At 37.7% G+C, this 72,089-nt stretch overlaps 4 protein-coding genes across 7 annotated transcripts; 3 read left to right on the forward strand and 1 right to left on the reverse strand.

The window, feature by feature from the left end:
• Window positions 1-2,344: 2,344 nt before the first annotated feature.
• On the forward strand, window positions 2,345-11,344 carry LOC107789905 (protein TIC 100-like). Its single transcript, XM_075221971.1, is given in 12 exon segments — window positions 2,345-3,037; window positions 5,219-5,290; window positions 5,422-5,511; window positions 5,600-5,773; window positions 6,129-6,219; window positions 7,233-7,295; window positions 7,371-7,437; window positions 9,031-9,134; window positions 9,209-9,335; window positions 9,619-10,142; window positions 10,144-10,353; window positions 10,768-11,344. Coding segments are annotated over 12 exon segments (2,454 nt in total). The 5' UTR covers window positions 2,345-2,423; the 3' UTR covers window positions 11,086-11,344.
• Window positions 11,345-31,646: 20,302 nt separating this feature from the next.
• LOC107789908 (uncharacterized) lies at window positions 31,647-32,799 on the forward strand. Its single transcript, XM_016611786.2, has 2 exons — window positions 31,647-32,318; window positions 32,432-32,799. The coding sequence occupies exons 1-2, from the start codon at window positions 31,922-31,924 to the stop codon at window positions 32,629-32,631; spliced, it is 597 nt and encodes a 198-aa protein (XP_016467272.1). The 5' UTR covers window positions 31,647-31,921; the 3' UTR covers window positions 32,632-32,799.
• A 19,145-nt stretch (window positions 32,800-51,944) lies between these two features.
• On the reverse strand, window positions 51,945-59,596 carry LOC107789909 (pentatricopeptide repeat-containing protein At2g15820, chloroplastic). 3 transcript variants are annotated; one of them, XR_012694995.1, is made up of 5 exons: window positions 59,017-59,596; window positions 56,495-58,504; window positions 53,321-53,650; window positions 52,619-52,683; window positions 51,945-52,532 (listed from the first exon to the last, which is right to left on the reverse strand). XR_012694995.1 is itself a non-coding variant. In XM_016611787.2 (2 exons), exons 1-2 carry the CDS (start codon window positions 59,524-59,526, stop codon window positions 56,606-56,608), a joined length of 2,409 nt encoding a protein of 802 aa, XP_016467273.1. In that variant the 5' UTR covers window positions 59,527-59,596; the 3' UTR covers window positions 56,365-56,605. The 3 variants fall into 3 exon arrangements, 1 of the variants encoding a protein (XP_016467273.1); XR_012694994.1 differs by having other exon boundaries at window positions 51,945-52,683; XM_016611787.2 differs by lacking the exons at window positions 51,945-52,532; window positions 52,619-52,683; window positions 53,321-53,650 and having other exon boundaries at window positions 56,365-58,504.
• A 7,765-nt stretch (window positions 59,597-67,361) lies between these two features.
• On the forward strand, window positions 67,362-70,556 carry LOC107789910 (uncharacterized). Of its 2 annotated transcripts, none has more exons than XM_075221972.1 (10): window positions 67,362-67,580; window positions 68,433-68,503; window positions 68,612-68,821; window positions 69,013-69,031; window positions 69,112-69,159; window positions 69,269-69,441; window positions 69,624-69,719; window positions 69,839-69,920; window positions 70,035-70,167; window positions 70,259-70,556. In XM_075221972.1, exons 1-10 carry the CDS (start codon window positions 67,568-67,570, stop codon window positions 70,308-70,310), a joined length of 897 nt encoding a protein of 298 aa, XP_075078073.1. In that variant the 5' UTR covers window positions 67,362-67,567; the 3' UTR covers window positions 70,311-70,556. The 2 variants fall into 2 exon arrangements, with proteins under 2 accessions (XP_075078073.1, XP_075078074.1); XM_075221973.1 differs by having other exon boundaries at window positions 69,848-69,920.
• The last annotated feature ends 1,533 nt before the right edge of the window (window positions 70,557-72,089 follow it).

A 72,089-nucleotide genomic window follows, 5' to 3' on the forward strand; every position in this document is an offset into this window, starting at 1 on the left:
TATTCTAACAATTTTTGTTCCAGCTATTGTGAAGCCAATGTGCTTTGGGGGTTGAGTCCTTGGGTGAATGCCTAAACGGCCCAATCGTCCGCGACCGGAGGCAGATCCATCCGTTTTATTTGAAACCTCAACATGAATTCCCTGAGCATCTCGTTATCTCATTGCTTTACTTTGAAAGGCCTGACTTTTTGGTCTCGCTTTCACAAAGGCATCTATAAGCATAGCAAATGAGTCAATAGAATTTGGGAGTAAGTTGTGATACCATATCATAGCTCCCTTTGACAAGGTCTCTCTGAACTTTTCAGCAGAATGGATTCGATTTCGTCATCTTAGAAGTCGTTCCCCTTGACGACGCACGTGTAGGAGGTCACATGTTCATTTGGATAAGTTATTCCATTGTACTTCAGATTTTAGGGCATAAAAAACTTCTTTGGGATCGGCTTCAGAGCTGCGCTCGGAGGGAAAGGCTTTTGGACAAATTTCTTGGAATCCAGGCCCTTCAGTTTCGGTGGTGCTCTTGGGATTTGATCGACCGTGGAGTTGTAGGTCTCCACTTTTTTGTCGTTGGCTTCGATTTTCTTTTCTCCTGATTCCACTTGTTTTGTCAGTTCCTCAAGCATTTTTATTATCCCGGGGTTGGTTCCGGGTTCTGCTTCACCCGACCTTTCTATGGTCGGTCCATTTCTGCGAGCATTTTCCCGGATGGTTCGGGATCATCTCTGTTGGAGGCGCGACTTTGGTTCTGCAACTAGGCTATCGCTGCATGTTAAGTCTGTAACATTTCGAAGATCACCCCCAAGTTAATCCCATCACCTTCGCCGTCGTGTGTACTTCGGGCTATCGACCATGCTCCATAGCGAATGTTGTTTTCGGTGTCAGTAGGCAAGTTTGCTTCGATAGCCACGAGTGAGTTAGCATCGATCGGATCTACGTCTGGGACTCCGTTGGGGGTGTCAACAGGGGGCACTTCGTTGTTGGGCACCATGTTGTTGTTCTCTCCATGGTGGCCGGACTCAACATCAACGTTCAAATGGGCAAATTGGGAGTTTGACATTTTTAATTTGACCTAAAATTAAAAGCTCAAAGAATAAGTGTAAAATAGAGTGTGTTATAAAAATTTGTATCAAATTGCCACTATTATCCTTAGCCCCACGGTGGGTGCCAAACTATTTACCCTAAAAAAAAATGGATACCAATTGAATTTATATGTGGTTTTAAGGATATGCGGATTAATTCAATACAAATGATAAAAAGCGTTAGATTAATAGATAAAGGATGTAATAAATTGTCAAACCAATTAAGGGGGTGATCAATAGCTTAATGCAATGTCTGCCTTCGATCTTGGGCTCACAACAATGAAGAACTGATGAACAAAAGTAAGAACTTTGAATAACAGAGAAAATAATAATATATTGCCTTGATATACGTGTTACAATTCCTAATGAATAATGAGACTCTCCTTTATATAGTAAGTGAATTTTACCCTAAGTACAATTCTATAAAAGGTAAAAATCTTTCGTTTTGCTAATCACAGATTTTCTGCCGATACATGCCGAGATTCACGCAGTGACATCCGGCTAGGTGCGAATATCACGGCCCTTTGCTAGTCGTGCTCGATTATCTAGTAATGCTCTCCGAAGTTTTAGGGTTGAATTAGACCTGGAGGATGTGGCCCCGATTATTCCGAGGGCAGGTGTTTTGCCCGGACTCTGACTCGAGGGGCTCCTTGCCCCGATTTCGGTTTCTTACTTTCATGTCTCGCTCCGTTTACTCCATTGAGAACCGAGATATCCAACGGGCTCGATTTCACCCATATACAATGCTAACTACAAATACATAACTTAACTTTAACACAAATGTGCTTTTTTTATTTTTCGTTTGGTAACAATTAAACTATTTTTACTTCCTAAAGCATTGGATATCAATATTATCACCCTACTACATATTATGAGTACTAACTATTACTACTCTCTCCGTTATAATTTATGTGATACTTTTTATTTCTTGAGAGTTAATTTAACTAATTTTTAAAGCTAAATAAATTAGATCAACTTAATATTTTAAATTTAAAATTTAGATATTCACAAGCTATGTAAAAAATACTATAAATGATAGTTTTCTTATGTCAATACGATTATAAAGTATATTTTAAAATATTAGTCAAAATTACAGTAAAAAGTGTAGATAAAGACTCCCGTAAATACAAAATCAAGGAGAAGCGGCCTGCAGCCATACTGAGAAAATCGCCCTCACTTCACTATGTACAGCACTTAAAACAACACGTACAACCATTCTTTGCTGCACATCGGTCACATCGTTGTTCCCCTATATAAACAAGCAAACTTTCACACACCTTATCTTCTTCATCCTCTTCTCCTACTCCCCACTCTCTTACTCTTTACTCCTACAAACAACACTCTCCAATGGCGGACCCAAACGAAACCAACTCAAACAGTTCGCCCAATCCAGAAGATGAGAACGAAGAAGAAGAAGAAGAAGAAGAGGAAGAACTCGAAGAACCCACTTCCTCAGACTCGGACTCGGAATCCGAAACGGGGCTCCAACCATACACCCGGGCAGGAGGCGAACCCGACACAGACGATGAAGAAAACAACACACCCGAAGCAAACGTGAAGCGTTTCATGCGAGTCCTTAACTCCAAACGCAGAAAGCGTGAGCTAGAAGAGGAAGCAGAAGACTACACTTATCACGAGGACTTGTTTGACTTTCCGTACGACTCTGAAAATTGGAGGGAAGAGGATTTAAAGGAGCTTTGGGGGGATGCTCCGATTGAAATGACCAAACCCGGTTGGGACCCGAATTGGGTTGATGAAGAAGAAGAGGATATTATTAGTGAAGAAATTAGAGCGGGCCGGGACCCGCCTATTGCCCCATTTTATGTTCCTTATAGGAAACCGTTCCCTGTGGTGCCGGATAATAACTATGATATTTCGAACCCGAAATCAGTGATTGAAGAGCTTGATAGGATTGAAGAGTTCTTGAAGTGGGTTAGCTACATTTTTGCTGATGGTAGCTCGTGAGTCTCTTTTTTGCTAACTTTTTTTTATTTTTCTTTTTGGAGAGATTTTGCTAAATGGGTTTTTATTTTCTTTATAATTGAGGTAAAGATTGTTTTTGTTTTTTAACTTTGAATGTGAAAGTATATGGTTTTAGCTGCTAGTGTTAGTTTTCATTTTCATAGTGTTCGTTTTCATTTTCATAGGCATTGGACCTGAATAGTGGGTATATGGGTGTGTGTTTGCTTTACAATTGAGGTAAAGAATGTTTTCCCCCAAAAAAGGTGAATGGTGTGAGGTAGCAGGTGACTGGCGTGGAGTAGTTGATGTGCCCAAGCTGCCGGTTACACCACTGTCATTTAAAAAAGAAAGAAAAGTGAACTTTGAATATAGATATGATTGGCTATATGGTTTGAGCTGCTAGAGTTACTCAGTTACTTCTAATATTCATAGGCATTGGAGTTGAATAGTGGAGTGTGTCATTGATTCTCTGTGCTAATGTGGAGGAGTTCTTTTCCCAAGCTAAAATTAGTTGCGTGCTATGATTTTTCAAGTCTCGACGCACTAAGCTTATGCTATGCTGTGGAAGTGCCGGACCACATTGAGTCTTATGTATGTAGCCTTACCTTGCATTTATGCAAGAGGCTGTTTCCGCGCCTTGCACCCATGATCTCTTCGCCACACGGCAGTCCCTTCTCAAGTGTCAAACTTTATTGACATTGCTAGCATTTCCTATATATTTAGATTTAGTGATTTCCTTACTTTAATGCAGTGCCTAGTTAATCATCTTGAAGTAAATCTTGAATAGAGAAATTGGATGTCCAAAATGAGATGGAAGAGATTTTTCATCTAGTTGTAGTAAATAGAGGTAGTTGTTGGATGAATTGGCATTTTTACTTCGTCAAATCTTTAATAGATAATTATCTTTTAAAGAAACCTGAGTACTAGTCCTAATATGTAAAAATTTCAGTTTTCTGATGATATTGTAAATGTTACTATACTTTCTATCTAATGCTGTCATGTTCAAGCTCAAATTTGCGGGTATTGAAGATGTATTGCACTTGCTGCATAATCCTCAAGGCTCACCAGAGATGGTTCAATTTAGGGGTGGCCAAAAACAGTAAAAGGTGGCATGTGTATATTCGTTGGAATATGTAATTAGATCAATGAACGCATGGATTATGGAAGGAGATCTACATGTTTCTATGTTTCCTTATATAATATTCAGAAATGCACAAGAAATCTGAGTATGTAATTGGAACAGTAGCTCTCAGAGTGCTAATAGATTGAAATTAAGGGTAGTAGACCTTTACTCAGCAATTTGGCATAAACTTTTGAGTGAACAAAGATTTAACAAGCAAGAGTTGTCCTAAGCTCTGGCAATTATACCTCTCGTTTTCTCCTACTGTAGAACACTAGAGATGCTATAGATATAACTGACTGTTAACTCCACATGAGAAACTCAGTTAAAGGTTGTGTTTTGTTTTCATGAAGTACTCTGTTAAAGGTTGTGTTTTGTTTTCATGAAGTACTCTGTTAAAGGTTGTTTACAGATGTGAAGCATTGGAATATGGCTTAAACTGGAATAGATCTTCACAATGAGGCCCATTGCTCCTTGATGAACAACTGGAATATGGGAACTTGGTTTCTAATTAACAGAAGTAAATGATACTTTTGATTGAACCGAAACATTTTCTAATGGCTACCCTGTAAGAAGTACCTTAAACTGGTAAAGCACTTCTCATATCGAAGTAGTTGATTTCCAATTATTATATAATAGTTCAATAATTGACATGAGTAACAAATCTGCAGCTTTGCATGGTTTTGCCTGTACTCTGTGTTTTCATGCCTCTTACGCGGTTGACATTTTCTAGTTTTCGTTTGGAAATGTTTGCCAAGTCGTTTGGGCATTTCATATAAACTAGATTCTATTGATGGCCATAATTGCAGCTTCACTTTTTCAGTTAGGGAATAAAATGTCCTTGTTAGGTTCCCGCCTCCCCAACTCGGGATCCCTTATCAAATGAATGTTAGACTTATGTCTAACTACTCCAGACTCCAGTGTGTAAGCTATATTAACATTAAACGACGCTGATGTGACAATTACTTGCTGTCACTTGGTCATGGTTTAGCTTTTCTACCTTTTTCTTCTTGTTCTTAGATGATGTCATCCGTAAAACTGATGGCCTTTGCATTTGAAGGTATGAAGGCACTGTTTGGGATGACTTGGCACATGGAAAAGGTGTTTATGTTGCTGAGCAAGGGCTGGTCAGGTTTGTCGGTATTATTTTTATTTTTTACTAGTTGTCGCTCTACAATTATGCCTAATTTATATCACGTTGTTTGTTAGTATTTCCTTAACTTCGCGTCAGCATCACTCATTATTTCTGTTTGCTTCTCGCAGGTATGAAGGCGAATGGCTTCAAAACAACATGGAAGGTCATGGAGTTGTTGAGGTTGAGATACCTCACATTGAACCCGTTCCAGGGTCCAAGTATGTTTACGTTCCAAAATGTTGCTCATAAGAATATTGTTTGCTTTAATGTTCTAAGAGTTTATTAAGTAGTTTAATTGTTTCGCAGGCTTGAAGCCAAGATGAGAGCCGAAGGCAAGATAATAAAGAGAGACTTCATGTCCCCAGAAGACAGAGAATGGCTGGAGAAGGATATTGAAGATACCATGGAGCTAACAAGCGGAGAATATGAAATCCCTTTCTATGAGAATGGTGAATGGGTCAGGCAATTTGGAAAGAAACCGTAAGTTTTACGTCCAAACTGAGAATTGATGGGCATGCCTTGACTTTTGAGATTTCTTTGTCGTTGAACTTATCGATGTTTTCCCCCTCAGTTCCAGTAAAGGTGATTTTTTTATTATCATGTTTTTTCGGTTGCACTCTGTTGCATGTAGATTTCTTTTAATTTGAGTGATGGAGTAGTTTATCATTGTTCGCCTTTCTCAAGAAAAAAATTGCTTTCTCAAAAAGTAGTTTATCCTTATTCACTTGCTGATCTACTGTGGTCTCTACTATGTATAAACTTGGAGTAAGTGGGGAATTGACCCAAAGGCACGAACTTACATGTTAAACTCGATCTTCTTATTATGTTCTGTTAGGGAGAAGGGGCGATATCGCTATGCTGGTCAATGGAAGCATGGGAGAATGCATGGTTGTGGTTTATATGAAGTTAATGAACGCACAATTTATGTAAGTGCCTATCAAACCTTCATCTCATGTAAAATTATTTGTCCAATAAGAAAATTTAACAAATTGCAGAGCACTCTCATTCTCACTAGATAATCTTCAACCACACAGCCAAATCATGGCATATGATTTTAAAATGAGGAGAATGTACTCAATGCTTAAAAGCATAAAGACGGTATTTCAAATAAGATATGAGTTGATGAATTTATCACTAGTTCTTACTGCAAATTTGTCCATCCTTCCACCCTACTAGTGGAAGTTAGATGTATTCAAGAATAAAGGACAACTCAGTGCACTAAGCTTATGTTATGCGCGGGTCCGCGGAAGGGTCAAACCATATTGGCTTTGATGTGCACAACCTTACCTTGCATTTTTGCAAGAGGCTATTATTGCGGCTTGAGCCCATGACCTCCTGGTCACACGGCGGAAACTTTTACCGTTGTGCCAAGGCTCCCCTTCAGACCTAGAATGGGGGATAAAAATCAAAGAAAAAACTTTCAACATATGGGTAAAAGGAACTGGCGAAGAAGACAGTTTACAAGCTTGTACCTGGCCTCTCTCTCTCTTGTTTTTTAGAAGGCTGTATATGGGCTATCTGTCTGAGCAGGTTATGAGTATAGGTTGCTGAGATATGAAAAGAAAAAAAAAAAAACTCTAGAAACCCTACTGTCAGTGCTCTTGGATAACCCCCCGATTATTTGGCTGTGCAGAAAACATCAAACAACTGACAAAAGCTTTACCACTATAATATAATAGATTTATTGTCCTCACACATTGATGTGAAGTTTCTTAATAACTCCTTCTAGATATTAAACAGAATCAATAGTTTTAAGTAAAATATGGCAAAATGAGCTCCAAAGCTATGGAAGGAAGAGTCACATTCTGACAATGTTCTCTTAGTCTCATCATTTCTTCTGTTCACTTCATGTTTTTGATGCACATACATCTTTAGAGGCTTTGAGAATCTAGGCCTGGTGATAGAGTTCAAATTTAACTCTTTTCACGTTTTGATGCAGGGTCGTTTTTATTTTGGAGAACTTGTGAGGGATACTTATGGATGCGATGCAGAAATTTCGGCGGTAAATTGAAGACTAAGCATATGCAGCTTGGCTTTTTAGCTGACACCTACAAAATATTTACAGTATTTATTTCAGATGCATGCAGGTATAGCAGAAGTTGCAGCTGCTAAAGCTCGGATGTTTGTTAACAAGCCTGATGGAAGTATGTAGTGTTTTCTTATTTGTCGGATATACGTGCTGTCCTCCATGATTAGTTACAGTGTTACACTCTCATGAGTTACACGTGAAATAATTAGATAACCTGATGATGATTTTTCGCCTGTCATTATGCTTTATCAGATTTACGTGCTTTCCCCATGACTAGTTACACTGCGAAATAATTAGATAACCTGATAACAATTTTTTGCCTTTCATTATGGAATTTAACAGGGAGTGGACTTATTTACAGTCATGTAGATCATTTACAGAGTTCGAGACTCAAGTTCCTCTTCGAAGAAAATATTTTCCTTAAGAATGTTGTTTAATATGGAAAAAAGAAAAGGAAATTCGTCTCTAAGATTTTCAATGAAAACATGTCGAATATGGCACGAAGAAAGGAACTTATATACATATTTGACAAAGATTGTGTATGACCAATTAATTGGATGAGTGATTCACTAAGCTATGGCACTCCAAGATATACCTCTTTCTATAACATCGAGACATTCTTGTTAAAGATGTAATTAATCAACTGAGAGCGTTTACTTGTGCATCTGTTTAACTGAAGGATATGATTAATAAGCACTTTGGACAGAAGAAAATCGGTTGTTTGGACAGCGCATGAAGAAGATAGCCTACCTATGAAGCAAATAGAATCGTATGTATGTGTATAGACCCTATTTTAGGTACTAGTTCACAATTGTATGGAACTGTACTCTATGCAACTACATCTATAAAAAATAATAAAAAGTCATGTTCGGCTTTCCAAATGAACTTATACAACCATGAGGGGAAGATATCGCTCTGTGTAGGACAAGCACATACAGGTTTACCAGTAATGCTATTACATGGTTATCAAATGTATTTGGAGGATAAGCAACTATATACACTATCAGAAAGTCATTTACTAGATGAACTCTGATTATGAGAACTTTGTATTATAGGTCCATATTGTGCGCTTCTAGTTTTTTGCAATATGATTATCATAAATGCAGTCCCGTTCCAGTATTCAGTTTCAATGCAATGGGTCGTAATATCGCTTTTTTCTTCAGTAGTTGTGAAAATGTTTTCCTGTTATTACATTTTTGTTTGTCCAAACTGCTACTCAAATGTGACATAGCATTTTGTTTTAGGAAACTGTTGAAACACTTCTAGAGACATTTGTGAGTGTGTAGCTTACTCTTGATGCCAATTGATGTGCAGAAGATTGGTTGAGCATGCTCGAACTTCTGACTTCAAATACTCACTATATGATAAAATGCCCAAATACTAATAAACCGTTTCAGCTATTGAAGGTTTTTGAAATTGAGAGCATAAGATAGTTTTTTAGGATCTCGTTTGAATTGTAAGGTCCTATTATATTGCTGAGTCTAGCATACGATTGTAGAAACTGCTTCTTTTTTGATTTTCAATCTCTCCCTCTCTCTCTCTCTAAATCAGCTATCAAGATTCTATATTTGTCTCTCTCTCTAAATCAGCTATCAAGATTCTAGATTTGAAATTATGATCTTCCCTTCTCTTATCATCGTTCGTGAACTTTCTGAATTGATTCGAGGACTATCGACTTTTCTAACCTACTTTGGCTGTTCCCTGGTAGTGGTGAGAGAAGAGAGAGGTCCCTATAGTGATCCTCAGCATCCATATTTATATGAAGAAGATGATGTGTGGATGGCACCAGGATTCATCAACCAGTTTTATGAAGTGAGTTGAATCTGTTTGTTATCCTTTCTGTTATAAATGTTGGAAAAGTTAGAACTGATTCATTTGTTACGCAGGTTCCTGATTATTGGAAAGCATATGTGCATGATGTGGATGAAGAGAGAGAAATGTGGCTAAACTCATTTTACAAAGCTCCTCTGCGATTACCTATGCCTGCAGAGCTTGAATATTGGTGGTCCAAAGGTAGGATTTTCTATTTGTTTTACATTCTCATCCATTAGGGATGGTCATGGAAAGAATGTTGTCGCAAATGTATGTGCATGTTGTGTGTGTAAGAGAGGGAGGGAGCGAGGGAGGAAACTCTTGACTTCTTTCTATAAACAGTTTTGATTGCGCACAAACGTGCCGTTAGTACTTCTCCTGTAAATATATTTCTGTTCATATAGTTCCCAATTGACCTGATGTCTAATCTCTCTTCTGATAAGCCTCTTTATGTAGACTTACTTTTTTGTTTCCTTTTTCTTAGATCAAAAGCCAGAATTTATTCTACTTAACAAGGAACCAGAGCCTGATCCTGAAGATCCTTCTAAACTTGTATATACCGAAGATCCGGTCATCCTGCACACTCCAACTGGAAGGATTATCAACTATGTGGAAGACGAGGAACATGGGGTACGATTGTTTTGGCAACCTCCTGTAAAAGAGGGTGAAGATGTTGATCCTGATAAGGTTGAATTCCTTCCCCTTGGATTTGACGAGTTTTATGGGCGAGGTGGGGCTGTCCAATCAGATAATGTGTGGAAACGGTTTGTTACCTCTGTGGAAAACACATGCAAACCTATGTTTGAAAAGCTGGAGAAGTGGACTGAAGAGAAAAAGAAAGCAGGTGAGGTGAAGATAGAGCTCTTGAAGAAAGAGCTTGAATTAGCAGAAGCGGAATTGTCTCTGAAGGAGGCAATGGAAGACATGGATGACGAATTAAAGAGAATGCAAGAAGAGGAGGAAAAGAAAGTTGAAATGGGAATCCAAGAAGAGGATGATATAGTGCCTTTCTGAACCAACAGATAATGTTGAGAAAACGTGGGCGGAAAAGAAGGAAGATGAGGAGGAAGAAGAGGAGGAGGAGGACGAAGAGGAGGTTACTGCATCAAGTTTCGGGTCTGTTGACAATCTAAGCTCAGCTAAGAAGGATGGCAAAACTGGAAATGCTCCATTTGGAGCATCTTCTTTGTCCTTTGCCGCCTGTAGCCTGGTTTCTGCTGTAAGTTTGAAAGCACTTGAAGTTTCGTTAGTGAAACTTATTTATAGTTTCCCGAAAAGAATCTAAAGAGGGTTACTTAAAGTGCACACCTTTGGTTAACATAATGAAATGATCATTCAGCATCACTCAAGCATATCTCAAAACTAATTAATACTCCGTAGCTTATATCAAACTACTAGAAATTTTTAGACTATGTGAACAGATTGTTATTTGAGAAATTTCAGTAAAGGATGTTAAAGAATTTGAGTAATGATGTCTGGTAAAGGGTAGCTGCTACAAGGAATAGTAGACAATATTCATCTTTACTGAATGCATTACCTTCATTGCAACAACAACAATTCGCCTCAATCCCAAGCAAGTTGGGGTCAGCATTACATTCATTACAAACTTATGGAATTTTCTTTTGGCCTGCAGGTGCCATCTAATTTACTGCATACATTCACGGCTTGGAAGGAAGGAAAGTTGAGGCCAAAGCCGTCTCCATTGTTCACTCCATCTAGTATTCATGAACTTCCGAAGGAGCAACAGGCTCCAGGCACAATTAGCTTCCCTTATGCTGTTAGCAAAAATGGAAGATTAAGCGCTGTGCGTCAAGCAAATTGGCCAGAGAAGTACATCAGCAAGCCGCGTATCAGAAGCCACTCAAAGCAGAAAGCATCTTCACAAATCCAAAGACACCAAGAAGACCAATGCTTCAACATATTATCATTGCACACACCATTACCTATCTAGTGAAGATATTTTTCCTCCTCCCCTTCTCATTCATTGTTAAATACTTTCATCAATTTTGCAGTGCTGCGGCCGATTGTTTGATTAGAGCTAGGCATATCCATGGCATACATTGTTCCACCATTGTTGGTCCTTGTACAATGGCTTGTCCCCATATGTGGTTTGTCTAAGAACTAGTTGTTCCTGTTTCCTTCATTCATAACATGTATTATTCTCATATTTGTTGTTCTTATTGAAGTAGTCCAAGTTGCTTTGCATTCATCTGACTTTTGTGGGTAGATGAAGCTGAGCTTGAATTGGTCAGAGCCTTAGCACTTATCTTTTCATAATAGGCAAGCTCAGTACCCAAAGGTTCTTATTGTCTATACTAATAATAGAGCCTTAACACTTATCTTCATGCCTAACTGGTCTCTCATGAGAAGTCTATACTGAAAGTTGCAGTGTGATCTTACAAGTAAGCTCAGCAATATGAGCCAAATTCAATCTCTCCACAACACTTCACTATGATATTTTATTTTTTTTTATATTCTTAATTTTTTATATGTCGATATTGTTTCTCGGCTTTTTCACTCCTGTATTTCTTTTTAAAGCTGCTATGACTGTGCTTTGCTTGAGCCGGGGTGTATCAGAAATAGTCTCTAAACCTTCACAACGTAGGAGTAAGGTTGGTGCAAACTATCTTTCTTAGACTTCACTTGTGGGACTACACTTCTTGTTGTTGTTGTTTATATTCTTAATTTTTTTAATCCTTTTCCATCTAACAAATATTTATTCGCTTTTAAAATTAATTTTTAAGTTCAAAACTTTAACTAAAATAAATATAAAAGACGAGTAAACTGTGACTAGAATTGTTTTCCATGGGCCTAACCAGAGGCGGACCTATGCAATAGGTAGATGGGTCACAAGCACCCGTAAAGTTAGGCAAAAATTTCATATATACATGTATATGTCTTTAGAAAATCGTGTCCTTATATACAGATTAGATTTTAGTTGAATCAAAAAGTGCACCCCGCGATCTTCAAATTCTGGGCCGCTTCCCTGACCAACTAGGTTAGATGAAAAGGAGTGAGCTATCATTTTCTTAGCTAAGAGATAAACATCATACAAGTGGTGATAGGTGGGGGCACTCATTTTTATTTTTTCCTCGTAAATTTGGCACATTATGAAATATTATGTCCCATGTTGAATTTCTTTGGGACCAATTTAAAAAGATAGCCAGAAAACAAAAATAGCTCCTATATATATAATGCAATTCAACATTATTTAAGTCCTTCTCCAACATGCCAATATGATGTTTGCATTTGGCTGAAAGAGATTCATTAACATGCTTTGTCTTCTGAATAGTCAACATTTTCAAACTTCAATTACAGTAATCACATCACTGGGAGAAATAGTAAAAACTAAATAATTGTTCTCTCTCTACTGTATGGCTTGTAATAAGAAAGTACTTAAATAACGTGTTTGACTATGAAGAGACTATATATATACATATACTGTACTCTAGAGTATAAGTTGTATGCAATAAAAAATAATTAAGGTAATTATCGAGATCTCCATGATAAGTATAAACTCATAACCTGATAAAAATAGTAACTAACCTACTATCATATGTTAAAATTATTGATAAAAAATTTACACTATCAATATATATATAAAAATTCATTCTAATATCAACATAAGGAAGGGGGAGAGACTGCAATTTTTTAATACTTTATGTCCTCTTTATGATAGTATACACCTTGTAAATTGCGAGAAGACACCCACAAGACAAAAGCCAATAATAGAGTTCAAAATGAGGATGAGGATAGGTTAAGATGATTAATGCCAACCAATAATTTTATTTGCCAATACAAATGCATGGACACTTGATTTTTTCAAAATCAGAGACAGAGAGAGCAACTCACAGCATTTTAGAGGACCCTAAATGACAAAAAGTCTAAATTTGAAGGGCCACTTCACTATTTTTTTTTCCAATAATTGCACAAACCCTAATAGTTCACATTTCATGCATACTTCTCAAAATCCTCCCCACTCCTCCAACACCAAGAAAATAAGAAATATAATGAAGAAAACAAACCAAGACAGGAAAGATCAGTTTTATGGTTAATTACAATTGTTTTTACGTTATATGACTTTAGTTTATAGGTTACCTATTAAAAAAAATAATACAAGAGATAAGAAAATAAAATGTAGGAGATCTTTGTATGCTCATTATCTTCTATTCAAATTGTAAATGGTTCGTATAAGGTCATTTTCTTAGCCAAAGTAATTATAAGATACAAGTTGCTTGAGTCTCTACCACAACATAGTGACAAATAATTGGACAAAAAAGGACTGATATATTCATAATATTTCTTAAAAAGTCCAAAGAATTCAGCCTAAGCTTTGGCACAGTGCTTGGACGCATTTCAATTCATAAATCCATCGTTTTTGCTGCCAATCGACAGTAATTGTTTGATTGTTTCTATTTAATTTACCTTTTTCTAAATAAAAGTTTAGAAGCTTTAGTTGACAAACAACTATCCATCAATTAACTATTCAGAAGTTCTCAGCATATTTTATGAAATGAATTTAAGTTTTAGGTTCCAAACAAATAAAAGCGCTTGATACCGGTAAAAGTTAATCATTTCAGAACAATTATTTGTCAATTTTGAAAAATGGGCATTCAACATTGAAAGTTCTAACTTGTTTTTTTTTTATTAATAGCTTGTTTGCTAAGCTTCTTTTTCGCTAATTTTTTTTTTTTGGTCAAAAGTATTTTTTTCAAAGTTAAGATGTTTGGCTAAAGTTTTAGAAGGAAAAAATTACTTTTGAGTAGAAGCAGAAGCAGAAAAAAGTAATTTCTTCCCAAAAACAGTTTTGAGAAAAATACACTTAGAAGTATTTCTAAAAACTTGACCACACACTAATTTATGCTCAAAATTGCTTTTCAAATTAATTAGTCAAACACAAGCTTATTCTCACTAAAAGTACTTTTTTAAAAAAAATACTTTCCAAAATAAATTAATTTTAGAAGGTCGGTCACAAATACAGTATAAGTCCATCTTATAATAGTCAATTTAAGGGCATTCAGCTTACTTGAGTTTTTGACTTGTTTTTCATAGTTTTAGAGGAACTGAACATTATGCATTATCTCATAGGACAAAACACAAATTTGGCAGAATATGAAGCAAAATGGCAAGCTGAGATTGGGAGTTTTTGAACCAACTGATGTAGTAATATATAATTTTTGAATGCCTACTAATTCCAGAATATTCAACAAAGAGAAAAGCAGCCAAAATTTAGGACTGTTACCTAACAATTTTTCTAGAACTAAGCAAAACCCCTTAATAATTTCACGTGCTCAAACCTTCCTAGAACACACCTGCACCAGCTGCGCACGACCTCTGCTATTATTGAAACCTACATTTAGGTGAAAAATATTTGACGTTTATAGAAACATGACAAGATAAGATTTAGATATGACCCAAATTAATCCACCTTATGAGGAAATCAATTCATAGAATATTAAATACTTAAATCACATCATACTACTAATACAAGTAACATACCTGATTATGTTTTGAACTTTTCGTGTTGTTTATCCAAACACATCCTACATAATTTTTGATAGGTTGGATATTAAGAGTTGTTTATAACTCCAGGATTATTGTGTTTACATTCAACCCCGATAAGTAATTTAGAAAGTTTCTTTTTGGTCATTTTTTGTAGTGTATTTTAGTTTTCGTAAATTTCTTTAAATAGTATTTGTGATTATTTTGTAGAATTTCTCTTCATTATTAACGTGAAAACTGATTAAAAAAACATCGACAAACAACCATATGCATATGATTACATCATAATTATCACCAACTATCCGATAACATGTCAATGTCAAGAATCCAATTTTAAGGAAACCAGAAAATAGGAATTATAGTATTATTTTTAAACAGCTTTCGATTAAATAATTCGTCTTATTTTTTTTTATTCAATGATTGAACAGTATTGGATAAACTGCAGAATCCAGTCAAATGGGGAACATTCAAAGATTGAATCCTCTTGGATAGAATTAAACTCAGTGTGTGAAACTCTTTAGTATTCTTTTCCTTTCCGTTCTATAAATAATTTAATAAATATTTTTTTTCGTTTTTGTTTTAAAATTTCATTCGGTATTTTATAGCGTGCAAGTAACTTGTACGTTAGAATGAAAGAGATTAGGTTCAGACAACAAATAAAGAAAACAATTGAACATTGAACTTGTCATGAGACATATAATTTTTACTAATCAATTCATTTATGATTTAGTCGAATCTGATAGAAAGATTCAAAGGATCAACCCTAATAATCGTGATGAATGATTTATAATCTTATAATATTTTATATGAAACTTGAAAAAAATTATTTTCTGCTTCTACTTCTTGGATGAAACTAGAATTTATAATTTTCCCCCAAAAGTAGAATAACTGCTTCTATTGCTACTCAAAAATACTTTTCTTGGCCAAATACCTTAAATTTCTGATAACTACTTTTTTAACAAAAAATATTTTTGACCTCTAGAAGCTTGGCCAAACAGGCTCGTAGTAGGCCTTTAGACAAAATTTGGTTGAAGGTATAAAAAAAAAATGAAAGTAGAAGTAGTCTTTTATTTGAAACAATGAAACTATATGTGTGAAATTCATTTTAATTTAAACTACTTTTCAAATATATTTTTTTAATATTCCACGGTATTTTTAAATACTCCTATTGAATTTCATTAATTTGCAAAGATTGGTGTACAAAGATTTAACAGATATTGAAATACTCTCTGTGGTCCATTTTAATTGATTTTTTGCCCTTTTTTTGTGGTTTGTAATATTTGATTATTTCAGATATCAAAAAGGAGTTAATTTCTTTTTTCTAAAGCTGTCTTTGGAGTAAAGAGTCTATGAGTAATTTTTAATAAGTAAATTAAAGTTAATATGATTAATTTTATTATTAATTAATAGTAAAAGATAAATTTTTTAATATATGTGAAAATAGTAAAAAATATTAATTAAAATAGACCGAAAAGAGTAACTAATAATGTCAAACTGGGAATGTCTGCGCAGTCTCCAACGTTACATATGTGTCGTTAATATAGTGGACCACAAAGCTGCCAAAACTGAAACCTTCATTTTACACCGTTAAACCGTTACGTACCCTTGCAAAGCACCGCCGGCGTTTACCACGTGTCACCTCCAAATAGGCTGATTTGGTGAGCGGATACAAGTGAAAGTTTTGGGGTGAAACCGAAACACTTGGTTCCTTAAGTTGGCCTTAAAGTGTTAAGTTTGACTTCGGTCAACATTTTGAGAAAACAATCTCGGAATAGAATTTTGATGATTCCAACAGCTCCGTATGGTGATTTTGCACTTAGGAGCGTGTTCGGAATTTTATTTGGAAGTCCGTAGTTAAATTAAGCTTGAAATGACTAAAAACAAGAATTTAAGTTTGGAAGTTTGACCGATGAGTTGACTTTTTGATACCGGAGTCGGAATCCAGTTCCAAAAATTTGCATAGCACCGTTATGTAATTTATGACTTGTGTGTAAAATTTGAGGTCAATCGGAGTTGATTTGATAGGTTCCGACATCGAATGTAGAAGTTGAAAACTCTTAGTTTCATTAAGCTCGAATTGGGGGTATGATTCATGGTTTTAGCGTTGTTTGATGTGATTTAGAGGTTCGACTAAGTTCGAATGATGTTTTAGGACTTGTTGGTATATTTTGTTGAGGTCCCGAGGGATTCGGGTGAGTTTCGGATGGTTAACGGATCAAAAGTTGGACTTAAAAAGCTGCTGCAAATTTTTCCTTCTGCTGTATATTCTGGGCTGTGATCGAGCCCCAGATCGAACCCAAATATCGAGCCCAGATATCGAGCCCACGATCGAAGCCTGAGTCGAAGCTAGGGACGAGGCTCAGTATCGAAGCCACGATCGAAGGCAAGGCTCGAGGGCCAGGATCAAGACCCAAGATCGAACTTGATCGAGGCCATGACCATGTCCCAGGCTCGAGGCCTGATCGAGGCCATGACCAACTCCCAAGATCGAGCTCCTTGATCGAGCTCCCAAGATCGAGCTCCCTGAGATCGAGCTCCCGAGATCGAGCTCCTTGATCGAATTGGACAGAGCTGTAAGTTATAAAAACAGAGGACATTCGTCCCATTTGCCATTTTTGACGAACTTGAGCTTGAGCAGAGGCAACTTTTGACAGATTTTCAAGGGAAAAAATATTAGGGTAAGTGATTCTAACTCGGATTTGGTCTACATATACAAGTATATCATTGTTTTCACCATAAATTAGTGTTCTGAGATTTAAATTTGGAAAATTTTTAGAAATCTCATAGAAACGAATTTTTGAGATTTCGGTATCGATTCGGAGTCAGATTTGAGTGAAACTAGTATGGTTGGACTCGTAATTGAATGGGTTGTCGGATTTCGTAACTTTTGCCGGATTTCGAGACGTGAGCCCCATGGACAAATTTTTAATTAATTTCGAAATTTTTATTAAAAAGATAGTATTTTCTTATAGAATTGATTTCTATAATTTTTAGTGATTGTATGAAATTATTTTGGCTAGATTCAAGCAAGACAGAGTTGGATAATCGTGGAAAAGGCCTTATAGTGGATTAAATTGGAGTAAGGCGAAGTAAGTCTCTTGTCTAATCTTGTGATGGGAAAATTATCCCATAGGGATTAAATTGAATAATTGTTGCTAATTGTGGGGGCTACGTACGCACGAGGTGACGAGAGTCCGTGCGTAGCTACTATTAATGCTAAAGTCCGGGTAGTTTAAGACTCAAAACATGAATTACTTGTGTGAATTGTATTCTTTATTAATTAAAATAATTGATGTATATATTGTGAATTGTTATGAAAAGTAGAAAAATATGAAATTTTCATATGCTTAATTTTTGTTTAAATCAATTAATTGTTAAAAGAAATTATTTTTCTCCCGAATTTACCTTATAATAAATATACTTTCCTTCCGAAGGCACATAAAAAAATATCTTCCTTTCTTGTGGAGCGGGCCGAACACCTCGGCATGATAGATGCATTTATGGATCGCGCCGCACGTCCCTTGGCAGTGTACACGACACTCTGGATCGGGCCGTACGTCTTCGGCAGAAATCGTGCTTAATAATAATAACTACATGATACTTTAATAATTTATTTCAGCTTGTGAAGCTAATTAATAAATTGAAAAATCCTTGGAATTTAATGAATTATTATTCTTGCTTGTTTAGGAATTAATTGCTACTCCTGTAAATGAGATTTAATTGATAAATTGGAATTTATTTGAATTGAAGAAATTTAATTAATATATTGAGAATTGTTACATTTGAAGGAATTTGATTATTTCTGCTGATTAAATAAATTATTGTAAATTCTGTAAATCATGCTGATTTAAATATCCTAGTTTTATTTCAGTTATTATTATTGATCCATAGTGAGTGTCTAAGTCGGCCATCTCGTCTCTACCACTTCGAGATTAGGCTTGATACTTACTGGGTACACGTTGTTTACGTACTCATACTACACTTGATGCACTTTTTGTGCAGGATCTGAGACAGGTACTAGTGGAGGACCTATCATCACATACCCACGTCATCCCGAGGCATAGTGGTGAGCTGCCTTTTTGAGCCGTTCTGCATCTACCAGTGTCTCTTCTTATATTTATATTCTTTCTATTTCATTTCAGATAGTATTTGGAGTTTTGTATAATCTACTAGATGCTCATTCACTTGTGACACCAGGTCTTGGCACACACATTGGTAGAGTTTGTGTTTATATTTTCTTGGTTTTATATTTTATCAATGTATGCTTAATTTATTAGTTGGCTTGCCTAGCTGTAGTGTTGGGCGTCATCACGACCTACAGATGAAATTGGGTCGTGATAATATCATCCTAAAATTACATTTTCTTAACAACTTCGATCTAGTGTAAGTTCAATTAGAACGCAAAGAAGTCTTTAGACATATAACAGAAGTAGTGATAATATAATATGAAAAAAAAAATTAAAATAGGACATACCTTCACCCAATTCTAATCAATCTAAACTTTGTGAATCTTTCTTTCCCTTATTCACAAGAAGAAAATTATTTTATCATTCATTCTATATAACCGTAAAACTAAAATAGTTTAAACGAACCACAGATGAATATTTGTAACAAAAATTATATAGGGTGAAATATGATATGACACGTGAATGTCTAAAGGTAGGACACGTGGAACCCAAGACGGGGATGGCCGAATACCGAATACAGCCATTTCGCTTGTCACCAGAAAGGATAACGTTCATAAAGGTGTGATAAATGCTCTGTGCCCGGTAGCATTTAATAGGAAATATTCTGTAGCATTAAGGGCGATGGTCTGTTACAAAGAGACTTTGGCATTTATGTTCACCATTACGTCTTCATCAATGACCCTCATAATTGACATTAAAGGAGGACACGATCCTAGGACCTCCTTCCCTAGACATAGCTATAAATAGTGAGGCTAGTTATCATTGTAAGTGGATGAATTTTCTCACAAAACTTATATTGTATTCTATACAAAACTTTATACAATCTTATTTTCTTGCTCTCCGATTTCATCATTGATGTGTCTGGAAACCTTGTTCCCGGAACTGTCACCTCTGTTGTTTCATCTACATTTCAAGGCTAAGTATTATACATTTCTTCCATTATTGCATTATTTCAGGATCAAATTAGTTCACTTGTCTAAAAACCACGTATAAATTCAACTGTACCATTTTACAGGTAAACAGTTCGGCGCCCACCGTGGGTCCTAGAGAGTCGTGTAATTAAATTGATCCTTGCCTTTTTTACTAACGCAATTTGATTATTTTGTCTTAGAAAAAATCATAATAAATGGCAGATAACATTGTTAACAACACGCACAACCCTGAAATTTGAGGGGATCAGCCTCATTTCGAGGATTCAATCAATGACACCCGCAATGAGGAGAGTGGCGCCACGCCGGTGCATGACAGGCAGTACCCTCGATAGGTTTGGGATACAACTCCCGATGATGCTGATGAGGAGCATGCTGTGGATGCGGTGAGGGTCCTGCGAAAGCAAAAAGCAATCATTCTAGGTCATCTCACGCGCCAGGATCAGGTTATGACAGAACTGAAGCAGGCGCTATCGGAGGCTACAAATAATATAAACAGACGAGATCTGGTTCCTCCCGATATTCCCGCAAACCAAACGACGCAGAGAGTCGACAAAAACACTCCCAGGGATGAAGTTGGCTCCGACGGGGCCGGGAGGAGTAGATCCGGTCTCAACAACGAGAATGACCTGTTCAAAAATGAACTTATACGGTTTATGAGAGAAGTAAACGCCCGCATGGACCAAATCCCGGGCGCGCCACCAATATTGAAAGGCCCAAACTCGAAAAAGTATATTCAATTGTCGTACAAGCCGAGCGCCACACCAGAACTAATTTTGAAGCGGTTTAAAATGCCTGAAGTGCCGAAGTATGACGGGACTTCAGACCCACACGAGCATATTACCACCTACACAACGACGGTAAAAGGAAATGATTTATCTGCTCACGAAATTGAATCTATGTTGATAAAGAAATTTGGAGAAACTCTCACGAGGGGAGCCCTAACGTGTTATTCATTATTACCCGAGCATTCTATAGATTCCTTTGAGATGCTCGCGGATTCTTTCATCAAGGCTCATGCCGGGGCCAGAAAAGTACAAGCCCGGAAGCCGACATATTCAGGATCTTATATGGAGAATCTGAATTACTACGAGAATTCATTACTCGATTCCAGAAAGAGAGAATGTTTCTCCCGACTGTCACGGATGAATGGGCAGCTGAAGCATTCACCCAAAGATTGAATCCGATATGCTCATACGCTTCCCGGAAGTTGAAGGAGAGCCTGCTTGAGTTTCAAGCAACAACTTAGGCAGATGTCCACAACCGGTACGAGTCAAAGATAACGATCGAAGATGACCAGGTCGATTCCACATCATCGGCCAAAGGACGGGAGAAGATGAGAGAAAACTCAAATGATGACTACGACGCGGACAGACGGACTTCGAGGGGCCAGTTTTTTCCCTACGAGCGGACCGAAGGACGTGGCAGAAACTTTCGGGCAACAAACAAGTTTATCGTTGATAGAGGGAGCGTTCTTGGTCGAAACAATAGATCAATCCAGGATAAGGAGACGTCGGGGTCTCAGGATCCTTCTTACCCTAAGTTATCGAAATATAACTTTAACATTAGTATAGTGGAGTTGTGTCAGCCATGAGAAACATTAAAGATGCATGATTCCCGAGACCTATGAGATCCGACTCTAGCGAGAGAAATCCCAACTTATAGTGCGAGTACCATGGGACGAACGATCACCAGACAGGGAACTGTCGGCACCTCCGGGAAGAAGTGGCTACACTATTGAAGAATGGCCACCTCAAAGAATTCTTGAGTGATCGAGCTAAGAACAATTATGGTCGTAACATAGACAACGTGGAACCTTCGAAAGCAGGAGAAGACCCCCCACGCCAAACGATCAATATGATTTTCGGGGGGAATGAGATTAACAGGGTCACCTTTTCGGTAGCAAAAAAGATGAAAGTATCAATAACTCATAGTAAAAGACTTCGGGAAGACGATATCACTTTTACGGAGGAGGACGCATACGGATTTTTGTTACCATACAACGACGCATCTGTAATTTCTTTAAATGTGTTAGATTTTAAGATTAAATTTGTTCTAGTGGATCTAGGAAGTTCGGCTAATATCATACAATGGAGAGTCTTGGAGCAAGCTAAACTTACCGAAAGCATTATTCCAGCAACAAAGCTCATCGCCGGATTCAACCTTGCGAGCGTGACGACCCGGGGAGAGATTTTGCTGCTCACGAACACTGAATAGAGTAATGAAAACAACTATATTCGAAGTAGTAGATGGTGACATGGGATACAACATCATCCTAGAAAGGCCATGGTTACACGAGATGAAAGTTGTACCCTCAATATATCACCAATTGCTGAAGTTTTCAAGGCCCGAAGGAATCAAGCAGATAAGAGATGATCAACCGGCAGCAAGGGAAATGAATGCAATCTCAGTTTCCAATAACAAAGGGAAGGAACGCACGACATAGAAATTACATAAACCGACACATATTCCTGAGCTAGAAGGAGTTAGCCCGGAGACAGAGCCATCAGAACAATATCAGGTGCCAAGATATTTCCAAGTTCCAGAAGAGATGGACGCAACGAATTCCACGGTGGAGGAATAGGAGCAAGTTCATTTTTCGAGGAATTCCTAGAAAGAAAATTCCATCTAGGGACAGGATTGCACCCGGAGCTCAGGTCTGGTTTTATTGAATTCCTTAAATTTAATGCTAATTATTTTGCATGGTCGCACGAGGATATGACAGGTATCCCGACGGAAATAGCCGTGCATAAACTGAATTTTAATCCCAACGTACCTCTGGTAAGGCAGAAGAAACGCCTTATTGCCGAGGCCATGAATAAATTCGTCAAAGAAGAGGTAACGCACTTTCTTAAAATCGGTTCAGTCCGGGAGTTAAGATATCCGATCTGGCTAGCCAATGTAGTAGTAGTTTGTAAGAAGAACAATAAATTTCACATGTGTGTAGACTATAAAGACCTTAATAAGGCATGCCTAAAAGACTCATTCTCACTGCTAAATATCAAATGTCTGATGCCTTGGCCGGGCACGAGTTGATGAGTTTCCTCGATGCTTATTCAGGGTACAACCAAATCAATATGAACCCGGAAGATCAGGAAAAAACTTCGTTTATAACGAATTTCGGTACATATTATTACAATGTAATGCCTTTCGGGTTAAAAAATATCGGAGGCACTTATCAACAGCTCGCAAATAAGATGTTCGAAAAGCAAATAGGAAAGACTATGGAAATTTATATAGATGATATGCATGTTAAGTCTTTGAATGCATGTGACCATCTTAAGCATTTGCAAGAAACATTCGACATCCAAGGGAAGCATAACATGAAACTTAATCCCGAGAAGTGCGTGTTCGGGGTCAGTTCTGGTAAGTTTCTGGGATTTTTGGTCTCACAAAGGGGAATTAAGGTAAACCTCGACAAAATCAAGGCAGTATAAGATATCCTGGATCAATTGTCGAACGTAAAGGAAGTCCAAAGGCTCACAGGTAGATTAGCAGCTTTGAGCAGGTTAATTTCCCGATCATCGAAAAAATATCATGGATTCTTCACACTACTCAAAAGAAAGAAGAATTTCGAATAGACACCGGAATGCCAGCAGGCTCTGAGGGATATGAATAAGTACTTATCGAGCCCTCAATTGCTCTCAAAACCAAAAGAAGGTGAAACATTGCTAGTCTACCTCGTGGTTTCAGAAGTTGCGGTAAGTGCGGTTTTAGTCCGGGAGGACGAAGGTACGCAATTTCCCATTTATTATGTTAGCAAAATTTTAACGGGAGCAGAAACTCGCTACCCACATTTGGAAAAACTAGCCTTAGCTCTTGTAGTCACCGCTCGGAAGCTGAGGCTCTACTTCCAATGTTTCCCGATAGTTTTGGTGACTACTTTCCCTTTGCGGAACATCCTCCATAAACCTGAGCTCTCTGGCAGATTGGACAAATCAAAATGAGTGAGTTAGACATAGAATATAAACCAAGGACTACAAATAAGTCGCAAGTCTTGGCTGACTTCGTGGCCGATTTCAGTCTGGGACTACTGCCTCTGGCAACCAAGGAGGCTTTAATGGTGTCGGAATCGACATCGTGGGTCTGAACCTTACTTACAGATGGAGCTTCCAACGTAAAAGGGTATGGACTCGGAATAGTCTTAATCACGCCTTCGGGGAAAACCCTAAAGCAAGCCATAAGAACGATCCCTTTAACTAACAATGAAGCAGAGTATGAAGCTTTAATTGCAGGGCTTGAATTGGCCTGGGGACTCGATTTCGAGGATATCAAAATTAAATGTGACTGGCAGCTGGTGGTAAATCAGGTCAGTGAGATCTTTGATACTAAAGAAGAACGTACGCAACAATACGTGGTAAAGGTCTAGGCTCTTTTGGTCCGATTCTAGGAGTGGTTAATTACTCACATCCCGAGGGAGTATAACGTAGAAGTGGGTGCATTAGCAAACCTAGGATCATCGACGGAAATAAAGGAATCAGAATCTGGGATAGTAGTACAACTGATAAGCTCAGTCCTAGATACAGATGGCTATTATAAGGTAAATTCGACTAGTCTGGTTTGGGACTGGAGAGATGAAATAATCAACTATCTTGAGCACGGGAAGTTGCCCGAAGACCCCAAAGTATCACGGGCGTTACGCGCCAGAGCTGCACGTTATAGCTTCAAGAGTGGCCAATTATATAAGAAAATCCTTCCAAAGCCTGCTGGCCCGATGCTTAGGAACGTCAGAAGCTAATTATGTCATGAGCGAAGTCCATGAAGGGATATGCGGCAATCACTCGGGCGTAGATTTTTTGGTGCTGAAGTTGGTACAGGCGGGATATTACTGGCCTCGCATGGAACAAGACGCCAAAGACTTCGTACGAAAATGTGATAAGTGCCAACGCCATGCACCAATAGTACACCAACCGACAGAACCCTTACATTTGGTTTCATCCCCATAGTCGTTCATGAAATGGGGGATGGACATCGTTAGACCGCTTTCATCGGCTACCAGAAAGGTAAGGTTTCTTTTAATTTTGACTGACTATTTTTCTAAATGGGTAGAGGTATGTCCTTATCAAAAGATCGAAGAATGTTAAGTGGTCAATTTCCTATGGAAAAATATAATTTGCAGATTCAGAATACCAAAAGAAATAGCATGTGACGATGGGCCACATTTTATCGGTGCAAAAGTTACAAAGTTCCTCGAAGATTTGAAGATAAAGAGGATCACATCTTCCTCTTATCATCCGAGAGCAAACGGTCAAGCAGAGTCAACAAACTAAGTGATTATTCAAAACCTCAAAAAAATGTTAGAAGCGACAAAAGGCAAATGGCCCGAAGAATTGCCTAGGGTTCTATGGGCCTACCAAACAACGGCCAAATCAAGTACAGGAGAAACTCCTTTTTCCCTTGTGTACAGTGTTGAAGCCCTAATCCCGGTGGAAGTAGGTGAACCCACTTTGAGATATTTTCGGGCAGATGAAGAATCTAACAATGAAGCGATGTTAATCAACTTGGAACTGCTCGAGGAACGCAAGGATTTGGCGCATGTAAGAATGGTAGCTCAAAAGCAAAGTGGAGCGATATTATAATCGAAGAGCCAACTTTCGTTATTTCAAAGTAGGAGATTTGGTTCTGAGGAAAGTAATCCAAAATACCCGGGAGCTCAACGCGGGGAAGCTAGGTCCAACGTGGGAAGGTCCCTACCGGATTTCAGCTATCACTGGGAAAGGATCATACGAGTTGGAGAACTAGAATGGAGACAAGTTGCCTAGCAACTGAAATATGGCACACCCCAAAAGATATTATTGCTCATGAACATCATTCAAGCGAAAAGTATGTGCTGCACTCTTTTTTTCTTCGTCCGATTTTTGTCCCAATTGGGTTTTTCTGACAAGGTTTTTATTGAGGCAGCAACAGAGAGCATACTACGAAGACATCGGCAATAAAACCTTTGGTAGCAAGTCAAACAAGCAAGCTTACACTCGGGGACGGTTAAATAATCTTTGGTTCGATAGCAAATTCCCACAGGGAAGTTAAGTTTTCTATCGAACAAAGGTTACACAACTGTTCACGAGCACAAACCACTAGAGGGTTGTTAGATATTTGTTCGCTCGATAGCATAAATTCCTGAGGGGAAGTAAAGTTGTGTTACCAAGTTGAGGATTATCTAGCAATTTATTAGTGGAATCTTTGAAGATACAGACTTCAGTGTTCCAATTCGCACTCTTCGCATTCGAACACTGGGTGGAATGATACGAGAATACGGCAACAACGACTGCCATGTCAATCGAGGAACAAAATTCCGGACACTAAACGCATCATCGGGACTGGAGACTGCGCAGCCAGCCCCGTAGAAACAAGTTGTACAAGTTGGCCACAAGTAATGGCAATTTCTTTTCAGCATAGCAAATACTTATGTATTTTTTGAAAATACAAAGAATAAAATGAAATCCTTTTATTTTTATCTTGTTTCTTGTCTGAACGATGAATAAACTTTGTCATTTGAAAGTTAAATAAGTACTTCAAATGTTAGTGCCGTAATGAACAAGAGACATTCTCTTCAAGAGCACCATGAACATAAGAGGACCCTCTCTTATAAAAAACTCTCATGTTAAAGGGTTGGTTCCGGAAGAATCTATGCCCGGAATCAAAAATGCCTTCGGGAAACAATACACTCGAAGCTACATATGAAAAGGATGCAAAAAATAAACTTGCGCAAATACTTATAAAAACCCTCACGTTAAAGGGTTGGTTCCGGAAGAATCTATGCCCGGAATAAAAAATGCCTTCGGGGAAAAATACACCCGAAGTCACATAAGAAAAGGACGCAAAATGTAAACTTGCGCAAATACTTATAGAAACCCTCACGTAAAAGGGATAATGCTCGGAACCAAAATGCTTCGAAGAAAACACATTCAAAACTACACATAGTAAAGCGCGAACAGGGAAACGTGCGTTGAACTCTTGAGCAATTACAAAGATTAAAGACTTGCATGGATATTCAAATGAAAGTAAGACTCAAACGATACTTGAGCAAAAAATGTGTCTTTATTTACAAGAACGTGACAAAACGGTAAAAGTTCAAAATAGGAAAAAGAAAAGAAAAGATAAAATACAGCGCCTCCAGAACCATGAGGAAGAGAAGTATCCGCACTCCCGGGAGAAGTAGGTGGGTCCATCGATGGCTCGACGTTTTCCCCAGTTTGGTCTTCAGCATCATCACCTTCCAATCCCTCTTCAGTTTCCGAAAACTCTAAACCGGAACCAGAAGAACCAGGAGCATCAGACTGCGTGGGGAGTCCATTTTTAGCAGCTAACTCAAGCTCTCGGGCCTTAGCAGATTCGGCATCAAAGTCGATGATACCAGTTTTGGCCTCCTACAAGGTTTTTTTCCTCATGTTGTACATGTCATAAGTTTTTTCAGCAACGAGGGAAGTTCTTTGGCGCTTAAGTTCTTCTTTAATTTGGGTAACCTTGGCAGAAATGTTTTCCCGGGCGGACCTAATAGATTTGAGGCTGACGTCAAGGTCGCAGATAGTTGAACTAAAGAGCCTATTATGCTCGATAGTTTTCTTGTACTTCTATTCTATCTGGGCGTGTTTCTCCCCCACAACAGCAAGCTCTTCGAGTTTGGAGTTGCTTCTAAGTTAGTCATATTTTCGGCAGTAGTAGCCTCGTGCTCGGTTGCAGCAAGAACGACGTCCTGGACTTCAGCCCTTTTAGCCTTAGCTTCATCAAATCTAACCCTCATAGGACCAATTTCTTGGCTAAGGGTTACCACTTCTTGCTCGCTTTGCTGCAAATAAGCCTCCAAAACAACGACCTCAGAAGCTTTGGTTTCCAGTTCCGAGAGGTGGAGAGCAGTTTGGTCTCGTTCCACCAAAAGCCGATTCCGTTCAGATGTAAGTTCTTCCATCTCACGAATAAACCTTTGAATGCCCTTAGAAGCAAGAAAGTTGGCCTATAAAACAAGAAGAAGTAAAACTTAGAATACATTCATACAAAAGTAAAAAAAGTAATGAAGAAAGAAAAGAACGTACCGTTGCGGCGTTATGCATGACATTGTTCCACAAACACTCTCTCGAGAGTGCCTGAATTTTTTTGCAGTCTTTTTCTGAAGCCAAGGGCTTCAGATAATTAGCAAGCTTCATCGGTCGGGATAGCAAGTTGCATCCGGTAGAGACCGAAAGAGTAACGTTCCTTCTCCTTTGTGTATCTTCAGAAGGGACAACATAATTTTGCCCCAAATTCCCATGAACTGGGGACTGTGGAAGAGGAACATTTTTCTTCATGGTCAGATGCGGCCGATGTAGGTGATGTAGCAATTGTTGGTGGAAGAGTGGATGAATATGGAAGTGATGTAGCAGTTGCTAGTGTTGGTAAAGGTGGAGATGAAGCTGATAGAGTTGAAGAATGAGAACTAGCTGCAACAAATGCAAATGCTAGCTGTTGGATGCTCGCCAACCAAAGATGGCAAGGAATCAGTACTCAGCCCCGCAGCATCGGATACAACAATTGGGGCCCGAAAATGAGAGTTGGCATTTTCTACCAAATCATATTCTCCCCAAAGTGCCAAAACATCGTCTTCAGTTGGTGTAACTATCTCAACAGATCGAGCATCCTGTTGAGATGATGAGAATCGTCGCCTTCTATGTAGAGAAGCTCCCTTATCACTAGCTTCTTCTTCATCATCAATCATCACCGTGTCTATGACCGGCCCGGAAGGAGGACCAGTTGTCATCGCCACCAGAGATGGCTCGGGGCATCAGTCTTTGCCCTCTTATTCTTCTCCCCGACCGCGGAGGAACGTCTTCTCTTTAGTTGCTTATTCACTGTTGGGGACTCCGTAAAGAAGTGTTTGTGCCCGAAACAGGCCCAGAGATACCTGTTTGAGTAAGTGTTTCCTGAAGCAACCTCGCTGCCGTTAGCAAGATCAACCAAAACGTCCTCATCGGGGACAGCAACAGAGCCCGCAGGTAGACCTAATTTCGTGAACAAGTCAGGAGGGTTCAACCAAGTTCTTTATATACAAAAAATGGAAATAAGGCAAATTAAAATTACCATAATATTTGGCCTTCTACCCGTATTTAAGGTCCAGTTCTTTCCACAAACGAGTTTCGTGCATCGTGAAGTCCAAGATCTTCTGAACCCACCGGTCCAAACCTTCCACCACCGGTGGGATCCATCGAATTGCTGAAACGTGCGAAGGGTGAAGAGTTGATACGGCCATAAAAGAATATCTAGTAAAAAGAAATACTAGACAAAAAGCTTACGAGTGCGGTTCCAAGCGACTGGAAAGAATGAAGCCGTTGTCGGAATGATGTCATTGGTGGCGACTGCAACGAACCATTCCATCCATCCATAGTCGTTGTCATCGTCCATGCTAGACAGCAAAGCATGGTGGCCACGCTTGCAGATGTTTATCAGTCTCCCGCGAAAGATTTTGGGAGAATAGAGATTCATCATATGAGCTAAGGTTAGTTCCTCTCCAGTTTTCTGGCACAAGCATTGAAGACATGTGACCGTCCTCCACACTGAAGGACTTACTTGTGCCAAACACACTTGGTAGTGAAGGCAAAACTCCGCAATCACAGAATCATGCTCTTCACTCAAATAAAACACACCCAAAGTAAAATTATACTTGTAAAAGTATGTAAAATCTTCCTTGGGAAGGGTCACTCATTCCGATAGATCAGGAGCAATGATAACCAACTCATGGCAGCGGCAGTCTTCCTTCACAGCAGGAATACTGGCAGGACGAATGGAAGAAGGGTACCTACTAATAGCCCATGTACGAGGGTTAGTAGTAGAAAATTTCTCTTCAAGGTCCTTTGAGGTACCGAATTTTCTTGGGATGATGAAACCAACTGTTGGAGGAGCAGAGTCCTCGACTTTATTCTTGTTCTTTGAAGAACCAACATGCTTGGAGAAAGAAGCCATTGAATAAGAAGAAGGAAAAGGTTTTGTGTTTGAAAAGAATTAGAGAAGGGATGGAAAACAAAGATGCAAATCAAGAGCTCGACAAATTATGAAACGCAAAGGAAAAGAATAATGCATAAAAGTAAAATTTTAGCGGCTAAATTCATGGCCATGATTACCTCGATAATCGGCAAAAGTTGTGCTGAATCATGGGATGACGCGTGTTCGGGGTATTCAATACTGAGAGACGTGCGTCTAATCAACTGTCAGGAACCTTCATAGGGAGTTATAGTAATTCCCGACAAAAAAGTATTTCTACCAACTTCCCGGTAACACAAAATTATGTCACCGGAAAGCAAAGGGACTATCTGTATAGAGTGAAATATGATATGACACGTGGTCGTCTAAAAGGAGGACACGTGGAACCCAAGACAGGGATGGCCGAAGACCGAACACAACCATTCCTCTTGCCACAAAAAAAGATAACGTTCATAAAGGTGTGATACATGCTCTGCGTCCGGTAGCATTTAATAGGGAATATTTTGTAGCATTAAGGGCAACGATCTATTACAGAGAATTTAGCATTTATATTCACCGTTACGTCTTCATCAATGACCCTCATAATTGACATTAAAGGAAGATACGATCCTAGGATCTCCTTCCCTAAACATAGCTATAAATAGTGAGCTCAGTTATCATTGTAAGGGGACGAATTTTCTCGCAAAACTTATACTATATTCTATATAAAGCTTAATACAATCTTATTTTCTTGCTCTTTGATCTCATCATTGCTGTGCCCGGAAACCTTGTTCCCGGAACTGTCACCTCTGATGTTTCATCTACATTTCAAGGCTAAGTATTATACATTTCTTCCATTATTGCAATATTTTAGGATCAAATTAGTTCACTTGTCTAGAAACCACATACAATTCAACTGTACTGTTTTACGGGTATACAAAAATAGGAAGAAAGATTCACATAAATGTGCTTGCTATAAGCCAAACGATTCAGATCCCCACTAAAGATACATATGTAAATCAACACCAAAGAAACAACAAAAACATAACGAATTAATTAACGTAATAAAAAATAGAGTAGAAAGAACGAATGCTTAACCTCAACAAGTATGCAATAATGCAAATAGTCAAAATTATGTTGTGTGCTTTACACAAGGTAGCCGTGAAGTTTTTCTTTGTGAGGTTTTAGGATTTGTTTCGAATGAATCTAATAACAAAGAAAAAGACTCGAAATCCTAAAAACGTGATTTTCTTGTGTTATATATTGTTACTTTTCTTTTGCAAATATGGTATATTAGATAGTTCAAATAAGAAAAAATTTAATATGTTGATTTTGAATTTCTAAATATCAGAAGAATAATTAAATGATTATTCATAAATATTAGGAAGAATAATTAAATGACTATTTTATTCAATGTGAACTCCATTATAAGAGGGTAAAGAAGGCAAACGACTTTTCATTAAGGCTAGTATAGATAGTTTAAACATTTTTTAATTATCAAAAAGTGTAATCTATCACTATATCTTTTATCTAGTTTCTAATAGTATAATCTGTATCTGAAGAAAATAAAAGTTGATATTCCAGTTGAGATCGAAAATTAGAAGAATGAAACCATGCTATGAACTTCTGTCTTTTTAAAAAATGTGATTATTATTATTATTATTATTATTATTATTATTATTATTATTATTTTAATTTAATTAGAAACATGGAGATGACATTAGAAAAACTGACAGCCAAACAAGTCAGAATTGAGCATAAACTTTTTGAGGCGTAAAATTAATCAAAAGGAACCGATAACTTGTTATCACCGGTGATATTTGTTTTCTTTTAAAGAAAATTCTTTTGTCCTTATGAACTGTAATTACCGGTTATAGGTTCACCTAATAATGGAAGGATCAAAGGGCTTTCTATAATGCAGCTTCTTATCTTCATCCACAAAAATCCCCCATATAAATAGGAGTGTACCTCCCCTCCATTTTCTTCATTCTTTTCGTCAATGTTAGTTTAACTTATTTTCATATTAGCCCCTCTAGTTCATCTAAATTACGCTTCGACCACTCTGGTTATGTTCGCCGCCGTTCACCGGGAAACTGAGAGCCACCTCTCTGTGCCTGCTCTCGGCTTCCCTAGCCCCAGATTCTTCCTCTACCGCCGCCTCGGTTAACCAAAAAACAAAATCAACAAAAAAATCTATACTTACGTATAAATATATAGTACGATATATTCAAACGATACGATAATGCCTTCTCCGAGAAATCACCGGAAAGGTACTGACGAGAAGAATCGAAAAGGAAAGTTATCGGAGAAATCAATGTCGTTTCACGGACAGAGCTCGGAGAGCACAACGCAGTTGCTGCGAAGGCCACGAACAGTACCGGATTTGCTCTCCGCCGGTAGACTTGCCGCCGGAACCTCGCCGGAAGTGAAGGACCGGCTGAAGTTGACGAAGTTACTGTTAAATGTAACGATTCAGAGGAGTCTCGGTGCTGTGCATGTTTTAATATCGCTCGAATCGACGGTTGAGGACCTTATCGCCGCCGCTATCCGACAGTACACGAAGGAAGGACGGCGGCCGGTACTTACCTCCGGCAATCCTACCGATTACGATCTTCATTACTCGCAGTTTAGCTTAGAAAGTGAGTAAGAGCCGTTTGATTGAATGTGTGTAAATCTGAACAGTAATTCTACTGCTTTTGATTGGATAACAAAACTAATTAGTATTTTCATTTCTTTGAATGGTGGGATCCAGGTTTGAACAGAGAGGAGAAGCTGATGGGATTAGGTTCAAGGAATTTCTTTTTGTGCCCAAAGAAGTCAAATGCCGAAAGTGCTGGTGCTGTAACGACGTCGTCTTCTAGTTCTAGCTGTGCAAAGCAAGCTGATACGGCTACTGCTAGTGCTACCAAGATAGCCTTGCCTTGGCTTAAATTCATGGATTTCTTGCGCTAGAAGTTCGAGATTATTGTATACAACATATTATACTATAGATGAAAGTTAGGGAGGTGATTAATTAAGATTTAAGACCACCTCAAAATTTAGAATAATGTTTACCTATTAGATTTAAAATCTTTATATGTTTGCACATTACATGCCTGTTTAAGGTCAACTATTTTCCTATCGACCTTGATGTTGCAGTATGGTACCATCTTAGGACCAGTGGCAAACCAGGATTTTCAGGTCAAAATATTAAAAAAGTAAGTCCACGAAAAAGCAAATAAGTGTTAATATATAATGTATATACATTAAGAAAATACTCAGTTATACGACTGACCTTGAATACATTTGGCTTCGCTACTTCTGGAGATAAATTCAATAAGTTTATCAAGAATTGTCAGAAAACTCAGACATAAGACTCTGACTTTTAATTTTTGTTTCTCGTTCTTATTGGTTTCGAGCTATTAGTTGAATTATTTTTTTGATTTCATTCTTTTATCCATTTAATTCACAATCACAAAAGAAGGAAGGGCCTCTAGTCTATTAGCATCTCCAATAGTAGGTAAAATGAAACAGTGCAATAGTAAACTGGTGCTTATGAATTGGCATTGAAATGTTGGTGTCCATTGATACCTTGCGTTAGCTAGTGGCTGAAAGTCTACCAAATTTGACTCATTTTATGGCTGTGCATGCTATTTGGACTCTAATAGAAAGGAGAGTATAGTATAATAAAACAAAGAAAAAACCTGCGCCATGTTTCAATCAGGGCCAAATGTATAAACACACGGAAACTTCCACAAGGTGACAAGAATGCGTAAAGACTTGCACAAAATTAAATCAGTAGAATATCAAGAAAAGAGAACACGAGTAGAGTTGTCAGCCATTTAATTATGAAAAAAGATGTAATTATAAATATCTTTTAGGAACTTTTAAGTTTTTTGTTTAATATCAAATCAAATTAAATATTATTAATCTTCTAAAATATAATATTGACCCGAGAATAAATCGGATGATGAAATCGATTTGGTTTGATATTTGATTTGGCACAATTTTTCAGTTTTCTTGATTATACCTACAAACAATTTGGAAATTATAGTGCAAATGAACATCGCTAGTAATCCAGTGACTTGCTCAAGATAGTATTTCGAAAAACGTCTTTGGCTCTCGCTTAATTAAGACATATGTGGAATTGTGGATGGAAGATGAATGCTTGAGCTTCTGTGTATAGACTGGCCAAGCTTTTCCGAGACCAAAAATAATTTTATTTAAAAAAGGTGCATTTTTTTCCTCAAAGTTTTGGTGTGCCAAGTTTTAGAAGAAAAAAAATGGTTTTGACTAAAAGCTGAAGTAATTTTTGAAAAGCAAAAAAAAAAAAAATTATATAGTTTCTCGTCAAAATTAATTAGAAGAAAAAGATGTGCTTAGAAGTACTTTTCAAATTACTTAACCAAATATAACTTGCTTTTCACTAAAAATATTTTTTTTAATTAGCACTATTAAAAAAAGCACTTTTCAAAATAAGTTGATTATAAAAGCTTGATCAAACAGGCTAGTAGTCTCTTTAATTGTGTGTGAAGTTCCTTAGACAGCCTTATTTTCTTCAAGCTTGCTTACTTCATTCTAAATTCCTTTTCATTTCTAAATCATAAGTTTGCGAAAATTGCAACTTCAAAATTAGAACCTTGGAAACTACTAAGGACCTGTTTGACCATACAAAAATATTCTTTTATTTTCAAAAATGTGTTTGTCCATGAAATTTTATAAATTTTTGAAAATTTTTTAAAAATGAGTTTTTCAAAAACCCAAAAGTGTTTTTGACCACTTTTTCAAAAAATTCAATTCTTTTTTTCTCACTCACAAAATTATAATATTTTTTCAAGTGAATTGCATGTCCAAACATAATTTCAAATTCCAAATACTATTTTTCAACTTAACTCCAAATACTACTTTTTTTTATAAAAAAAAATATTTATGTCCAAACGCCTACTAATACTGTGCAGGTGAATTTTGTTGGAAAATTTCATCTGAAAATGAGTAGTTGATCGTTGTGTCTTCACTTGTGCTCAGACTTCATGTTTACATTTATCTATCTTTTTCTCACCAGATTTTATTTTCTTATTCGCTCGTTTAGGATCAGGCACACTAGGAACACAATGCATTAATGGAGATAAGAGGTTTAATTTCTTGAGAAATATGTATTTTTAGCCGTTCCTAAAAATAATAATTTATATATATATATATATATATATATATATATATATATAATATGTCAATTATCTGTTTAGATCTTCGTTCAAATAATTAAATTTCTATGAATAAAGGTTAATCTTAACTAACAATAATATCCTTAGATGTGACTTTTTAAAGAAGCAATAAATATCGTGTGGATCTGGTCGGACAGTGGCAATATCATATAATAAATGTTCTAAAAAATAGGAGCAATAATATAACATTCAATAATAATGAACATCAATAAATGACATTTAAGTAAATATGAGGAATGATTCACCCAATAAAGGATGGAATAAGTGGATCTTTCTTCTGACAATGAGTGATAGACAAATCTTAGAATATTCTAGTTATTCTCAGATCTGATGAAAAAATATGAACAAGAATCTCAGTGAAAGGTGATATTTGTTTCTTAGCAAGTGAGAGTCGAATCTTTTTGTCAAACTGTGTTCTTTACAATTACAAATGAATATCACATGCCCCCTCTCATTTTATCTTTTCCTATTTATATGGGATATGTTTCTAAAAAATCATAATAGTACAAGTGCAGAGAATATCCACCAGAATATTCTCTTTAATATTCTATCTTAAAAACTAGCCGTTACAGCTCTGTCAACGGTACTCGACCTCGACCATTGTTGATACCTTGTCTGCGGCTCTCGTTGACTCTTCGACCACAGATTTCGCTGTTTCTTGGGCCATCTCGACAAGCGACGACTTGAAAACTTTTCCCTCAGTATTATCTTGGCTTAAATATTCCAAAGACATATTTTGACCCATACAATATACTTTTTAGTTAGCGAACCATTTAGTTTTGGCAAATTGCAGGCACAAGGCTTCGATCTGTCCCGAAAGCAAGTTCCCCTCTTTTCCACGTTGCAATCAAATAATTAATGTCGTGGCGTGTTAAATTAATTATTACTGTTTACCCAAAAAATCAGATAACGTTAAATTTATGTATGGTTCTAAGGATACGTGATACCCTTTGATACAAAGATAGCAATACGAGTATTCTTGACTATGAGAATAGGAATGATGAACAGAAAGAATGAGTAAGATCAAGTAAAACAAGCACAAGGAGATATCTTTGTATGAGAAAAGATCTTTTTTTTCAGTCTATTCAGTATATGCATAGATTACAAGTACCCCCTTTTATAATAGAGGGTCATTACTTTATTTATAACAAAATAATAAAATAAAGTATGTAGTGGAAGACCCATGATGATTTATCTCTTCCTCAATTCCCGACAAGATTCTCTCTCTTGGTGCGGTTGTAACGGCTCTTGTCTGTGAGCTCGATACTGGATCGAACTTGTTACTGGGTCGGCCCTTTGGTCTTGGCTTGAATTCGACTTTCGGGATAGTCGTGGCGCATTTCCGGCCTCGAAGCAATGCCTTACGGATCGATTTGGTCACGGACTCGATAAGATTATCGAGCCATTCCTAGAGCAGCTTTCGGACTCGAGGCTCGTTTGTACTGTCTTCGGAGCTCACTCCCAAAATTCTACTCCGGTTTCTTGTCACTCGAACTCGATCAAACGTAGGATGGTCAAAATCTATTTTGACCGTATACAGATAGTCCCCTCGATTCTCATGAAGGATGCGGTGAGAATCGATATGATTTTTGACAGTTCGATCGGGTTATAAGTTGACGTTTTAACAGGGATCGATTATGACGTATGTGATAATTGTCCCATCGATTTAGTCTTTCAAGGTATTTAATGCTTGTCAGATGGCGGTCGGCCACCTCTGTTATTGAACCGTCATGATGCGAGCCTATAAATAACCCTTCTATCTAACATTTACCATTTTTACGCCTTCACTCTTCCAAACTTTCTTATTTTTTCTCTCTATTTCTTCGCTTGCAGAGCCATCTACACCAGAGTTTTGGTGCCGTAAATTTTTCACTTTCCTTTGCCTTTCTTCCTCTCATATCAATGGCCAAAACATCGAAAACTGTACCTCAGAAGGAGAAAGCTTCTTCTTCACGGCCGTCCGGCGATAAGGCACCGGTGGAGCCGTCCATCCATGACTATGTTCCCGGCCCGTGTACTCTGAAGATTGATTTTAAGGTCGAGAATCCTTCATCTATTCCGAGTTGATGTGAGCACGTGTCGATGTACATGTGCTCTATAACGGAGGATCATCTCGAGGCCGTTAGGAAAGACTGCAACTGGGGTTTCGAGGTTGTGTTACAAATTCCATCCCCCGAAGAGAGCGTCATCACCCATGTGGAGATGTTTTAAAGTGTTTACACTTATCCCTTCACGTTGGGTCCCGTCGACCCGGTAATCATTGATTTTTGCAAAAGATATCAGTTCACCCTCAGTCTAATTCATCCCTCTCTATGGCGTATAGTAATCCTACTTCGCTTTTTCTCCATCAAAGCCGGGGGCTGGATTTTTCCCTGAATCACCTCATACGATTGTATCGGCCTCAAATCTTTCGAGGATTAATTAGACTTCATTGTCGAGCATCGAAGTCTTTGATGTCGAGCACCGACGAAGACAAGGATCGGGGTTGGATGGGCCGTTATATTCGGGTGAGGACCCGTGACCTTATTCCGGAAGAGAAGATGCCATTCCCCGAGGAATGGAATTTTGACTGTAAGTGGTTCTCAAAAGACGTTGCTTTTCGTATCTTTTTCCGATTTTTTATGATGTCTTTCTCCGATATACAGCTGCCCCTTGGATGCCACAAGCGGTACCCGATCTCGAGGATTGGGTTCGGAAGTTAGCCTCGACTTCCTCTTATGCCAAACGCGCTTGGCGTGATTTGGCAAAAGGTAGATGGGAGGCCAAGAATCATGGTAAGGTTTTACTTCTCATTTCCTTCGAAGTGTTCTTTGTGCTCCATTTGTTACCGATTTCCTTTCATGCAGGTGTAACCAAGGATGCCGCTTTGAGGCCTTCGAGCGGTGAAGAAGGAACCAAGTCCCTAGTCCCGAAACCGGGGAAAGATAAGAAGCGAAAAGCCGCCTCTCGGTTAGAGGACCCCAAGCCCAAAACTTGAAGGGTGAGGAGGAAGGCAATTGCTCTTCCGATTAACTCGGTCCAACGACTGAGAGAAGAAGAAAAAGAAGAAGACGATGCCTCGGCTTTGGTGCTCCGATCTGCGAAAGCTATCGAGGTCACCAAAGCTCCTAAGCCGATGGCGGATGTACCGGTCGGGGTCGGTCCTGGAATCCCGAGTCTTGATCGGAGCACCCCGAGTGATTCGCTTGGGGCTATGACAGTGGGTCATTCGCCTTCCCTTCCAACCTTTTCTGAGGAGGTGTTAAAGGAAGCTCGAGAATTGAAGACCCCCAATATGGGCGGATGCTTTAGTGTAGGGGACCCTTTTCAGGATTGCTTTACTGGAGTCGATGATGCTTCCGATATTGGTGACGCTTCTCTTCTACTAGAGGAGGCCCAACGTTTCATTACTCGGGCAATAATTTTACTATACTTGGTTTCTTTGTTCTTTTTCAAACTTGACTTATGTTCTTTCCCTACTGTGCAGGCCATTAGTAGGTTTCGAGTCGACCTTAGCCATTGTGAGGTCGAGCTTCAGAAGGTCTCGGGGGAGAGAGACGCCATGCGGCTTCTTTGCAGCCAAAAGGACGAGGCTATAAAGGACCTCCAAGCGGATTTGGCTAAGGTTCGTGAAGAAGAGGTCGAACTCGATAAGCAGGTAAGCCTCGTTCTGTTAAAGTATGGGTTTGACTCAACTGTGGAAGTTAACCCTTCATTATCTCAGTTGCAGCAAAAGATTGAAAAGATCGGGTTACTTCGGGAAGAAGTTGATCAAATCAAAGCTGAATGTAATCGGTGGAAGGAGACTATCGACCGCGTGGCTGCGGAAAAAGAAACCATTTTGACCAAATTATTATCGGTCGATGTTCAGCTTCGAAGCGTTAAGCAAAAGGGTTCGGCTCAAGCTAAGAGGATCGAGGAGCTTGAAGCACGGCTTGCTGAGGCCAAGGCGGAGGTTGAGTCATCAAAATTCATGGCGGATAAGTCTAATATCGTGTATCAGGCTGATGCCGAGGCTGCTCATATGGAGGCACGAGAGGCCACGGATACTGCCGACACTCGAGCTCATTGGGTTGCCGAACTTGCTAAATATAGGTCTCAGAGGGAGACCCTCGAGGATATACACGCTCGAGGTTTCGACCTTACTGAAGAGATAAAAAAGGCTAAAGAGCTCGAAGCTAAAGCCTTGGCTTCTTATGGCGATGATGATGGTAGCAAGAGCGGATCCGAAGACGGGGAAGAGCCTGACAGAGAAGCAAACACCCCTGAGGATGACCAGGAAGCTTAGTTCTTAATTTTTTACATTTGTAATCAATTATGTAGACAATTTTGTATATAGACAACTTGGCCGACTTGCTTCTATTTCGTGAAGACTTTTATACGTGCCTTACAAATGTTTTCACAAGGAACTTAATAATTTAATCAAATTTGGACTTCGTAGTCTCTATGATTGATTGTTTTTTCAGACTCAAAGTGACATAGTCCTTAGGCTTACTAGTTGAGTCAATGATTCGAACTCAAAAAAATATAGCCCGTAGGAGTAATGGTCCAGTGAGTGCTTGCTCGAACTCGAAATAAAAGTAGCCCGTAGGCTTAGTAGTTGAGTGAATGATTCGAACTCGAAGTAATGTAGCCCGTAGGCGTAATGATCGAGTGAGTGCCTGCTTGAACTCGAAATGAAGGTAGCCCGTAGGATTAGTTGTTGAGTGATTGATTCAAACTCGAAGTAATGTAGCCCGTAGGCGTAATGGTTGAGTGATTGCTTGCTCGAACTTGTAATAATAGTAGCCCATAGGCTTAGTCGTCGAGTGAATGATTCGAACTCGAAGTAATGTAGCATGTAGGCATAATGGTCGAGTGAGTGCCTGATCCAACTCAAAATGAAGGTAGCCCATACGCTTAGTTGTCGAGTGATTGATTCGAACTCGAAGTAATGTAGCCCGTAGGCATAATGATCGAGTGAGTGCTTACTCAAACTCGTAAAAATAGTAGCCCATAGGCTTAGTCGTCGAGTGAATGATTCGAACTCAAAGTAATGTAGCATGTAGGCATAAAGGTCGAGTGAGTGCTTGCTCAAACTCGAAATGAAGGTAGCACGTAGTCTTAGTTGTCGAGTGATTGATTCGAACTTGAAGTAATGTAGCCCGTAGGCGTAATGGTCGAGTGAGTGCTTGCTCGAACTCGTAATAATAGTAGCCCATAGGCTTAGTTGTCGAGTGAATGATTCGAACTCGAAGTAATGTAGCCTGTAGGCGTAATGGTCGAGTGAGTGCCTGCTCGAACTCATAATAATAGTAGCCTATAGGCTTAGTTGTCGAGTGATTGATTCGAACTCGAAGAAATATAGCTCGTAGGCATAATGGTCGAGTGAGTGCTTGCTCGTACTCATAATAATAGTAGCCCATAGGCTTAGTCGTCGAGTGAATGATTTGAACTCGAAGTAATGTAGCCCGTAGACGTAATAGTCGAGTGAGTGCTTGCTCGAACTCGTAATAATAGTAGCCCATAGGCTTAGTCGTCGAGTGAATGATTCGAACTCGAAGTAATATAGCCCGTAGGCGTAATGGTCGAGTGAGTGCTTGCTCGAACTTGTAATAAAAGTAGCCTGTAGGCTTAGTAATCGAGTTTATCTTAATTCTGATTGCATAATAAATCTCCAAATAGAGGAATTTTTCTTGGATATAAGATATCGGTAAAGAGGAGGACTTTCTTTGCAAGTCATTATACATGTGTTCATGTTTCGCGTCTGGGTTCGGGCCAACTACATGAGCATGGTTCGTTTTGACCATTTTGGCTCTTACAACTTTTCCTATTGGAACCCCGTTGCTGCGAAATAACTTTCTTGCATCAGAACTTGATATATTTGAGGGCCTAATGCCCCTCCCCCCAGTATTCGAGGTCGATTGTACAAAGGCCTCAGATATTATTGTAAGTCTAGCACGATCATTGGTTGCCTAATTAAAAACCTTACCGAAAAACCCATTTGGGATAAAACCGGTCTAAGGGAAAAAGAGTGCAACGCGTGCTTTCAAGCGAAGGATCCATCTTAGCTCTTGTTCGTACTTCTGCATGGGTCAGTTTTGAAATGTAAATGAATATGGAAGGGTAGTACCTTAGCAGTAGTATCATTTTAGATGTGACACATTCCAACTGCTTGATAGTTATTTGCCGTTTATAATGTCGAGCTTATACGATCCTTTTCCGACGTTCTTGAGAACCTGATATGGTCCTTCCTAATTTGGTCCTAGTTTTCCTTCGTTCGGATTTTGGGTATTGATGGTGACTTTTCTTAACACTAAGTCCCCGGGCTTGAAATGGCGGAGCTTGGTTCTTCGATTATAATATCTTTTGATTCGCTGCTTTTGGGCGGCCAATTGGACGAGAGCAGCTTCTCGTCTTTCGTCTGATAATTTGAGGCTGGTATTCGTAGCCTCGCTATTTGATTCTTCCATCATGAATCGAAATATGGTGCTGGGTTCATCGACTTTAACTGGTATCAATGCTACAGACCCATATACTAAGGAGAATAGGGTCGCCCCCATACTGGATTTTGACGTTGTCCGATATGCCCAAAGGACTTCGGGCAGGATTTATCTCCATTTTCCTTTAGTGTTGTTCAACCTCTTCTTTAGGTTTTGAATGATAGTTTTGTTGACTCGGCCTGTCCGTTCCCACTGGGGTGGTATGGTGTTGATAGTTTCTTTCTTATTTTGTGATCTTCGAAGAATTTTGTTACTTTGCTGCCAACGAATTATTTTTTATTATCACATACTATTTCGGCGGGTATCCCGAATCGGTATACGATATGATACCAAATAAAATCTATAACTTCTTCCTCTCTTATCTTCTCGAACGCCTGCGCTTCAACCCATTTAGAAAAATAGTCGGTCATAAATAAAATGAATTTGGCTTTACCTGGGATCGATGGCAGAGGGCCGACGATATCCATTCCCCATTTCATGAACGGCCATAGGGATAGGACTGAGTGAAGTTGCTCTCCGGGTTGATGGATCATTGATACAAACCTTTGACATTTGTCAGATTTACGAACAAATTCCTTCGCATCTTTACCCATATCGATCCAATAATACCCTGCTCTGATTATTTTTCGAACTAATGTATCGGCACCAGAGTGATTCCCACAAGTGCCCTCATGCACTTCCCGCAGGATGTAATCGGTATCTCCCGGACCCAAGCATACTGCCAACGGTCCATCGAATGTTCTTCGATATAGCATTCCATCCGAAGCCAATGTGAATCGAGCAGCTTTAGTCCGTAGGGCCCTAGAATCTTTAGGGTCCGATGGGAGCTTTACGCTCTTTAAGTATTTAATATACTTATTTCTCCAATCCCAGGTTAAGCTTGTAGAATTTATCTCGGCGTGACCTTCTTCGATTACCGATCTTGAAAGTTGAACGATAGTCCCCGAGCTCAAGTCATCTACCTCGACCGACGATCAAAAATTCGCAAGTGCATCGGCCTCATTATTTTGTTCTCGTGGAACATGCCGTAAAGTCCATTGTTTGAAATGGTGCAAAGTGACAAGCAGTTTGTCTAAATACCTTTGCATTCTACCTTCTCGAACTTAGAAGGTTTTGTTTACTTGACTCACCACCAGCAAAGAGTCACAATTAGCTTCAATGACTTCTGCTCCCAAGTTTTTAGCTAGCTCGAGACCTGCAATCATGGCTTCATACTCGGCCTCGTTGTTAGTCAACCTGGTAGTTTTAATAGATTGCCTAATAGTGTTACCCGTGGGTGGTTTCAAAACTATGCCTAGCCCGGACACCTTCACGTTCGAAGCCCCGTCCGCAAAAAGGATCCATACCCCCGATGATGTACTCGATTTCAACAGGAGTTCTTTTTTGACTTCGGGTACGAGGGTTGGCATGAAATCGGCCACGAAGTCTGCTAAAATTTGAGACTTGATGGTCGTACGGGGTTGATATTCGATATCGTACCCATTGAGTTCGATGGCCCATTTGTCCAATCGGCCTGATAGTTCGGGCTTGTGCCAAATATTACGAAGCGGGTAAGTGGTCAATTGAAAGTACGGTCTTAACTTTCTAGAGGCGCTTATCAGTGCAAGTGCCAATTTTTCTAGGTGCGGATATCTAGTTTTCGCTTCCCCTAAGGTCCGACTTATATAATAAAGGAAAAATTGCGTACCTTGCTCTTCTCAAACTAGGACACCGCTTACGGTGATTTCCGATACTGCCAAGTACAAGCAAAGTTTTTTGTCTGTTTTTGGAGTGTGAAGTAGTGGTGGGCCCGATAGATATCGTTTCAGTTCCTCTAATGCTTGTTGGCATTCCAGGGTCCAAGCGAAATCGTTCTTCTTTTTGAGTAGAGAGAAAAATTTGTAACTTCGATCTGATGATCTCGAAATGAATCAGCCTAAGGCTGCAATCCGTCCCGTTAGCCTTTGGACAGCTTTCATGCTGTCCACGATGGTGATGTCTTCGATGGCCTTAATTTTATCGGGGTTAATCTCGATTCCCCGATTTGACACCATGAAGTCGAGGAACTTGCCCGAACCGACCCCAAAAGCACATTTTTCGGGGTTGAGCTTCATGTTGTATTTCCTCAAAATCTCGAACGTTTCCTGCAAATGGGTCAAATGGTCCTCTACGCACATGGACTTAACTAGCATGTCATCAATATAAACTTCCATTGATTTACCTATTTATTCTTCGAACATTTTATTTACTAGGCATTGGTAAGTAGCCTTTTTTAGCCCGAAAGGCATCACATTATAACAATATGTTCCATATTTGGTGACAAATGAAGTCTTTTCCTGGTCCTCCGGGTTCATTTGGATTTGATTATACCCGGAATAGGCATCGAGAAAAGTGAGGATCTCGTTCCCAGCCGTGGCATCGATCATGCGATCGATGTTGGGCAGCGGAAAGGAATCTTTGGGGCATTATTAGTTCAAATCCTTATAGTCCATACACATTCTAAGTTTGTTCCATTTTTTAGGCACTACAACTACATTGGCTAACCATTCGGGATATTTCACCTCCCGAATGGACCCTATCTTGAGAAGTTTGGTTACCTCGTCCTTTGTGAATGCGTGCTTTTCCTCGAACTGGGGTCTTCTTTTTTGCTTCACCGATCTGAACCTAGGGTCCAAGCTTAGCCGATGTGTCATTATGTCCGGTGGGATCCTTGTTATATCTAAATGGGACCAGGCAAAACAATCAATGTTATTGATAAGAAATTGAACGAGTTTCTTCCTGAGTTCGGGTCTCAACCCCGTTCCCAAGTATACCTTTCACTCGAGCCAGTGCTCGATTAGTGTGACTTGCTCTAGTTTCTCAATTGTTGATTTGATGGCGTCGGAGTCATCGGGAATCATGAAAGATCGAGGGACCCTTTTATCATCATCTTCTTCGATCTTATGGTTATCTGGCTGGGTCGAAGCCGACATCTGTGATTGCTATTTGGTGTCCCGTTCTCCTTCTAAGCCCGATCCCTTTATCGGCGAAGGCGAGGACATTGATTTTGCTTCCTCGACAGCGAACATTTCTTTTGCGGCCGGTTGTTCTCCGTACACTGTTTTGACACCTCTCGATGTTGGGAATTGGAGGACCTGGTGTAGGGTCGAAGGTACAGCTCTCATGTTGTGGATCCATGGCCTTCCAAAAAGGGCATTGTATCTCATATCGCCTTCGATCACGTGAAACTTTGTTTCCTGGATGGTTCCGACCACGTTTATTGGTAGGATTATCTCGCCTTTGGTGGTTTCACATACCATATTGAATCCGTTTAGAACCAGAGTTGCGGGTACGATATGGTCCTGCAGGCCGAGCTGTTCTACGACCTTCAATATGATGATGTTGGCCGAGCTACCTGGATCGATTAACACACACTTAATTTTAGTTTTATTCATGAGTACGGATATTACCAGCACATCGTTATGAGGTTGGATGACTCCTTCTGCATCTTCATCATCGAAGGACAAAGTCCTTATGGGTGCGTAATCTTGAATTCGAGATTGCTTTTTCCTCACAATCGATGTTTTAGTGCATTTAGGCACTGGTCCCTGAGGGGTATCGACGTCGCCGATGATCATGTGAATGACATGTTGCGGTTCTTCTTGCTCGTTTTGCTTGCCGAAATCCCTGTTTTTAAAATGATTTTTTGCCCTATCACTCAGAAATTCCCGAAGGTGCCCTTTGTTAAATAAGCGGGCTACTTCCTCTCTTAATTGCCTGCAATCTTCCGTTTTGTGGCCATGGGTGCCATGATATTCGCACATTTGATTGGGATTCCTTTGTGCAGGATCAGTCTACATGGGTCGATGCCATTTAGTGTCTTTGATGCATCCGATAGCCGACATGATGGCGGATGCACCAACACTGAAGTTATACTCTGATAATCGAGGTGCTTCTATAGGATCGGCATATTTATCAAAGCCGCTCTTGCTCATAAGTCCCAGAGAATTTTGCCTTCGATCAATCCTTCGATTGTTCCGAACTGTATTACGTGCTGAACCGTTGTTCATATGATCTGCGATGTACGGTTGATATTGGTTTGTTCTCTGTCGATCTCCCTTTGATTTTTAGTAGGTGTCCTGTTCTGATGCACTGGTCCATACGGAGCTCCCAACTGGTCATCTTCGACCCTAATTTTTGATTGATATCGGTTGTGTATATCTGCCCAAGTTATTGCTGAATACTCGATCAAATTGTGTTTCAGCCGACGTGATGTTGTCGAACTTAGCTCGTTCAACCCTTCAGTGAAAGCTTGTACGGCCCAATCGTCTGTGACCGGTGGCAATTCCATGCGTTCCATTTGAAATCGGGATACGAATTCTCTTAGCATTTCATTACCCTTTTGCTTTACTTTGAAGAGGTCTGATTTTCTTGTTGCAACCTTTATGGAACCAGCATGTGCCTTTACGAACGAATCTGCTAACATGGCAAAAGAATCGATGGTATTTAGCGGTAAATTGTGATACCAGTTCATTGCTCCCTTCGAGAGTGTCTCCCCGAACTTTTTCAACAATACGGATTCGATCTCATCATCATCCAAATCGTTGCCTTTGATGGCACATGTGTAAGAGGTGACGTGTTCGTTAGAATCGGTCATACCGTTATATTTGGAAATTTCGGGCATACAAAATTTTTTGGGGATTGGTTTTGAGGCCGCACTCGAGGGGAAAAGGCTTTTGTATGAATTTTTTCGAATCAAGCCCTTTTATCATTGGTGGAACCCCCGAAATTTGATCGACCCTGGCATTGTATGTTTCCACTCTCTTGTCGTTGGCTTCGACTCGTTTTGTGAGTTCCTCGAGAAATTTAGTAATTTTGAGAGTGGTCCCCGATTCTTGCTCGTTTGATTTCACTATGGCGGGCTCCGTTCTAGGGGTGATTTCTCGAAACGGATTGGAATCCGGCCTGCTTTGTATATGAGTTTGGCTCTGTAACTGGGCTATCGCTACTTGTTGGACTTCTAGCATCTCGAAGATCATACGTAAGCTGGCTCCGATTTCCCCCGCGTTATGGGTGTCTCGGGCTACGGATCGAGTACCGCCCTGAATGCTTTTTTTCGGTTCGGAACGCTGATTCGCCTCCAGAGCTATTTGTGAATTGACATCCAATGGTACTTCGGCTCGAATTTTGGGTACTACGATTCGAGCCTCAGTGCCATCGTCAAGTGGCCTTCCGCCCCCGGGTGCCAAGTTGTTGGTTTCATCTTGAAGGCCGGCTTCGTGGTCGATAGGTAAAGCCATTGCTGATTTGAAGTTGTAAACTGGTGTGTACTACAGATTTATATCAAACAATTACTGTTATCCTTAGCCCCACAGTGGGCGCCATATGTTTACCCGAAAAATCAGATAACGTTAAATTTATGTATGGTTCTAAGGATACGTGATACCCTTTGATACAAAGATAGCAATACGAGTATTCTTGACTATGAGAATGGGAATGATGAACAGAAAAAATGAGTAAGATCAAGTAAAACAAGCACAAGGAGATATCTTTGTATATGAGAAAAGATCTTTTTTTCCGGTCTATTTAGTATATGCATAGATTACAAGGACCCCCTTTTATAATAGAGGGTCATTACTTTATTTATAATAAAATAATAAAATAAAGCATGTAGTGGAGGACCCATGATGATTTGTCTTTTTTCTCGATTTCCCGTCAAGATTCTCTCTCTTGGTGCAGTTGTAACGACTCTTGTCTGTGAGCTCGATACTGGCTCGAACTTGTTACTGGGTCGGCCCTTCGGTCTTGGCTTGAGTTCGACCTTCGGGATGGTCGTGGCGCATTTCCGACCTCGAAGCAATGTCTTGCGGATCGATTTGGTCACGGGCTCGATAAGATTATCGAGCCGACTCCTCGAGCGGCCTTCGGACTCGAGGCTCGTTTGTACTGTCTTCGGAGCTCACTCCCAAAATCCTACTCCGGTTTCTTACCACTCGAACTCGATCGAACGTAGAAAGACCGAAATCTATTTTGACCGTATACAATATGTTAGTGAATAACGATCTCTAAATTATTCTATTTACAGACGACTCTTTAATTTTCAGTGATAAATTATAGTACCAAGAGTCATTTTTTTAATTTCCATACGTATAATTCCAACATGGACACACACACTCCCCATATTTGTATGTAATTTTCTAAAGTGTATTCCTCCTCCTTTTCTTTTTCTTCTTTTATATTGTCTTCCTTTCCTTCTATTTTTTTTTTTCTCTTCTCTTTCTTTCCTATCTGTTATTTGGTGGTTTTCTTTGACCTGATCAGTATTTTCAGTTTAGTGTCTGTTTTCTCCAGGAATATTCGAATGATATACTGATATGGTTTTGATTTTTGAAGACCGAGTAGATAAGAAAATGATTTGTTTTCTTTGGGCATATGTCGACGCAATTCGACACTCTCTGAAAGTCTGGGATTTGTTGTATAGTATATATATCATATATTAATAGTTTTTTATTTATTTTATATTTGTTAAACACACAACATATATAATGTAGAAATATTTTATGCATAGATGATAGAGTATTTAACCTTTTCGACCTCGACGCTGTGAAATACTCTCTTGGGATTATGCAACGAACACTATATGTTAAAAAATAAGCCAACAGTATATTTATAAGTTGATTTGCGGTGCATTATGTTTTGCAAACAAACAATGTGTCAAATAATCCAGTGCACTACTCGATATTGACACAATTTTCTCGGGTAGGTGCACAAACAATCATACTTAAGGATACTATTTCGAGATTAGTCAATACTTATTTTCTTCTAAAAATTTAATCTAAAAATCTTAATTTCAAAATAATTCAGGATAGTTTTATCCTGAAAAATTAAATTGAAACGCTATTTGATGTCATTTCTACAACTTTGGACAACCGAATTCATTGCATGCTCTATCATTTTTCAGGCTTTCATCTAGCTGCCAAATGAGGCAATGGAACTATAGAATTATATATATTCCCTTCGAGTTTAAGTTATATAATTATAACATAATGTTACAATTTAATTTTTATAGCAGATTATTGTTTAAGTATTTTCTTTTTAGGTGATCATATTAAACTTGATATGGAGATTTACCTTGTGCTGCTCTCTTCTTTTCAATTTTCCTTTAAAGCCGCTAATAAGTGGTACTTCCAAACTCCTCCTTTGTGCCTTTTTTTTTCTCCTTTCTTTTCTCAACCCAAAAGTTAAAGGTAAATGGCGAGAGGACTCCAAGGCTTTTTTTTTTTTTTTTTTGTATTATATTAGAAAGTGAAAATGTACGAAGCTTTTTATACCTAATGAAATTATAAGACCTTTTGATTTTCTTTTGTGAGGATAATGCTAATCGCTCTTTATTTTGAAGAGTAGAAACTGTCTTAATAGAATACAAAATTATCGTGTTTAAATTCTGTTATTGCATGCGTTAAAGAAAATTTTTGAAAGATCCTATGCAGTGATGGATCGCCGGTATAGCCTGTTTAGCCAAGCTGGAAAAACTAGCTTATTGTGAGAAGTGTTTTTTTTAAAAGCGTTTTTTTCAAAAGTACTTTTGATGAAAAACAGTTTGTGTTTGGCTAATTAATTTGAAAAACACTTCTAAGCAACAATTTGTGTTTGGCCAAACTTTTAAAAAGTATTTCTAAGTGTATTTTTATCAAAAGTGCTTCGGGGAAGAAGTTACTTTTTTCTATTTCTCCAAAACTGTTTTTACTTCTACTCAAAAATATTTTTTTTTTTAAAAAGTATTAACAGTCTACTAGAGCCAAAAAAGTCAAGACAAGGAATTAGGCAAATATAGGATCATGTTGTGCCTCTTGTCTAATAAAATATACTATGAAATTTGTGACTCCTCGTGATAAATGTGAACTATTAGGCTTCCTAATATATCTACTACAAATTTACGAAATGAAATAGATATGTTTTTCTCAGTTCTGGTAGAAAGTAGTAGTAACGTCTGGAAAAAGTGTGGTGTGGTGTCTATTCACCAAAAAATCACTAATATTTTATGACACAAAAAATCAATAATTTGAAGGTCTCTGTCTATAGACCTGACAGAAGTGAAGGAACACAACTTCTGCAATCAATCAAATCTCCTACGTATTTTGACTATGATCCTTTTTAAGTCAGAATTTTAATTTTATGAGTTCTGAATTTTAAAATGACGAATTCAAGTTTTAAAAATTGAGTTCTAAATTTAATATTTATACATATTTAATAAATTTTAAACACTATATATATTGTTTGAGCAAAAGTTACTAGGTTCGTCCGAACATATATCTCGACTTGTGCCTCCGCCCTGCCTCTATCTGAGCTTGGAGCTGAAAATGTAATATGCGCAAGCTCATACGTTACAACACATGTCTCTCCCCTTTTCTTTTTAGCTTTGAAAGCAATAAGTGTGATTACAGATTACGAGCATTTGAAATAGAAGATTGATCCATTTTCCTTGAAATATTATTAGTGGCAGTTAGATCTTTGAAAGATCCTGTCCAACCTTTGAAAACATTGATACATGGGAGATATCCAAGTTCCCCTGCAGCACGTTAAAGCGAAAATCCAGCCAACTATTGACTACTGAGACCAGGGTTGTTTAAAACCAAATCGTAACTCCGAACTCCAAATTTGGATTATTGATTTATTGGTATCGGATTATCGGAATAATGGTTGATGAACGGATTGAAATTTGATAACTAACGACTTAATGGTTTGAGGGCGGATTACTCAATTTCCTTATCTAATAAACCGTTAACCCGTTAAGAATTTTTATATATATACGTGAAATTCAAAAATAGCGAGATTTACAAGTGGTAATTGAAAAATAGTCATCTTTTCAAAAGTAATCGAAATTTAGCCACTTTTTATGTAAAGAAAAATCTGAACGAAAACACTGTTCAAAATCCGGAAAATATTCCAGCATAATATACTGGAGTTTCAGTATAACATATTGGACTTCCAGTATAATATACTGGAGTTCCAACATAATATACTGGAGCTCCAGTACAATATACTGATCCATCATAATATACTGGAAGTTCATACACATGTGCACCAATCTCCAGTATATTATGCTGGAACTTTTCGTGCTGTACCAAAATAGTGGTTATTTTTCAATGACTTTACAAACGATGGCTATTTTTTAATTACCAGTTCGAAAACTGACTAGTCCGTGCTATTTTCACCTTTTACCCTTATGTATACCCTAAATCCCTAATTCTCAATTCTAACACTAGCAGCAATTCAGCTCTTCAAAATTCAAACATGGATTTGGTCAGACAGGAATTGCATGTCAAGTGGATTTTTCTATGAGACAGGAAATTTGTTTGTGCATTAGTTAACTAACTCGTTTTTTTTTGTAAGAAATATTTTTTTTTTCAATTGAGTTGTCAATTTTTTTTTATCCATGCTATATACTTATTTACTCTCCCTTGTACTTGTATGTCACATGGATTAGAAAATATTATATAAATAAATCTGGACCTAAATTTTTCCTAATCTCTAGTTCTCTATTTTTTTATTATCTATTTGATTTAGCCGATAAACCGCCCGATAATCACTAATTCGATACCAATCCGCCCGATGTCTTATTAGTTGGCTAGCGGATTACTACATTTATAAACCGATAACCGATAAGTCGAACCATTAAGAGTAAATATTCGCTGATCCACCCGATAATCGCTAATCCGATACCAATCTACCCGATATCTTATTGGTTGGCTAGTGGATTACTATATTTATACACCTATAACCGATAAGCCGAACCATTAAGAGTAAATATTCGTCGATCCACCCGATAATCGATAATACGATACCAATCCGCCTGATGTCTTATGGGTTGGCTAGCAGATTACAATATTTATAAATCAATAACCGATAAGTCAAATCATTAAGCGTAAATATCCGCCGATCCATCCGATAAGCACCCCTAATTGAGATATAAAAAAATCAATTCTTTTTTTTTTCAAAATATCTCGGGACCCGGAACTCGGCCCTGTTTATTTAGTGCACATCTGAATTATTTTTAGTCCTAATTACCCTTAATTGTTACTCCCTCCATTTACTTCTATATTAAAAATACATTTTCACTTTTTCTTGTCCATTATACTAAATCAAGAGAAAGATAATATCTTTTTCCTGTTTTACCCTTATCATTAACTATTCATTTCCCATATCATATCCCAAGACTTATGGAAATGCTATCATTATTAGAGGTAAAATTGTAAAATACATACTTTATTCTTATTTTCTTAAATAGAGTACAAAATCAATTGACCTCAAAAGCAAAATAAAGCATTAGTCATTCTTCAATAGGCCAACATCACCTATAACATTTTGAATTACCACAACTTTTTTCTAACATTGAAAAGGTTGCCAATTGTGAATTGTATCATATAAAATAATACTTAAATTCATAACCTCTTTATCCTTATTTTACACTTCACTGCCTCATTTCCTTATAATAATTTTCGTTTACTTACTCCATTAGAATGTATAAATTATGAATGTAACTTGATCATTCCTTATAAGTTTTTGTTTATATTATGGCAATTATGAATTTTTAATAGTCGTTTGGTTTGAATTAAAATTGAATTTGATACCATTATAAGTAGCTACTAGGTAATTCGATATAAAACATTAATCAACTTTACAGGAGAAATACAGGGGCATGGTTCAGCAAGTAGTTTTCTCATGCCATAACCACATTAAACAAAATTCGTTTAAGTACTAATATGCAATTATGCACACTCCACCCACAATGAGCATTTAGCAATCTAATCTGCGATTCATTTAGAAAGATCATCGATCCAGTTCAGCAACTTCCAAACTACTTTTTTCCAGAACTGCTTAGTAGCTGGATGTGAAGGGGAACCTTGGCGTAACTGGTAAAGTTGTTGTCATGTGACCATGAGGTCACGAGTTCGAGCCATAAAAACAGCCTCTTGCAGAAATGCAGGTTAAGGCTGTGTACAATAAATCCTTATGATCCGGCTCGTCTCAGCGACCCCGTGCATAGAGGGAGCTTAATGCACCGGACTTAGTGGCTAGATGTGTTGGAAAGAAAACAACAAGTTGATGTGGATAAAAATGGTTATGTAATTCAGCATTCTAGTGCAGTTCGTCAAATGTATATGATCTTCTGGGGTTAGTTTTCACCAAGCTGGTCGCTTGAGTCTATAGGCTTCTGTTCCAATTCACTTTCCTACAAGGTCTACTTTCAGTCAAGCGTGCTAGCTGCAATCAGAAAACATAGAAACAGAAAGTGCTCTGTATGGCACCGGCGGCTACCTTCTTAGTGATAGTATTGGTAGATGTTGGCACTCAATTAGTAGTGTTGACACATCACCCGACTCCTGTAGAAATTCATCCATCAGTTGCTTACAGAACAGGAAGGAACTGCAATTAATGTAACTGTATTTTTGTACTGCCCAGCACTATCTTACTGCCTGGCAATTTAAGGATGAAATCCTTTTTGTATAAACTTGACCTCTGGTGGTAACTTTTTTAAGTGTTGATCTATTTGTCATAACACTTACAGGAAGCATGTCAAATAATAAAATAAGAGAAAGCGAGGAACAACAACAACAATAACAACCTAGTATAATCCCACAAGTGGGGTCTGGGGAGGGCAGTGTGTACGCATACCTTACCCCTAACCTGTGGGGTAGAGGTGTTGTTTCCGATAGACCCTCGGCACAAGAAGATGGAAAGAGACAATAGAGCAGTAACAGCAACAGAGGCCAAAAAGATTAGAAAGTTTTTGGTATGAAGATGATAAGTACAACTCTATCTTGATAGTTTATAACTGAAGTCATTAACATGAAGATACAAAGCTACAAAGATGGCAAGTGATGATCCCACCTTAGTATTATTAACATGATTTTATTGAACACTTAAAAGTGAAAATTTCAGAAGCACAAGTGGTGATTCAAATACTAGAAGTGCAGCAATTGAAAGGACGCAAACAGGGGGAAAAAAAGAGCAACAAACCTGTAGCTAATTTCTTATATACTGCATATCTGTTTTTACCATCTGAGCTATGCATTTGCAGTTCTTCACCACGGTACTGGACGATGGAAACAGAGCACCCCCTAGCTTTCAGCTGTGGCTTCTCTGAAGCACATTGCTTAGCAAAAATATGAATGTGTGCACTTTCTTGGTGAAACATTGAGCTAAAAATTTTAGCACATTAGAGTAATTCACAGTTGCAGTTAAAGTTTGTAAGAGATTCTGGAGATCCGTTAAATTGCAGCATATTAAGTTCAGGAAATCTCTCCGTTCTCATCTATTTTTCCTCGATGGAGACTTGAGTTCAGCTGGCTGCATTAATCAACAAAGGAGATTGCTGAGTGTTAATTCAGATGCAATGAACACGTCAACTATTAAAATCCTCATATCTTCCTTCCTATGAGAATGTATATCAATTTCACAAATTATTGCAATGAAAGAAAATCTGAGTTCATTGAGTTAACTTAAGATTCATAGAACCGATTAGGTACAGATTTGAAATGCCACTGAAAATTCTGAAATTCATGCAACACGAATAGAACTAATAGGGTACTGTTCTGGAATTGTGTTACTTCACTAAAAAGAAACAAGTGAAACACTGCATGATTTCCTTTACTAGACCTCTTAGCAGATAATCCAGCTAACTACTTGAAAACCAATCCTAGGATGGCCACAAGCATAGTATTAAACATGTTTGCCGAAGCCCATTATTCTATTCTTGCCATTTTTCCTTTCCCTTTCCTTTTCCCTGTCTCTCTTTCTCCCATTTCCTTTTTGTTTCAGAATATAAAGTTCAAGGAGGGAGGCAGAGCCCAAAGAGGGCAGCCCGGTGCACGAAGCATCCCGCATTCACGCAAGGTCCGGAGTAGCGCCGCACCCCAAGCGGCTGATTCCACGGCTCGAACCCGTGACCTATAGGTGATAGGTCACAGGAGACAACTTACCGTTGCACCAAGATTCCCTTCTAATGTTCATATGGAAAGATCAAAATAAAATTGTAACGCACTATCTAGACATGGAAATCAAAATGGATGCATGAATATGGCCTTCTGCATCTACAACAGTTTTTTTGTGACAATCTCCTGCTAATTGTGAGAACCTTAGGTGATCAGATGTAAACAGGAACGAATCTCTTGAATTCAATCATGTTCCTTCATAATATACGAATTACCTATCTGACATAAATACAAGCCTTCAACTTATGCATCTAGCAGCTCTTCAAGACGACAAATTTGTTCAACCGGTTAAACCAGTGTCATTTGATTACCCGCAAATACAAAAAAATAAAAAATAAAAAATTAGAAGTACACCAATTGGCTATGCAATACGGAAGGCGGGCCAGAATAAATCAGATCCAGAAACCAAGAAACACCTCGGAAACCACTGTCTCTGCCAAAATACCCAGAGAGAGAGAGAGAGATAAGTTTCTCTTACAGGGTACTTGATGATGGAATCATATCCACCTTCTCTGGTGCCGTTGCTCTTACAGCTGCGGCATATCTAAAGCTGACTAATCAAACTGTAGAGATGGCTTAGAAACACATGGGAAAAAAAGAAAGTAGATATCTTGGGCACATTATAGCAAGTCACAGTGGCAGTGAAGGAGTGGAAAGAGACATTGATGATCTGTCAAATAGCAGCCTATTAAGTTCAAGACAGCTCTCTGCTCTTAACTTCTTCACTGCCTTATTCTTATCATCTTTTTTTCCCTCGCTGGAGACTCGGGTTTCTAGACTAGCTGCATTAGTTAACAAGAAAGATTGCTAAATGCTAATTCATATGCAAGAAACATGTCATTAACAAAGAAAAAATTCAATGAAATCCTCTCTTCCTTTACTATGGGAATAAGCATCAACTTTCACTATATAATTGCAATGAACAAAATCCCGAGTTTCATAGTACTGATTTGGCAGATTATGATATGACACGGGCAATTCTTAAGCTAACATACCCCCACCTCAATAACAAAATTACATCCTTTTATAGTTAAAAAAATAAAATGTTAGTGATTCTACCGTCATCCTCAGCTCTGAGAAAAAGTGCTCAGCACTGTATTCATCTCAAACTTGTGATTTTTTACCACAAAAAATTTCTCACATAGCAAGAACTTTGCACCAATTTGATTGACTCGGCATCTCTGCCCAGACAGTCATTCTGCTTGACTGACAACGTCAAGAGATTATTTCAATGAAACATATATAACACATGTAAGGATCGATATAAAGGCATATAATGGAGTCAGTTGTTTCCCTAGACCTAGTTGCAGTGCACAAAAACATTACACACATGACTATTTTTTAGAGGTATTAGGCAAAGCAGTTTATTAAAATAAAAAACATAAATAAGAGGTACAAAGAAAGCACTATTGCCATATGGAAGATCAACATGAAACAAGGTAAGCGCTATCTAGACATGGAAATCAAAAGGAACGAGCAAATGTAGCCTTCTGCTGTGACGTCAGTTTTGTTATGACAATTTGCTGCAACTTACGAGAATCAAACGTGATTAGGATTGTGTACAAAGAAAGTAAAAAGAATCTCTTGAATACAATAAATTGTAACTTGACAATATATGATTTGCCTTATACCCTACTTCTGTTTAATCACGGTGGTGTTCGGGCTAACTTGCACCACACTAATTCATCGGGTACTTGCTACCTTCTACCAGCACATGCACTAGGTAACTCTACCTGCCAAGGCTTAGCAGAAGGAAAGAAACCTAGTATTTTTTGTCTCTGTTGGGATTTGAACCAATTGCCTTATACCCTCCTAGTTTAATCCATGCTTTCAATTTAGGCATCTCGATTAGTTAAAACTACACATTTCCTCTTCCATTTAAGAAGCTGTAATTGATTACTCATAAGTACAAAAATAGAATTACACCGATTGTCTATGCCATACAAAAGGAGAGACAGATTAAGTCAGATCTAGAAACCAAGAGGCACCTCGCAAAAACCTCTCTGCCCCGAGAGAGAGAGAGAGAGAGAGAGAGAGAGAAGGAACAGTAACCCACACCAATCATTGGAATGAAGAAGATAAAATCTCAACGAATGTGCTGTACCAGAGGAATCTACAAGGTCATTCTAGAGCTACTTTATATTTATGTTTTTCACCCACCACTATACACATCAAAGAGCTAGTAATGAGTTAACAATACCTATCAAAAGAAGGCACTAGAGCACCTTATCATCCAGAATTCTGCAGCAACATTTTAACCTCAAAAAACCTATTACACCTTGCAATAAAGGCATAGAGAACAGTACATCAATCAAAAGAGGCCCTGTGACGTGTCAGCATCGTTGTAATCAGAATTCTTCTCGTCAGACTCCGACCCACTGTCAAAATTCACACTTTGGATTTCTAGGGATCCATCTGACTTGCCACCTGCTTTAAGGAGATCCTTTAATTTATCAAGAATATAGGGCTCTACCACTTTCCAGAACCATGTAGCATTGTCCCCCAGAAAACCAATCCAAAAGACCCTCCCCCTCTTTTTTACTCGGCTGTCTAATGATTGGGCTTTCAGCACTTTAACAATATTCGCAACTTCCTCTCGACTTCCCTTTACTCTCAATAGAATATCACCAGAAGATGTCCTGTAACCGCCATACATATACCAATAAGCAAGAACACAAGGTGACAGCCATCTATGTATAAGTTTTGGTATACCAGGACATCCGTTGGGCCAGAATTGATCAGCATAGAAAGTAAAACAAGAATGTGAGATGGTAGTAAAGGAACTAGGAATGTCATCAGTGCCATCCCCCGTCAAATCATGAGAGCCTAACCACTCATGAAATTCATCGTGTACGTGTCCCTTTAAAATGGCATGGATCCTCGACTCTTCATTGAAGTCAAAATGGATTGCATGTACTCTCCTCCTCCTCTCTCCATATGATCTCATTTGCAAACCCCCAAGAAGTAACCCCATCAAAACTTCTCGTTGTTCTTTTGTGAGCTTCGGCCTAATAGGTTCTTCAACTACTTTCTCTCGCAAGCTTAAAAAATAGTCAAGTTTTTCCATCAATGAAGATTCAATCTCAATGTCGTATTTCTTTTGGTGCATCAAATGATATATCTTTTCTGCCTTCACATACTCTCCAGAGGTCAGATAGCCTCTCAACATACTGTTGCAAGAACGAGAATCGAGACTAATTGCAACATCATCACGCATTTCATTGAATATTTCTTCAGCCCGGTTCAGATTGCCAGTATGCACCAAGGAATCCAAATAAATATTAAAAACCGTCTGATTTGGAGCACAGATTTCACGGCAACGGAGAAAGGTAGACTCCAATTTCTCATGTAAGCTTGCAATGGAATACATTCCCATCAAATCGATGAATGATGGAATCAGCGGCTTCATACAACTGTTTATGAACTCGGACATGATAGACTCCGCAAGATCTAGTCTTTGAGATTTAGACAACACCTTTATTATCTTATGGTATGCTGCAACGGAGGTAGAACTCAGTTGTTTCTGCATCCTCCTAAATACTTCCAAAGATTTCATAGGCTCTCCGATCTTTGCATAGACTTCCATTTTATATACAAAAGCTTGTGAAGGAGGACTAGGATCAACGGAGAGGAGTTTTGACCAAGTTCGTTCGGCTTCCTCCAGATCCCCATCCTTTGAGCAAGCTCTCAAGACTGACACGAGTACCTCTTTGCTCTCTTGAATTCCTCTTGATCGCATCTCTGCTCTTAGCGCAGCAATTCTTTCCATATCCACTACATCCTGATAACTGTGAAGCCATATAAGACCACCAAAAATATCTTTGTGTATATCCAATCCAGAGGAAATCAAATTCTGATATATAAATTCTGCCTGTTTCAGAAAGTGTTTACTGGAGCCCTGTGTCTTCCCCAAAAGAGCTTTAAACAGAGAATTGTGTAAGTTAAGCCGAGGCTTATAACCTCCCAAGTGCACCATGCGGTTATAGATGCGACACGCTTCATCTAACACTGATGGGCCAGGTGAACTAAGATAGGCGATGATGAGAATATGGAATGTAGATTCAGAAGGCACTCGTCCCTGATTAATAATGTCATCAAAAATCTCCTGGCACTTCAAGTGCTTTCGTTCCTTACCCAAGTAATCTGCTAGTTTCGTAGCTAGAGCAAAATCAAATCGAAACCAATGTTGCTGCATCATCCATTTGTAAACCTGTTATGCGCAACAGAAACTTTTAGATCTTTGTGATTTAGAGTTTAGACTCTACTATTTTAAATAGCTAATAAAGAGTAATTAGATCCCTTATGTGATCAACCAAAACACTTTTACCAACATAACCAAAAACACAAAAAAAGACAGCAACTTTTTTAAGAATGACTAATCTAAAGGAAATTTATCATGAAAGCAGCTTCATTTTCGCGAATACGCATACAGTAACAGCAATATAAGTTGCGTTAACAGTTTTCTCAACATTCTCCAATATTTGTAGTAACTTTCTTCCACATAATAGCTAATGATAAGTCAGGCTACAAATGATACAACAACAACAACGCCTCAGCTCCGAACAATTAGAGTCCGCTATAGGAATCCTCACTGATTAATTTAAGCTCAACTCATGTCATCATCATACATGATCAAGCTAACAAAGAATGATCAAAAACACAAAAAGACATCAAATTTTCTAAAAAAAAGAATGACTAAACTAAATGAAATTAAGACATTACCCTGAAAGCAGCTTCATTTTCACGAATACGCATACAATGAACAGCAACGTAAGTAGCATCTTCTTGTTTAAGCCATTTCCTCTGTGCATTAAGAATCCGAACCATAGTAGGTGTTTTATGTGCTGGAAGTTCCTTACAAAGCCAAGCTAATCTTGACCTGCGCCATTGGTCAGGAATGTCCTCTAGTTCACTAACCTCAACGGCCGGTGTTTCGAACTTTTTCAGCTCAGTAGAATCAAAAGACTCGTCAAAATTGAAACTTTCAGGAAACCCAGTTGAAGAAATGTCACATTTGTTATTGTCTTGGGTTTCATGTGATGAAAACAGAACTTGTTGGGGTAAAGTAGATAAGGGAGAAAATGAAAGGGGTTTTAAGGGAAGGGAAAAGGGTGATGAGGTCGATAAAAGGCGGCGGCGGCGGTGACGGTGGTGGAAAGGGGAGGAGGAGAGAGAGTGGAGGAAAGTGCGGGCTGTGCTCATGGGATATTTGACAAAGGAAATTATCATCATAAAGAAGCAGAGTATTATGTATTTGCCATTTATCCAGTCTGCACTTCTTCAGATTAGAATATCATTGGCCTATTCTGAATTCATTCAAAGTTAGGTATTACAAACAAATTAAATTGAACTGTTACTTATACTTAAATTGAAAGTTGGGTATTACAAACATATATATATTAATTACCAATCAGTTAATATTAAAACAGGCCACTGTTTCACCTTGCTAAAGGGTCATTTGGTTGGAAAATAAGTTATATCATGATTAATTATTCCGAGATTAATTATTTCATCCTCCATGGGAATAAAAAAATACTACAATCCCGAGATAACTCGAGATTAGTTATACTACAATTTTATCTCAACCAAACGTGTGATAAACTCACCTCAAATTTAATCAAGGGATTAGTCATGCAAATAATAATCTCGGGGTAAAATTTGGGATTAACTTTATCCCATATTTGGTTTGGGATATTAACTAATTGATGTCGTACTATAATTTCATATATTTTCACGTTATTTACCCTACTTGCTTGTTGTTTGGATGCTAATTTGTGCGACAATTACGCTTAATAAAGCTTACTTCACGTGTAGGAATGCCTGGGCATTAATTGAAAAAAAAGTTACACGGAATGGTACCTCAGAGCTAAAAATGGAGCAAAAAAAGAAGAAATACAAGGCAACGAAACAAACAGTGCCATAGACAATGCAAGGCATTATCCAGGGCACTATCATTGGCGCCCCAGACAGTGCCTTGTGTAGAAACAACAGTGCCATAGACAGTGCAAGGTATTATCCAGGGCACTATCATTGGCGCCCCAGACAGTTCCTTGTGCAGAAACAACAGTGCCATAGACAGTGCAAGGCATTATCCAAGGCACTATCATTGGCGCCCCAGACAATGCCTTGCGTCGAAACAATGGCGCCATAGACAATGCCTCGTGCCGACGATGACATCCGAGCAAATTTAAATTACTTATTAGTTTTGGACATGCAGAATTCGGCCCCTACCCTATAAATACCCCTTAAAGTTAGTTTTTTTTTTATGGCGAGACATCATTAGAGTTAGACATCATTAGAGGAGAAATCATAACCCTAGACCTACTTAATCTTTTCTCCAACCCTTAGTATCCCTAGTTGTTAATTTACTACTTTAATTTATTAGTTAATTAGTTAGACATAAGAATCGTAATATTTATAACTTTGGAATTGTTCGAACTTGTCTTTTTAGTGATATTGAACAGTTATAGTGAAACCTTAGTTCTCTGTGGGATTCAACTCCGAACTTTTAGATCGGATTATATTTGCAGTGACAGCTTATCCTTTTTAGGACTAGAGTTGGGCATGATCAAATTTTGGCGTCGTTGCCGGGGAACTAACGGTGTAGTTATAGCTGTACATATTGCTAAGTTTCAAGTTTGAACTTTTATTTTATTTTATTTTATTTTATTTTACTTGTTGATTTGAGAAACTTGACATCTTGGAATTATAGAAGTTTAGGTATTGATAATTTTATTTTGATCCGTATACATATTGTGAAGGAAACCACCCATGACAAAATTTTTAAAACATTCCTGAGAGCGAGTTATGTGCACCAACTCAATTTTATTTGTGGAATGTGTGTGATGTGTGTAGTGGTCAAAATGATCACTTTCATGGTTGTACTTATATTTTTTATCCTCTTCAAACCCCTTACTATGATGGTTCTACTTTTTCTTGTGAAGTTAATAGGAATAAATAACATGGGGATGCGGACCTAAAGGAGACCAAGGATATGTTAAAGTGTGTTCTTGAACAAAATAATGAGAAACAGCTGTAGATAGAAAGGTAAGAGGCAACTATTCACAGCTTGAAGGCTCAAGTGAGTCAAGTGGTTGAAGCTTTTAATGCTCAGCAAGTCAATTTTGGGGATAGTGGCCAAGAAAAGCGTGAATTTGAGGTGCTAATTGAGGAGGTAAGAGTAGGACATCAACAACCTAGCCAACTACAATTTGAGGATCAGTGGCGGACCCAGGATTTTATACAAATGGGTTCAATCTTAGAAGTACATAACTTTAGTCGTAAAATAGTAGTTGTCAAGTGGGTTCAAATAAAATATTTATACAAAATTTATGCAGCTTTAATCGTAATTTATACATATACACAGTATTATTTTTTGACGAAGCGGGTTCAGTTGAACCTGCTTTCCACCACGTGCGTCCGCCGTTGTTGAGGATGTCGATGTTGAAGAAGTGAGACTAGAGTCAGCCAAGGACATTGAGGATATATATTTTGTTGACTCTAGTACCATTGATGTTGAGGATGTTGAAAGTCTTGAAGTTCATGTGTTTAAAGCGTATTGGTCCTCGCTCCGAACATTTTTCCACATTGTACTTGGATGATGATATAGAAATAGAGTCATTCGAGCCGATTGAGGAGTCAAGGAATGAGGAACAAGGTGCCTACATTCTGGAATTTTTCTTGCCAGAAAGACAGGACTACATACCTCATCTGAAAGCCAAAAAGTGTAGAATAGTACAATTGTTGCTTGAGTCAATTAGATCTGTTCCACCACCCCTGGAGCATAATCGAAAACTTGTCGCCAGATTGAGGGTTAAATTCATAAGCTCGAGGTGGAGGCATAAAGTGGTTCAGGTCGTGCCGCGATGTTAAATCATGCGCTTGTTGGGAGGCAACCCAACTTTACTGCTTTCTTTTATTTTTAGTTTTTTTAATTATTTTCTTATTGTATTTTTTTGTAGTGTCATTTTTGATTTTTTAGGAGCATGGGAAGCATAGCTATTGGAATGATGCAATAGCAAGCCAGATGGTTAGAACTAAGTGTGGGGTGCCCGCACAAAGAAAAAAAATGGGATAAGTGTGAGTACCCCATGAGCTGCTAGTGGTTCGGCCTTTGGCCTACCAGGGAGTTTCTTTTACCCTCTTATTATTTATGTTGTGCATTGGGGACAATACACAATTTTAAGTGTGGGGTAAGGAGATTGTCTAGGTGACTTTCTATGGTATTTTAGTTGTGTTAGTTTAATTGATAATTTTTTTAAAAAAAAAAAATTGGACTTTTCCCAACGATGGACCTCCTAGACAGTTTTCTTGAGGGATTTAAGTCTAAAAAATATAAAAAAAATACAAAAAAAATACAAAAACATGACTTTTATTTTTCTTAGGTAGTAATAATCCCCAGTGATTTTTTTTAGTGTTTCGGTTCTTTTTCATAGGATGTAACTTGAACCGGATAGTAGTTTTAATTATTATTTTTTAACTTTTGGAGTAGTATGTATGAAATAAAGGAGAAGGACTGATGTGATTTGAACCTTTTGACTTGTTTGATGGTTGCATACGTAGGTTCTAGCATGTGTTTCATCTTCCCTTAGCTTTAAATATATGATGATGCCTTAGTAAAAATGAATAGCATGTGGTATAACTCCTATGTCTGTGTTGCTTTACTTGTGTTCACTTTGTGCTTTATGCTTAATATATCTCTTGGCTTTGTGAATTCTTATTTGATTGAGAGTTTGAATGGGACCGTCCTTAGGGAGTCATGTGCCATATGTGAAGTGAGTTATTTGTATAGTCCATGTTATTGCATTTGAGTCTATAACTTGTACGGAATGTGAATTGAAGCAAAATCCTAGGTGTTACCGGTTTGAAAAGTGATGTTAGGCTTTCTTTGATCTTTTTGAGTTTTGTTGCTTATCACAAATAAAATCATCCCTAGATACCTTTTTGAACCTATGAGCCTTTATTTTGGCACCCGCATTATAAGCATATCCCCTTTTGTTCTTAATTGAATCATTTTGACCCGTATACCTCTTAAAGCACTTGAATTATAAAGAGATCATTAGAAGTAAGTAATAAGGAAACTCGGGGTAGCTTTTGAGTGGAACCAATAGAAGGAAGAAATATGCACTTGTGCTTTAAATAAAAATCCACCAGCGGCAAGGTAAAAGTAAAAAAAAGAAGAAGGAAAGAATAAATGAATAAATAAAGGTTTTTTATTTTTGCTAGTTGATGTGATATGAAGCAGTGTGTACAGAAGAACGAAAAATATTCTGGGGTGAGCTATCTCGTGATGATTGAAGTGGATTGAATGAATTTTGCGCTTAAAGTTGAATACGTGATATGTTAACGTACTTAGAAGGGTTAACTACTATATCCTAAATATATCCTACCCGTCCCTTAGCCCACATTACAACCGTAATAAAGTCCTAGTTGATTTCGGACCGAGCGGGCCTACATTAGTTGAGGTTTACATAAAGGGACAAGCCTATGGTACCTTTTGCGTGCATGCGACTTCTTTGAGAGAGTGAGTGATTTTTCTTCATATATGTTAGTCCTTAAAATATATTCGATCATGTGATTTGGATGTGTTGATTGCTTACTCTTTATTTTATTGTGAGGGCACATGATTTCACAAATGATAGGTAACATTATTAGATATCTCTGTTAGATTAAGTATTCAAGCCTCGGGTGCATTGTGACATTGAGTTAGTTTTTGAGGTTAGGACTGTTATAATCATGTTGCTCCTGGGTTGGATGTTTTGAAATTGGGCATGAGTATGGGAAATGTTGATATCATATGCTATAACTTAATTGTTACTATCAACCATAGTCATAGGTTTAGTGTGCTATGAACGTATGGCTTGTTGGGTCCTTGAAGAGGAAGTGTTTGGTTGGTTGACTTGAGGGCGAGCAACATTTAAGTGTGGGGTGTTGGTGTCGTGCTATAATTCCATATATTTTGACGTTATCTACCCTACTTGCTTGTTGTTTGGATGCTAATTTGCGCGATGATTGCGCGTAATAGAGCTTATTTCCCGTGTAGGAATGCTTGGACATGAATTGGAGAAAAGTTACACGGAATGGTACCTCATAGCTAAATAATGGAGCAATAAAAGAAGAAGTGTAAGGCAATGAAACAACAGTGCCATAGACAGTGTAAGATATTGTCCAGGGCACTGTCATTGGCGCCCAAGATAGTGCCTTGCACCGAAACAATGGCGCCATAGACAGTGCCTCGCGCCGACGATGCCATCCGAGCAAATTTTAATTCCTCATTAGTTTTGGACATGTAGAATTCGGCCCCTACCCTATAAATACCCCTTAAAGTTAGTTTTTTTTTTATGGTGAGACATCATTAGAGTTAGAGAGGAAATTATAACTCTAGACCTACTTAATATTTTCTCCAACCCTTAGTATCCTTAGTTGTTAGTTTACTATTAATTTGTTAGTTAATTAGTTAGACATAAGCATCGTAATATTTATAACTTTGCAATTGTTCGAGCTTGTCTTTTTAGTGATATTGAACAGTTATAGTGAAACCTTAGTTCTCTGTGGGATTCGACTCCGGACTTTTAGATCGGATTATATTTGCAGTGACCGCTTATTCTTTTTAGGACCAGAGTTGGGCGTGATCACTAATTCAAGGATAACTTTTACACTAAGAATGTGGGATTAGTTATCCCACATAGAAGGTGGGATAACTAATCCCATGGGATATCCCACCATTATCCCAAACAATTCCGTAGAGATTAATTATGCAGGGATTAATGTTAAGCAGGAAATAGTTATGCGAATATTGGTTATGCAAAGATTAGTAATATAAAAATATAATGTGGGTATTATTTGTTGTTAGTCTAGTTTATTCTATTAAATTATTAATATTTTCTTTAAAAAAAATTAAACAAAAAAATATAAATTTGAATAGGGGGTATTCTTGTTATTTTGTGTTTTGTATACGTATTGATAATACATGTAAAATAAGGGCATTCATTGGAATTTCAATGCATTAAGCAAGTAGTTAGTTTAGGTCTTTTTGTATGAGAGATCTAGTTCCAATAATTTTTTCCATGAAGGTTCTATTTTATTTTCAAGATGGGGCCTTTTATTCCACCTTCTACCCTTTTCTCATAACTTATGCGTATATAAGTTATGCAGAAAAGAAAAACATGAACCAAATATACATTAGCAATGTTATGTTTTATGTGAAAAAGAGATCAAACCAACCAAATATTTTATAACTTATGATAAATTCTATGTGGAGATTATTTTTCTTTATTTTCATAGCTAAACAATGTATAAAGTTATTCTAGTTTTAATACATGAATAACTCCTCTATAACTGAGTACCAACCGCCCCCTTAAGGTGTGGCATGCAAGCCAAATTTTCTGTCAGAAAGCATGAGATCTTCAAAGAATTTATACTTAAAAATCTCAAGGTCTCAAAACTGCTATCTCCTTGTATTTTTATTCGATGCAGGTCATTTGTTTACAAATAATAAAACATGCTCAACATCAGAATTCATATTGATTTTAAATCCCCCCCACAAAACATGTATTCAAGGAGAAATTAGGGCAAAGCGCACAAATAACCGTTTTTATGATCTAAAATAGTCGAAGTTTACCAAGTTCTTAAAGTTCAGTTGCATAATAGGTAAACTTCAAATTGGGTCCTGAAGTTTCAAACTTTAAATTCAGACCTTCAGGCGGAAGTTAGGCTTTTGCATTATCTAACTTTAAACTGAAGGTCTAGAGTTTTGGTTTTGACAGTTCGAACTTCACACCACGAGTTTTAAGTTAGTAATTGACAGTTCAAAATTTTAAACCTATGGTCTAAAGTTCGAACTATCCTAAGTTTTTTATCCAACATCTCAATTTAGTTTCTTGTTACTTAATAAGAATTTCACCCTTAATTATTAGACTTATGTCTCAAAGCCCGTTTGGATTAACTGATTATAAACAGTTGATAAGCATGAAGTACTGAAAAATATTTTTAAGTGTTGAAACTGATTTTTAAAATAAATATTTACGTGTTTGGATAGACGCGCTGAAACTAATAATAAGCAGTTGATATGTTTGGTAGAAAAGTCTTGATAAGCTGTTCACTTGTTAAAAAGACTAAAATACCATTAAAGCTTTACAAAAAATTATGAATTAAAATATTTCTTTGTAGAGAAAATGATAAAAAACGAATATGGAATGAAGAGAAAATTAAAAAAATTATTTTGGGAAAAATATTTTGTAAATTAAAAAATACTATTAAGGATAAACTAGTAAAAGTCTTGGTCAAACTAAAAGTGCTTATAAGCTGAAAAGTCATAAGTTGAGGGTGACCAACTTATGGCTTATGGTTGATTTTAACTTATAAGCACTTGACTTATAAACACTTTGGATGTTTACCAAACACGTAGAAAAGCCAAAACGTGCTTATAAGGCAGTTTGACCAGCTTATAAGCTTAGCGAAATATCCTCTCAATAAGTACCTACATTATTGTAAAGAACAAATTTTGAAGGTTTGAATTTAAAGCATATAATAAACCAACATCTAACAATTCAAACTTGCTATTTTGAAGGTCTGAATTTAAAGCATATAATAAACCAACATCTAACAATTCAAACTTGCTAAGCAATTCTAAATGGAAGAAGAAGAAACTTGCAATCTAAAATTTTAAAAAACTTACTAAATTTTAAATATTGTTATAAACTACATATTTTTTAAATAGAGGTGCTCAAAGCGGCTACTTGGTGCCATTACTCAAGAAATTTGCATATATGAAAGGGATTTTTATACGAATAGCCTGTCAGATTTATTGTTTATTTTTTCTAGTCGATATATATAGATTATACACTAATTATATATAGTTATATATATACCACATATGAATTATACATATATTATATATAAACTAGCTATTTTTAGTTTAAGCGGTCAGGTAGACAACTATTTAGGTTAATTACTCATATGAAAATTGTTGATAATGAGTTCAAATGAAGCCCATGATGAGATGTTGGGGTGCCTCAAAAAGGGCCCATCGGGTTTTCAAAGTACAGAAAATTTAACGGCGGAAAAACAATACTACTATTTTTTGCTGTCAAATTTGGGAACTCAAAAACCCTAGGTTTACAAAGCCTCACGGCAACTATTGCTATATAAACCCTTCTAAAACCCCTCTTTCTTCCGCCCTCTCAATTCTTTGCTCTTTGCATATCAGTCTTCCGTCTCCTCCTTCCTCCCCTTTTCTCTGCTCCAAAATTTAAGCTTCCACCAACAATCAGCAATGGAGTTTTGGGGTAAGCTTTAAATTCCATTTATATGTATTTTTTTTTTGTTTCCTTTTGTCTCTGTTGGTAATTATTTGAAAAGAAAGCATGTTGCTCAATCTTATTGCCGTGTTTCTGGTAGGATGTCTTTTTTTTTTGTGTTGAGGTTGCATTAATCTTGTTGGGGTATGTCTAAAAGCTATAAACTTTACCAGGTTTTATTGCTATTATTGTTTTAAAGGTTTAATATTTGTGATGAAATTTATTACCCAAGTTATGACATAGACAAGAGAATTAAAACTGTAAGCTTTCCTCAAGGTTTTGAGAAAATTGAATGCCTGACTTTGAAATAATAATTCTATGACATCTCTTTTAGTTTTTGCAAACTATAGCCTGGTTACTTGCTAAAAAAGGAGTTTTCGAAATTTTGGTGTGAAATTGCTAAAACCAGTAGTAATTTTTTATTTGATTTGGAGTTAAAACCTTGAACCAAAACCAACCAAACCGACTTTCTTATCAAATATAGTATATTTGTCTTTTAGATATATTGAAAGTAACATGATAAAGGATGTAAACTATATACAATGTAAAGATTTTTACACCATCAGTGTTGTTTGACTCCACTGTAGTAGTTTAGTTACCGATATTATGAGGTAATCACATAATGCGTGTTATAGAGATTTACTTGTAATTTCTTACACCTTTAGTGCATAGAACTTAAACTCATAATTTGAAACTCAAACACCTGTGCTTATTTGTTCAAACTTGCACCTCAATTTCTTTGTTACTATTAACTGTTTCCGTGGTTGTAGAAGTTAGTTCTGACACCATGTGCCTTGGAACTTGTTAAAGTGATATCTCTTTTATATAAATTATGTGTAGGTGTTGAAGTGAAAGCAGGAGAATCTCTAAAGGTCAGGCCAGAGCTTTATAAGCTCATTCATATTTCCCAGGTTAGTGTTTTTTCTTTTGTCTTTGTATTTTCTCTCATACTAGCTTAATGTCTACAATTGCATATTCTTTCTCGGGCATTTTTGAATGCTGAAATCTTGGTTTTGCAGGCAGCTTTAGGTGAAGTGAAGGATGCCAAAGAAGCCAAAACTGTTCCACTACGCGTCACTGTCGGAGAAAATAACTATGTCATTGGAACTCTATCAGCTGAAGAAAGACCTCAATTGATGTTTGATTTGGTTTTTGAAAAGGAGTTTGAGCTTTCACATGGCTGGAAAAATGGGAGTGTCTACTTCATTGGATACACAGCTGATGACCCAACATATCCTTTGCTTAAAACTATTTGATTGTTTGTCAGCACTTTTTAATACTAAATATTACTCCACTGTTCAGTCAGTAACATAAAAGCTTATTAATGTTACCAAATGATAATAGGGATGCACGACTTATTCGTTTTCTTCTTCATATCATTTTCCTTGACTCCACCTGTTTGGTTGTTTCTTCTGTCTCCACTGATGAGATTGACTCTGGTGAGTTTTTGGACGTCAAGTTATGTTAGAGATACTTGTCTTTGTAACTTTAATCTAATGTGTTTTTTAAATCTCACCAGAAGATGAAGATTCTGAGGATGAAGAAAATGTTTTAGCTGCTCTAAATGGTTAGTTCCTCAAATCTCTTCTCATGTTGTCACTTTGTACTCTCTTTTCTCAAATTCTGCTCTCCTATTTCTTATTTCTTAATGTCTAATCAACTATCAAAATTCTTAGGAAATCTTGAGGAGAAAAAGGCCGATGTGAAGGATGTAAAGCCTGTGGCAAAAGAGGCTGCACCTACTAAGGCAAAAGCTGCAGTAGCTGAACCTAAGAAGGCGGAGTCTGATGATGATGACGACGACGATTCTGATGATGAAGATGATAGTGACGAGGCAGAAGATGGCATGGTATGATTCATAATGACTTTTATGATGCTTATTTTGCATATTTTATTTATTTACTATGAGGAAAAATGCATTACCTCATGATTACCAACTTGTTTTAACTTTAAGCTGCTTATTTGCAAACGTTTGTGTACTTTGTATTCTGTCTGTGTATTGAGCTTTTTTCTTCGCTTTGGTTTTTTTAGGATTCTGATGGTCCAGAAGGAATGGATTTTTCTGATGATTCTGAGGATGATGATGATTCGGAGGAAGATGAGTCAGAAGAAGAGACACCTAAAAAGGTACTATTACATTTAGCTTGTTTAATATTTGTGCTTTTTCTTGTTTTATACTTTTGAGTTGGAACCATTTGGCTTAACTTGCGTTGTGTTTTTGTCTAATTGAGTGTTTTATGATGAAGTCTGCGCAGAACAAGAGGCCTGCTCCACCTGCTAAAGCTGGTTCTGCCAAAAAAGTAAAACAAGCTACACCCGACAAGTCAGGTTTGATATATTTTTCATCCTTCAGTTCTATTGTCATTGAATTATGGAAGGCAACTTAATACTGAATGCTGATGTAGGAGCTCGGTTCCATTGACTAATATTGTCTTTTTGCAGGTGGCAAGAAAGGTCCAGCAACACCTGCCTTTGCTAAGCAAAATGGTAAACCTGCAGCAGCCAACGGTAACAAGGGAAAGGGTCAGAGTCCAAAATCCGGTGGCCAGTTCTCTGGCAAATCTCCCAACAACAGGTATGTACAAACTCATTCACAAAGCCCATTCCTGTTTCTTGCATCCTTCTCTGCATATAGCTAATTTTTATTGACAAAATTTGTGTTGCAGAAACTTCAGTGGCCAACAGAAAGGTTTCAAGGGTAAGCATGGGAAGAAGTAGGCTACTAATATATGAAGTCGTTTTGAAGAGGAAAAAGTAATTTATTTTTAATTTAAAGGGAAATTATCCGTGCTTTAAGCTATTTTCCCCTCATAGTTACAGTAGGTCAATTTTGGATGAGTGTTTTCCTTACCAGTAAGTTTTGTCGCTATATTCATTTGGTACAACACCTTTTGTGATACATTTTTGGGATCTTATATTATTCGCATTCTTTGTTAATTGGAATGTTGCAGCATAGCTCATTATAACTGTTGCTTGTACTCATTATCTTACTGTTACAGACTGCATATGCTACTATTTAAATTCTGTCATCGAAAATAATTGAATTTTGTTTCAAAATTTTAAAATTATGTGAAACCTTGATTAACTGTCATATGGAGACCCTTTGGAGTCTTGATTTGCTTCACAGAAAAAGAATTGTCATTGAATTAAGAACAAACAGGCTTCTCCTGACTAGTGTATTTTGAAAAGTCTCTTTAGAATTCTTGATTCTTTTGTTCATGAGAATATTCACGCGCTTCGGTCAAAATAGTGTAGACATTTGGTTGGTTTGATCAACTTTAACCTTGGTTTATGATTATTCATCTCTATTTTAATTTATATAAACAAATAGATGAGTGAAAAACTATAGGAGTAATAATTATGACTAGTTGGTACAAAGCATATAACTTCATATAGTATTTATTTATATCATAAATTGTCTTCTAGTACCATATTAGTCTCTCCCTATCAATTTATGTGAATCTATTTCTTTTTTAATTCGTGTAAAAAAGAATGATCTTTTTCACTATTTGGAAACAAACCTTTATGCAATAATTTATAGCCACACAAAATATATGCGGGTTCACATAAATTGAAACTGAAGGAGTATTAAATTCTCTTAAATCGACATGTACAGTTAACTTTTAGAAATAGCAAATTGACTTACTGAGCAAAGCCATATCAAGAAAAACCTTAAATCATCAAATTCAGCCAAGAGAGAAAGAGTAAAAGAGCCTTTCAATTGGCTACTGGAAGATGACGGAGACAAACATTTATACATTACACATACAGAGAGTTCCGACCGATATCTCTTAGTAGTTGTTGGAACTACCTCAGGATAAAACTAATTTGTGTTAAAAGTAATGCTTATTCTATTACACACGTTTAAGGAATTACTTAACGTCAATTATTTTTTTCCAAAAAACAAAAAATATTAGGAAGTGTTTTAACTTAAAATAGCAGATGACCAAATACTGATATGTCTCTTGGGGATGCGAATTATGTTCTTTGTTGTTTCTGCACCACAATTTTATCAAAAGCTGCCCACTATGTCGACTCCCTTGCAGGGCCGGATCCGGAGTGTTGGTTACTGGTTCAACTAAACCCAATAGCTTTTGTTCACATCCTATAGTAGTTTTAAGTCCGCTTTGCTCCCTTGAAATTTGAGACATCAGTATTTGGTCATCTGCTTCCTATTTAAACTTACCTCAAACATAATTCATGTAATGACAAGAAGCAAGGGGTACGCAAAAGAAGATATGTCCAATTAGCACTCAGAAAAGATCAAATGTTATCGCAATACAAGCTTGCCATTTAAGTTATCGCTCAGGAAACTTCAGATGACCACGCCACAAGAAAAAAAATTATTTAGAACAAATGGATAATTGTACTATTAAACGATTGCAAACATAAAGCCAACTGGCGAAATATCATAATTATTACTCCCTCCGTTTCAACTTAGATGAGGTAATTTAACTCAGGACGAAGTTTAAAAAGAAAGAGACTTTTGAAACCTGT

Source organism: Nicotiana tabacum, chromosome 9, assembly GCF_000715075.1.
Source record: "Nicotiana tabacum cultivar K326 chromosome 9, ASM71507v2, whole genome shotgun sequence".
In the NCBI taxonomy this organism is placed as follows: Eukaryota; Viridiplantae; Streptophyta; class Magnoliopsida; order Solanales; family Solanaceae; genus Nicotiana; species Nicotiana tabacum.

Coding starts and splice junctions, on each gene's coding strand:
- LOC107789908 (XM_016611786.2), top strand. CDS start 31,922: ATGCCTTCTCCGAGAAATCACCGGAAAGGTACTGACGAGAAGAATCGA. Junction 32,319..32,431: donor CTCGCAGTTTAGCTTAGAAA/GTGAGTAAGAGC, acceptor GGTGGGATCCAG/GTTTGAACAGAGAGGAGAAG.
- LOC107789909 (XM_016611787.2), bottom strand. CDS start 59,526: ATGATGATAATTTCCTTTGTCAAATATCCCATGAGCACAGCCCGCACT. Junction 58,505..59,016: donor AAAATGAAGCTGCTTTCAGG/GTAATGTCTTAA, acceptor TGCGCATAACAG/GTTTACAAATGGATGATGCA.
- LOC107789910 (XM_075221972.1), top strand. Junction 69,720..69,838: donor AAGAAGAGACACCTAAAAAG/GTACTATTACAT, acceptor TTTATGATGAAG/TCTGCGCAGAACAAGAGGCC. Junction 70,168..70,258: donor GGCAAATCTCCCAACAACAG/GTATGTACAAAC, acceptor TTTGTGTTGCAG/AAACTTCAGTGGCCAACAGA.